Consider the following 72,089-nt stretch of genomic DNA (forward strand, 5'->3'; position numbering starts at 1 on the left):
TCAGGGAGTCCGAGAAGGCGAGACTGGGAGAGGGACTCCAAATCGAGTGGGGTGCCTAGAGAGACTGAGCTGAGTCGCCTGGGAGGTGAGAGACCCCGGAATATCCATTGCTCCAGCTGGGAGCCCGGCAAGGGGAGGCGCCTCAGTGACATCATCGATCCACGTCTGCCGATAAATTTCGATGGCAGACGCAGAGATTTGGAGTCCGAGAAGGAGAGACTGGGAGAGGGACTCCAAATCGAGTGGGGTGCCTGGAGAGACTGACCTGAGTCACCTGGGAGGTGAGAGACCCCGGAATATCCATTGCTCCAGCTGGGAGCCCGGCAAGGGGAGGCACCTCAGTGACATCATCGGTCCCCGTCTGCCGATAAATTTCGACGGCAGATGGCGCACTGCTGCCGTCGGCGCGCTGCCTAAGCCGCGCACTCTGTAAGGGGCACGCGGCTTGGTCCGGCTTAGGCCGGCGAAGGCTGGGAGGATGCCCAACTCTTTAAGGTACTGCTCATTTTGGACTCACTGGCTCATATCCCCTTCTTAAGTACATTTTGTTTGTTTTTAATAGGGTAATTGAATTTCCATCACAGCTGTTTAGGCACCTAACTAGTGCTATGCCACATACAAAATGCAAAGGTCGGGTTAGACAGGAAGCCTCAACCCCTGTATACCCTGCCTTGGTTCAAACAACTGTGACAGGTTTTTTTTCCCCAGCAGAAAGAGAAACCCCGGAGAGTCCCATTGGAGGAAGGGATGGGGAGCAACCGACCCCCCCCTCCTGGGAGAGGTCAGTCTTAGTCCCGGGGCTCCAACAACACCTATGCCCCCTTGTAGCAGTGCAATCAACCAAGAACTAGGCTTCTCTCCTGTACGGAACGCGTCAGTTCAGGGAAGCCCGATTGAGGAAGTTCCGGGTTTGAGTATAGCAGGGCAAAGAAGGGAGGGAGAATTGGAACTCCCTCCATCAAGGGTGGAAATTAGTGGAGAAGAGATCTCCGCTAGAAGGAAAGATTCTGACTCATCCTCAGGGAGCAGTAGCAGACAAGACCCCTCTGGGCAGCAGTTAACAACTACAGGCCCACAATTAATATTAGGAACACCTACAAATGTGACAATGGATACGATTTGGCAAGCCATAATGGCCTTGCAAAAGAATATCCTGAATTTAAATGGTAGTATTAAGGACATGCAAATGTCTTTATTTAATTTGAATCCAACTGTTACTGGTCAGATAGAATCAATAACTAAGGTAGAAGAAGAAATAAAACAAATTAAATCAACTCAAACATCTATTATTCAGGGAGAATTGATTTTGCAAAAAAAAGTTGAAAATATAGAGAACTCTATTCGGTATAAAAATTTGAGAATAGTTAATTTTCCAAAGTGTAAAGTGATGTCACCAAAAGAACAACTGAAAAATTATTTTTCAAAAGTTCTTTCATTACCTCTGGATCAGTTCCCCCCCAATAATGAATGCATATTTTATTAGTTGGAAAAATGATGGGGTAATAGAACAAGGAGAAATTGAAACATCTTTGAATGTGACTGATTTAATAGAATCATCCCTTAGCTCCCAAGTGGAAAAAAGGGGTACGTTATTGGTCAAATTTATAAATGTTATGGATAGAGAGAAAATATTAAAATTGTACTTGGCCAAACCTCTTCTTACTTGGGTCAGAGGGTTTGGATTTATCCAGATCTATCTAAAGAAACGCAGTTGAGAAGAAAAAGTTTTTACTGTTGGTGAATCAGGCCAGAACATTTGGAATTCAAGCATTAGTGAGATTTCCATGTAAATGTATAGTACGTGCTGAAGGTGCAAGATATGTGTATTTCGAACCTGAGCACCTAGAGAGGTTCTTAGAAACTCGCGCAAACCTGAGGAGGTAGCTGATTCTACCTTGTAAGTTGGAAAATATTATTATTCGGCTTTACCCTAAATTTAAATGTTATAATTTAAATCTTACTTTGCTCATGTATAGGACATCCCTATAAATTATTGTTTGGTAAGTATGGGAGGAAAATTTGTATTATACACAGATTATTGGATTCTCTCTTTATTCTGTTTGAGTGATAATGGAATATGTAATTTTGAAATTAAGAAATAAAGAATTTAAAAAAAATCATTTTCAGAATGAAAGAAATCTTAAATAAGCGTGCATTTTAGACGTGCTGGGCATTTGCATATTAATTATCATTTTCCTGTTATCACATTTCTTTCAGTAAGAAGATCTGTCAGCCAGAGAAATTGACATCACCCGTGGAAATCCTACACTGTGCGGAGAAACATGCCAGTGAGGTGAGTTTTTCACCGCTCTTCTTTCTAAGTAGATTCAATCGGCTGAACTGAACAGCAGGCAGATAGCAGTTTCTCACTGAATTGCCATCTCTTCCTTATGCCATTTGTCTAGTTCCTTCTGCCTCTGATGTACTTCTCTCTTGCACATGAAGGACTATGGTGCTCTGCATACCTAGGTCATGCAGAACATGTTGTTTTTTTTAAATGTTACTACTGTCCATGTTCAATTCACTCACAAATAGTGTTCAACTGCTCACTCAATGTTCTCTTTTCCAGTGATTCTCCTGCCCAAAACTTCCAAGGTAGAAAAGCAAACAAACAAACACAAACTAGATGAATTCTAAGGATAGCTGTTGAAGTTGCATAGACCTCCATTCATTTTTAATACTTTTTAAGGTTATTTTTTTGTTCTGAAAAATTTGGTAATTAAGAAATCTGGTTAATAGGTCAGACAACATAATCTACACAAAAGACTTAGGGGTGAATCTGCACCAAGCAGCATATATTACCCTTAAAAAGAAAAAAAAATCTTCCTGGGCAGGCTGGATGGATCACTTGGCCCTGTTTCTGCCTACATTTACTATATTTACTTTCTTTACATTTACAAATATTCATACAAATTGCCACTTTCTGCAATCTCAGCTTAACTCCTTTACTTATAGGACATGGGATCCAAAATATTTAGAGCACAACAAAGCCAGTAATTATAAAGCAAACTCTATCATTCAGTCTGGAGGACACCTCATGCTTCTGGGAGAGGGCAACAGGCAATGGGTCTCCCTATTAGAATATATTGGGTTCTCCCGAGTGACCTAAATTGGCCACTCTTGCAGACAGGATGCTGGGCTCGATGGATCATTGCTTTGATACAGCGTGGCACCTCTTATGTAACTTTCAGTCTCCTCTTATGTAACTTCCAGTCTCTTATAGCTAGGGATGCAAAAGTGTTGAGAGATAATTGAGCAGAAATAATTATGAATGCTGATTTGTCTCCCCTCTCATCCTTGAAAGCTGCCCCGGTGAGATCAGACATCAGAACTAGTGAATGAAGACTTCTAGGCAGTCATAGATGAAGCTCTACTTTAGAAATGCTAAGAATTTGATTTTCTTTAGATAAAAAGTTAACCTGAATCCAGACCTTGCTAAAAGGCCATTTTCATTATTTAGACCATGACTGTATATCAGGTACACATTTCTGACAATATAGGGCCTGATATTCAGAACAGTACTTAGATGGATAAGTCCAGCTAAGTGGGGCTGCTGAGTATTTGGGGCTGCTGAGTATTTGGCTATGGTCAATGGGTGCCACTTTGCCAGATAAGTAACTTATCCAGCTAATCATCTAGACATAAGTCAGAGGCGTGGAATGGGTGTAACAGGGACAAGTTAATCCACAGGGCTGTCCTAAAGTTAGTCATATAAACTTCTCCAAGATTAACATACGCTGAATCTGCCAAAGTGGTTGCACCCTGAAGCAGCCTTAAAACTAAACACTGGCCATCAGAGGCAGTGGTAAAGCAAATTCGGAAATCCTCAACTTTAAAAATTGACTGCATGAAGATAAGTGATTTTTAAAAATAATCAAAACATTATCATACCCACACTTCTTTTAAAGAAATGTTTGAGTAATAAAAAATGTTTTTGGTGGATGTGGAGGCTTTTTACCAGTAATTGAAGTTACCAAAGTATGTACTCATGTACATTAAGCAAATGCATGCTTGTTTCTTAGGTCTTTTCCTCCTTTACATGATGAATTTGGCAAATTCAGGAATTAGATAAAAATTAAAAAGTACATAGTGAAGGGATATTTTTGATTTTTGGGATTATAATATAAAACATCCATAAATATGTCGAGAAAAAGATTTCAATTTTCGTAAGAAACTGAAAACATGGCTTTTCCCTAATTGCGTGGATGGTTTATTTGGGGAAACAAGGCAGTGGTGAAATGTATTTTATACTATGCACATCTGAAAATCTTAAGATTTCGTTAAATTTGATTGACCAGTTTGGTCAGAAGGTGGTTTATAAAAGTTACAAATAAATAAATAAATATAAACAGCAAGCAAAGCACAAGAACAACATAGAAACACCCAGAGCACATGAACTCTAGATCAGGGAATATTTTAATTCTCCATCTGAGACACAGATTGAAACATTCCAGTTTTCACTATGAGCTTGATTAGGAATACCTGGGATCCTAAGCATTAATGGTCTTACCTATATTTAATAGGGATGTGCAGAGGGCAAAATGTTGTTTTGGTTCAATGATTTTTATCAAGGGCACCTCAATTTGTTATAATAATTTTACAATGAAAAGAAATATTTGTTTATTCATTACATTCAGTTTTCATTTTACATTGAACTCAATCAGGGAAGGTCCCATTGACTACACTGTAAAAGAAAAATGGGATGAGGCCCAAGTCTGATGCTGGGACCTGGGCTGAGGACAGGTCTCATCACCAAAGCCTAAACCTGATGTGAGAGCCTGGTACAAGGCCAGGTCCCTAGGCCCAGGTCCGGTGCCAGGGACAGGCTGAGGCTGGCTCCTGCAGCAAAGTCTAGGTCTGGTCCTAGGTTTAGCTCCAATGTCAAAGCCCAATAGAGGCCAGGTCCCAACACTGAGGCCAGAGTCTGGGCCTAGGTCTAGGCCTGACATCAAGATCTGGTCGAAAGCTGTGTACCACTTACTGATGCCCCAGCCTAGTCCTGGGTCTAATGCCAGGACCCAGCTTAGTCCCAGGCCTGGCCTAGTCCTAAGTCCAATGCAGGGAAATGGCCCAGTGAATGAGGCTTAGGCCAGAGGCTGGGTTCTAATGCCAAGGCCCAGGCCTGGGCCTAGGTCTGATGCAAAGGCCTGACACAAGGCTGGTTTCTGGTGCCCAGACTAAGGCCTGATGCCAGGATCCAGCTCGAGGCAAAGTCCTGGTTTCCGGCTTAGGCTCAAGATTAGACCTGGGCCTGATGCTGAGGTCTAGTCTAGAATGGGTCCCTTTACCGAGGCCTAGGTCTCTGCTAGGCCTAAGTTGGGAGGCCCAGGGACAGATCTTCTCATTTCTTGTTTCTTGATCCAGCAACTAAAAATGATAGTCCCTGCCCAAAGAACTCACCAAAGTGATGTTTCTGAGGCACTATCCACTAGAGCTGATGGCACCATTTTGTTGTATGGCCATACAACAAAATGGTGCCATCAGCTCTGGAGGAAGGCATCACAGTAAACCTCATTGTGGCTCATCTGCCGGGCAATCATTTTTTGTCATAGATCAAAAATAAATTGCTGCAAAAACCTGCTTCTAGGGCTTGCCTAGGCCTAGGTCTCAGTGACAGAAATTTGCCTCGACTGAGACCTGACATCATGCTTGGGTCATGGCAAAGGACCCTAGCCTGATTCAGGCCCTGAAATTGGAGCTGAGCAGAGCCTGGGCATTAGCAAAGGGTCAAAGCCTTTGCCTAAGCTCTGGCACAGACCTTGGTGACAGGACTGGCCTAGGCAGGGCCCAGATGTAAGATCTGAGTCTAGACTTCAAACCTAGGTTTGGGTACCAGCAACCAGAATTTGGCTTCCTGGCAAGCTTCTGTCAGCATAGTCCTAGGCCCAGACCCAGGACTTAGTGATTGGATCCAGCTTTGGACAACCTTTGGAATTTGATTTGGGCCTAGGCCTGGGTCTTGGCACCTGGAACCTAGCCTCTGGCCATGCACTGGCTTTCTGCTTCGGCTCAGGCCCAGTCCTAGGTCTGGGCTTCTGCATCATGATCCAGGCTCAGCTGGGCTCTGGCTTCCGACCTGGGTCAAGAAATCTGGGCTAAGAAGGGGGCCTCAGTGACCAGGACTCTCCATTTGGCCATGTGCTGGCATTATGCCAAAGCCCAGTCCCAGGTATGGGCATCTGCAATGTGCTTCAGTCTCAGCCGGACTCTGGCTTCAGACCTGGGCCTACGAATCTGGCCTAAGCCTGGTTCTCAGTAAGCAGGATCCTGCCTCAGTTCAGGCCTCTGCGTTGGGCCTAGGCCTAAGCCCAGACCCTGGCTTTGGTGACTGGACCCTGTCATCAGATCCATGCCTAGGTATCAGCAATTGGAGCCCAGCCTTGAACCAGTTCCCTGGGATGGGACTAGGATGTGTCCTTTTTAAAATAATTATTTTTTGAAATTAATTTGAATATATATACAAAAAGTTTGATGTATTTTTACCCAGGACTTATTTTTAGTTTGTATCATTTGTACAAACCAAAAATAGCCTTATTTGTTACTTTTTTCACATTCATTCAAAACGAGTGTATTATGCCGGGAAGTGGACCCTTGGCATGGTGCAGGATTGGTAGGCTCACTGGTCAGACCCAGAGAGTGTCTGCCACCAGGAGGCGGAGGAGACAGAGGCTAGCTGGAGCTTCACCAATAGCAATCCGGGGTTCCCTCAGGTTGAGCCCTTAGATACCTTTGCTGCCTGGTCTTAGGTGGGCCTCGCAGGATCTCCGAGAGATAAAGTTCAGAGGTGTGCCCACCACAAACAATGGTGTGCAGTCGATGTTCAGATCAGAAATTTCAGGAGCCAGAGAAGGCCAGAACAGAGTCTCTGAATGAAGAGCGAGGATCAAGGCCAGAGTCAACGATAGCGTTGTCAGCCAAAGCAGGGGTTAATACCAGTGGTCAGTCCGTGGAAGGTCAGTCAGGCAAATGTCAGGTTCCAGAAGGCGATAAGACGTGGTCAGTGTTCAAGCAGAGATCAGTTCCAGGCAGCATGCAGACGTGGTCAGTGGACAGGCAGAGGTCAGTTCCAGGCAGTATGCAGACATGGTCAGTGGACAAGAGGTTAGTACCAGGCAACGTGCAGACGTGGTCGAGGAAACAGACAAAGGTCAAATCCAGGCAGCGATCAAACGTAGTCAAAGTAATAGGCAGAGGTCAGTACCGAGAAGACAGTCCAAATGGTACTACCTGGGGAGACAAAGGAACAGGAGGATGCTGGATGATGGAACAGGAGGATCCTGGAACAGGAGGATACTGGACAGGACATTGGAACAGAAGACTGGAAAAAGACACTGGAACAAGGCACAGGAACAAGAAGGCAAACTTGCTATCACAAGGTGATCGACCTCATTGCCAAGGCAAGGAAGTGGGGTCAGCCCACTTCCTTTTAAGCAGCAATCAATCAGGGCGTGCCACGGAGCTGGGATCCACCCCTGGCCCTTTAAGAGGCCGGGCGGTCCGCGTGCTCATGCCTAGGGGCAGGGCGGACTCTCCGCTTGGCCATTTGCTGAGGGTGGAAGGCCGATGTGAAGTTCAGGGTGATGCTGAACTTCTTGCATAATGATCGACAATACTTAGTGGCAAATTGTGGCCCTCGGTCTGATATTATTTCCTTGGGTAGGCCATGCAAGCAGAAGACTTGTTTCAAGAATATCTTGGCGAGTTCTGGAGCTGATGGAAGGTTCAGCAGAGGGATGAAATGACCCGAGGTTGTCTTCTTGGGACTCTTTATTTTTTGCAAACGTTCACGTAGATGACGATCAATACGTCCAGCTAAATTAATGAGAGCCTCCAAGGTATCAGGGAGTTCACGGGCGGCTAACTCATCCTTAATGCGGTAATTAAGACTTCTAGAAAAATAGTTCATAGACAACCCAGGTCTCAAAGCAACTCAGAAGATAAGATTTTAAATTCTATAACATAATCAGCCAAAGGTTTGGTACCTTGATGAAGGTGTAGGAGTGCAGATCCAGCAATGGTCTGATGAGCAGGGTCATCAAACACTGAACAAAATAGGGTGAGGAACCCATTCAGGTCATTGAGTATTGGATCATTACACTCCCAGAGAGTTGAAGCCCAGGCCAGAGCTTTCTCGTCTAACAAAGACAGGATGTATGTTGTCTTGGATACTACGTCTGGGAAATAGGTAGGCTTTAAGGAGAAGTGCATACAGCACTGGTTCAGGAAGCCTCAGGATCCCCTGTAAAACGAGTGGGTACTGGCAAAGGCACTGAAAAAGTTCCTCATGAGAGAGCGTTTGACAAAGTTCCTCATGAGAGGCTTCTAGGAAAAGTAAAAAGTCATGGGATAGGTGGCGATGTCCTTTCGTGGATTGCAAACTGGCTAAAAGACAGGAAACAGAGTAGGATTAAATGGACAATTTTCTCAGTGGAAGGGAGTGGACAATGGAGTGCCTCAGGGATCTGTATTGGGACCCTTACTTTTCAATATATTTATAAATGATCTGGAAAGAAATACGACGAGTGAGATAATCAAATTTGCAGATGACACAAAATTGTTCAGAGTAGTTAAATCACAAGCAGATTGTGATAAATTGCAGGAAGACCTTGTGAGACTGGAAAATTGGGCATCCAAATGGCAGATGAAATTTAATGTGAATAAGTGCAAGGTGATGCATATAGGGAAAAATAACCCATGCTACAATTACACAATGTTGGGTTCCATATTAGGTGCAACAACCCAAGAAAGAGATCTAGGCGTCATAGTGGATAACACATTGAAATCGTCGGTTCAGTGTGCTGCAGCAGTCAAAAAAGCAAACAGAATGTTGGGAATTATTAGAAAGGGAATGGTGAATAAAACGGAAAATGTCATAATGCCTCTGTATCGCTCCATGGTGAGACCGCACCTTGAATACTGTGTACAATTCTGGTCGCCACATCTCAAAAAAGATATAATTGCGATGGAGAAGGAACAGAGAAGGGCTACCAAAATGATAAGGAGAATGGAACAGCTCTCCTATGAGGAAAGACTAAAGAGGTTAGGACTTTTCATCTTGGAGAAGAGACAGCTGAGGGGGGATATGATAGAGATGTTTAAAATCATGAGAGGTCTAGAATGGGTAGATGTGAATCGGTTATTTACTCTTTCGGATAGTAGAAAGACTAGGGGGGACGCCATGAAGTTAGCGTGGGGCACATTTAAAACTAATCGGAGAAAGTTCTTTTTTACTCAACGCACAATTAAACTCTGGAATTTGTTGCCAGAGGATGTGGTTAGTGCAGTTAGTATAGCTGTGTTTAAAAAAGGATTGGATAAGTTCTTGGAGGAGAAGTCCATTACCTGCTATTAAGTTCACTTAGATAATAGCCACTGCCATTAGCAATGGTAACATGGAATAGACTTAGTTTTTGGGTACTTGCCAGGTTCTTATGGCCTGGATTGGCCACTGTTGGAAACAGGATGCTGGGCTTGATGGACCCTTGGTCTGACCCAGTATGGCATTTTCTTATGTTTCTTATGTTTCTTATGTAAGTCTTATGGATCCAGTAGGTGCAGAGGCGATAGCCTTGTCAGACAGGGATGCAGCGCTCAGTCGAGAACTGAGCTAGTTGAAACAATATATAGACGACATCTTTCTCATCTGGTCTTTAAGATCATGAGAGGTCTTGAACAAGTAGATGTGAATGGGTTATTTACACTTTCAAATAATAAAAGGACTAGAGGCATTCCATGAAGTTAGCAAGTAGCACATTTAAGACTAATCAGAGAAAATTCTTTTCACTCAATGTACAATTAAGCTGTAGAATTTGTTGCCAGATGATGTGGTTAGTGCAGTTAGTGTAGCTGGGCTCAAAAAAGGTTTGGATAAGTTCTTGGAGGAGAAATCCATTAACAGTTATTAATCAAGTTTACTTAGGGAATAGCCACTGCTATTAATTGCATCAGTAGCATGTGATCTTAGTGTTTGGGTAATTGCCAGGTTCTTGTGGCCTGGTTTGGCCTCTGTTGGAAACAGGATGCTGGGCTTGATGGACCTTTGGTCTGACCCAGCATGGCAATTTCTTATGTTCTTATGACCTATCTTAGAGAAGCGGTCAATGATGGCCCAGATGACGGTGTTATCTTGAGACAGAGGCAGGCCAGTAATGAAATCAGTTGATATACTTGACCAGGGTTCAGTGGGTGCTGGAAGCAGTTGGAGGAGTCCCCAAGGTTGACCAGTTGGAGGCTTCTGTTGAGCACAAATTGGGCACGAATCAACATAGTTGCGTGAATCTTTTACCATACTGGGCCACCAGAAAAACCTCCTCAGCATCTCGAGGGTTCTAGCTCGTCCAGGATGTCCGGCTAGCTTTGAGTTGTGGGCCCCGCAGAGTACCCCCTCATGTAGTCGGCATGCCAGGAACTGGTAGAAGGGATAGCGAGCTGAGCATGCCCGACCGCGGACCGTAGGCAGCTGGGAAGCACAACAGAGTGTTCATACCTAGTATTCTACAGGGGTCTAAAAATACCCTGTACTGCAGATGCCAATTGTTTCTTTTTATGTCAAGGTTTCCCCTCATAGTTTTAGACTCCCCTCCTCCTTCTTATAGCTCAGCTATTGCAGAGAAGAGAATCACAAACCACAACTCCTCGCAGAAGCCCATGAAGGAGGAGACAGTACAGTAGGAGATTATAGGTGTGTGAACACTAGGAATCTCTCCTTGGTGCTGAGATGGATGATCAGCAAGAAGCACTCCTAGCCCAGGTTTGTGTGAAGCACATCCCCTAGGTGGCACAAATGTCATTATAAACATTTTTTTTTTTTTACAAATTTATGTTATATATGTCATAAACAAATTATTTTGACTTTCTAATAACTGGGACTACAGGTGTATGTTCTTTATGCTGAAAAATTGCACAAGAGTTACAATGGTGACTCCATAAATTGCCAATTTACCATACCATTTTGTTGCAAGGTTGCTGTAGTGTAAAGTGATTTAACTCAACCAGAACACACAGTTCACTACTTTTCTCTAAAACTGCAAAAATCATGAGGTGCACAAACAATTTGCACAGGTGTAAATCTGCACAGGATTGAAATTAAAATCCCTTCAGCCAGGAAAAGTATCATTCTTTGCAGCTTGAGAATAAATTAAATGCCAGGGACTGAATATGTCCAGTTTTATGAACCTGAGAAAATTTGCGGAGAGGAGTTTATACAAATATTAACCTAATTTTAACTCAGCTCAATGCAATTTTATAATATTACTGAGCAGGATATCAAGTCATCAAAAAAACTCTTCAGCATGCTCTGGTTACACTTACTGGCTGCCTCCAGGAAGTTCCTAAACCAAAGCCATTGGGAAGAAGCCCACAGCCAATGAACAAGGAGAAGAAGTCACTCATTGTGCTCCTATGGCATATTACCTTAGTCTTGTGTTCAGCTTGGCAGCTCTTGATGGTTAGGGAGGGCAACAGATAGGTTCCACCTCGGAAATGATTCTCTTCCAGCTCTGTGCAATTAGGGACATTCCTTGCATGAACTTTCCCGTCATTGTTAATGGGGGAAAATAGCTTCAAGAGAATGATCGTCAAAGGGGAAAATAATGTTTTATGCTTTATTAATGATAGCTGGCATACAGAACTGGGTAGAATCTGAGTCTTTTTGCTATAAAATAGATCGATACAGAACTATACATTTTAAAGGTTTTCTTTAAGAAGATACAGGCATAAGTCATCCAATATTTATTCAATTTATTCCTCACCACCTGCTCTAACTTAATGGTTGTACCGTAGAGGGCTTGGAAGAGCCTAGCCAGAAACTTTGACTTGATCCTCCACAGTATTTGAATCAACCTTTAAAAGAGTATTTTAGGGTTGAGAAATCATCTTTCTTCTAAAGAAAAGAACATGCATAACCTCAACCTATAAAACTTCCAATGGGCTTTCCTTACAGGAAAGGCTTTCAACAGAACAAGTGGGAAACTGACAAACACCCAGAAAGATTATCACTTGAAAAACAACAAGAAAACATTTTTATCAATACCTTGTTAAGGACAAAACTCCAAATCGATCCGTTTTTATACCATTTAGAAAATGAAAAATAGCCCATTTTTCACACCATAGCTAGCTTGATACCCTCTGGATATTTCTATTCATTCTTTATAAAAATGTGTCATAGAAATTAATGGTTAATCCATTCAGTGCTGAGAGGAAATTCACTAGTTTTATCGGAGAGCAATGAGTAATCGTTCTCCTATGTCTTTATTATTGTTCAACCAATTGAAAACATTATTATTACTGTCTAGTAGATTAATAATCAAGTTGCAGATGTCAAATTGCATTCCATTTTCCTGCACTGGATGGTTAGCTGTGCACTGGAAAGAAATGTCATACCCTTTGTTGACCTTTTGCTGTTTGATTCATGATGCAGTGATAGGCATTATTCATTTCTGTTCATTTAAACAGTGTGCTGGCTCTGTGCAAGCATGAGACTATCAGAGACAGCTTAGGGAAAAGATCACAATGCTATTTTCAAGGGTAGATGTTGTTTCTATAGGTCAACTTCCAAGGAAGCAATGGCATGGTCAGAATCTGTTGATGCACTGCTGGCCAGCAAAGGTAAGACATGTTTCCTATATCAGATAGTCAAGTTCTTACAACCATTTTAAGATATGGCATATATCTGAAGCAACAACAGTAATATTGTATTTATAAAAGAAATGAGTTCTAATGATCTCTACTTTCATATGTTTTAATTGTGTAAGAAACTACTAAAGTAGCCATGGTCAAATTCACTAATATGTCCAGTCTTCAAAGAAAAAGGATTATAAAGTAAATAAATAGCACACAGTTTCAAGTTCCATTGATAGATAAATATATTTAAAGGTTGATACAATTCTTGTCAGCATACAGCCCCTGCCGACAAAGGATTTAGGTACTAAAAAAGACAAAAACCAACCAATCTTCTTTACTAATTCAGTGATCTTTTTTTTGGTTGACTTGTTTTCAAAACTGTTAAGCAGGGCATTTACAAACATCTACCATCAAAATCCTTTATTTTCTGTAACTCTATAGATGCTGAGTTTGCTTACTGGCATAGAATTTGCTTGAGGCACAGAATCTTTTTAAATGTTCATGTTACAAAACACTTTTCATTAGAATAATTAAATGATAAAGGAAAACAATGGCTGAAAACAGGTCTAATTAAAAAGTTCTAAACCTACTTCCCACAGATTTGAACTTAGCATTTTTAGATGCTGTGACAAGAAGGCTCAACATTAATACAAATACACTGAGCAGACAGACCAATCATGATCATCTTAGCAAGGTGCACATTGAATTTTATCTTCCATGGAATAACTAGCATGAGAATACTTGAGAGCTTAAAGCCTAAATAAAGTAAATAAAAAGAAAGCAGGATTTAAAACAAGAATTATATAAAATGTATTTTCAACATGCATACTAAGAGGTCAATATGCAGTGGTATGGTGAACAGGAACTGTTAGGCTGTTCAAGTTAACTAGCTAACTTTAGTTGGGATATTCATTGGGACTTAACCAGGCAAGTCTCCTGCCATATATACATTTGGATAAAATTGCCAGGCTCTAGGTTTTTGAACATTGATTAAAATAATCTAGAAATCCAAGGGGATGTCAAACCCTCTACTCCCTCCCCCACCCCCATCTCCTGTTTCACAAAAGTAATTGGCAAAATCCCACCCCTTGACCTCCTAAAAGTGGCCCACAGGGCTGAATACTAAATGCAATAGAATTGAAGGTTAATGTATTCAGTGCACTCTAAGTGTGAAGATCAATGTCACTTGAGAGCTGTGTACCTTTAACTGGATAACTTTACCCAGTTAGCAGCTGTCACTGAAGAAACCATTGTTTTTTTTATTTATCTGGAGTGAAGTGACTAAATCGATACTGATGTGCTAGATGCTATCAGCTCTTTTGCATTTAGCAAACACTTTTTTTTAAAGGGAGTGGGTGAAGGAATTTGTTGTTTCCCAGCAAAATTTAGGCCATCATTTTTTTCTAACCAGAGTTAGCTGGAAAACTATTTGGTTAGTGCTGAATATCAGTGGTAGCTAGAAATATTTTAGCCACACTGCTGGGACGTCCCTTGCATTATCTCTTTTTACCTGGCTAAACTGTAGCAGGAGAATGGGTAACATTTTAAGTGATGTTTATTGCCTGCTAATTCCAAAATGCTTTGAATATTGACCTCTAAATCTTCACTACTGAAGGAATGTGGTCAGGCAGGGGCAATCTGTTTTTGTTAAGGATTACCATGTTAAGAAATGTTTTCCAACATTTTGATAAGGATAACATTTAATGGAATCCTCTATGGTTCAATTAGATTGGGGTAGATTTTAAAAGGAGCCTTTCTGACCCAGCAACTCTACTCCAAGGACCCTCAGGTTACCATAGAAGACTTCAAGACTAAGTGCAGCTATTCAATTATATGTCCCACAAAGAAACCTTAGAACTGCCAGCAAGGGTCTATTAGCCATTCCATCTATAAGAACTGCCCATCTCAGTGATGTCTGAGCCAGAGCCATTTCCCTAGCAGGCCCTAAGATTCCTTACCTCTTTCATTGCACACACAACCTAATTTGAAATTATGTCGATCAAGTCCGAAAACCTGGCTATTCACCAAGGCATTTGAGGACTCAGATTAACTCCCAAATATTTGTATTGTGAAGAGTAATTTTTTATTTCCAATGTTTAGTCTATTTTCTGTTTTTACAAGTGTTTTATACATTTTAATGTTCTTATTTTATAACTTATTGTATTATTAATTGCACTACTTAATTGTATATTATTAAGATGGTTTTACCGAATGACGGTATATAAAACCAATAAAACAAACAAACAAATAAATAAATAAATAAATAAAATGTGAGTCGTGAAAGTATAGCATGCATAATAACATTAGAGGGAGCTCATGCAAACCAAACTGATCAAGAATTACACAATTGGAGCTTGCTGAGTCATGGGATTGGGGGGGGGGGGTGCAGTGACTTATTGTAGATTGAGAACTGGTTAGAAGATAAAAAACAGAGTAGGGTAAATGGTAAATTTTCCTAAGGAGAAAGGGGAATAGTGGAGTGCCCCAGGGATTTGTTCTGGGACCACCGCTTTTTAATATATTTATAAATGACCTGGAAATGGGAACATCAAGTGAGGGGATCGATTTTGCCAATGACACACAATTCTTCAAAGTTGTTAAATCACATAAGGATAGTGAGAAATGGCAAGAAGACCTTGCAAAACTGGGAGATGAGGTATGCAAATGGGAAATTAAATTTAATGTGGACAAATGTAAAGTGATGCACGTAGGGAAGAGAAACTCAAATTATAGCTACACAATGCAAGGTTGCACATTAGGAGTCACCATTCAGGAAAAGGATCTAGCATCATCGTTGACAATATATTGAAATCTTCTACTCATTGTGCAGCAGCAGCAGCCAAGAAACAGCAATTACAAAAGTATCAGAGAAGGGCAACCAAAATGATAAAGTGGGTAGAACGAGTCCCTTATGAGGAACGGTTAAAGAGGTTAGGACTCTTCAGCATGGAGAAGAGACGGCTGAGGGGAGATGTGATAGAGGTGTATAAAATAGTGAGTAGTAGGGATGTGAATCGGGCTTCGGACGATTGAAAATATCGTCGATATTTTCAAAATCGTCAGAAATCGGGGGCTCCCCCAAAACGATAGGAAAACCCCACGATATTGATCGTGGGGGTTCCCTTATTGTTTTGGGGGAGGGCGGGAAAAACGGCACACAAAAATAACCCCTAAACCCACCCCGACCCTTTAAAAGTAACCCCTTAGCTTCCCCCACCCTCCCGACCCCCCCCCAAAACCTTTTTACAGGTACCTGGTGGTCCAGAGGGGGTCCCGGGAGCGATCTCCCACGATCTCCTGCTCCGGGCCGTCCTCCGGCTCCCGGGCCGTTGGCTGCCACTAATCAAAATGGCACTGATGGCCCTTTGCCCTTACCATGTGACAGGGTATCCATGCCTTTGGCTGGATCCTGTCACATGGTAGGAGCACTGGATGGCTGGCACCATCTTGTGCTCCTACCATGTGACAGGGGCTGACCAATGGCACCGGTAGCCCCTGTGACATGCTTTGAAAGTTAACGACTTTATTGAGGTGGATTTGAGGAAATCCATTGCTTATCCCTGGGATAAGCAGCTTGGAATCCTGCCAGGTACTTGTGACTTTGATTGGCCACTGTTGCAAATAAAATACCGGGCTTGATGGACCTTTGGTCTGACCCAATATGGCAAGTCTTATGTTTTTATGTACTTATGAGCTCCTCATCCCACTCTCTGATGGAATTTAGAACTGGGATAGAGCAAAAACCAGAGCCACCCCTAGCATTGTTTACAACTCTCCATAAGGGACAACAAAACAGACTCCAAAATCAAGAAAGGCTACGTTTACCTTGTATTATCCATCTTTAAAATCCCCACCACCACCAGCACCACATGCGCGTATACGCACATCCACAAACACCTGCTTCCAGTTCCTTCTATTCCTCCAGAAAGAAATAGCCATCAAAATTCTGTTTCCCAGCTAAGAGAGTCGTTTCCCCTCTGCTAGGAAGAGAGCTGCCCTGAAAGAGCAGTGCACGTTACCTGCCAGCAAACGTCAGGATGCCAGAGAGAACTTTACCAAGCGCCTTGTTTTCAGCCTAGCACCTAAATGTTCAGATATATGCTTGAATCTTTATCTGCTTGTGGAAGCAACATGTACAGGCTTTAGCTCTCGAGTAAACCTCTTAATGATAGCAGCGTCTGCCGCCTCACGCAGAGGGAGAACATAAGTCAATGTACCAACATTTTAGGGGGGAGGGGCAGCCTTTTCCTCTGTTTCTTTGGGCTTCTAGCTTAAGAAGAATCAGGGCTGCAGTCTGGTGCCATGAGCTTCCATTTACAACCACCTGGGGATTTTGACCTAATTTTATGTGCCCTACAAAATGTACTTTAGTGCAGTCCTTGAAGTGAGAGTCCTTGGCCAGCAACCATTTACAGAGAACCATGGTTCCTAAATAGAAGCCGTTAGGGTTCTGCCAGGGTGACATGACTGTGGCCCCTTCCCCTCAGGGCTGTGGACACTGTCTCTGCAGTATCCCTAGTCCTGGACAGCAAAGTAAGCAGAAGATCGCTACCAACCCCATTCGTTTTTTGGTTTTTTTTATTATACCCTGTATATGCATATATTTTAGCTACTGAAGCATGCTTAGGACATAAGATTTCAAGCCTCTTGCTACTGATTATTCTACAATAGGGTAGCCAATTCCAGTCCTCCAGAGCCACAAATAGGCCAGATTTTCAGGATATCCACAATATGCATGAGATAAATCTGCATGCACAGCCTGCATTGTTTGCAAATCTACCTCCATGCATATTATTTGTGGATATCCTGAAAACCTGGCCTATTTGTTTCTTGAGGACCAGAGTTGGCCATCCTCTGACCTACAGCTTTTGTACATTTGTTTTTCTAATATATTGTGTTCATAGTGGGACTGGCAGCCTTTAGAGCATTCCTGAAATCTGAATTCAGCGAAGAGAACCTTGAATTCTGGTTGGCCTGTGAGGATTATAAGAAAACCAGGTCCTCTACTAAAATTATCTCAAAAGCCAAGAAGATTTATTCTGAATTTATCCAAAATGATGCACCAAAAGAGGTAATAATTTGCCTTTACTTTCTCATTTTTCTCTATTTGATATGCAATGCCACAATAATAATTCTCTATATAACAGTACAGATCTGACTGATTCTAGTGCATAGGTGGCCAACTCCAGTCCTCGAGAGCCACAAACAGGCCAGGTTTTCAAAATATCCACATTGAATATCCATGAGATAGATTTGCATGCAATGGAGGAATTACATGCAAATCTACATCATGCATGTTCATTGTGGATATCCTAAAAATCTGTCTCGTCATTTTAACATATCTGATTTTATTTACAAAAGAAGAGTTCAGTAATTACAAGTCCAATACACAGGAAACTTCACAGGAAACATACTGGGGTAGATATTCAAAAGCCAATTGGGTCGATAACTAAAAGGTTTTCTTTCAAAATGAATAAGCTGCTATATTTTAACTGGCTATATTCTAGAATATCATAGAATATAGCCAGTTAAGTTGGAGGCATTCCAGGAGCGGGCAATAAGTGTTAGCTGGTTAGATTAACTGGATAACTCCTATGTTGGTTTGAAGGTCATACTAGCTGAATGTCTAGGAACGCTACCAATGAGCTGTATCTAACCTGTCACCAATACTAAGCTATAGCTACCACTTGCATCCTCAATGAATTTAGGGCTAATCCATGTCTAGCCCCTCTTATAGAAATTGCAGACTTGAAGCCAATTGGACCTTAAATATGGACATCTTTTTACTCTTATACCAAGTCTAAAAAGTTCTCCATATCCTGACATAAGCCACAGACGTTGATTTTTTTCCTTGCTTTTAGTAGAGTCAATATCATCCTCACTTGGGCAATCATGCCCCCTCAAGAGCCAGGACATAGACCGATGTAGCTGATGAGTGCCATGTCTGAGATATCAACAATGCATGTTTCCAATGCTGACTTCTGTACCACCCCTTCCCCTGTGGCATTGAGTTCGGGCTCATTATCGCATGTCTCACTGCCATCACAGATAAGGAGACAGCTATGCCAGGCTGCCAGCAAGTACCACATCTTCATGCACCATCCCTCTCCATACTTGTTTCTTGCTGGAGAACAAGTGGAGAAGCCAAGGGAGAAATCAAGGAGAAGCAAAGGTAGGACCAAGTCTATGCCATGGACCTGGGGACTCAGCTCTGCTCACCGCTGTCCTGCAATATCAGGCTTTATTTTTTTTTCTTTTTTACTGAGATTGGAAAGCTTTACCTTTTGTTGTCTTCTTATTGCAGAGAATCTCAGGCTCTGAAGAGATCCCGATGCCCCAGGGAAGGAAGATCGGTTTCAAATACTGCCATTCATAATTCCCAGACTCAATCCTGGCTTCCACAGGGGCAATCAACCTGCCATAGGCTATTGGCCCAGGAACCCACTTAACTTATCTGCTGAAACAGACCAGACTCACTCTATCTGTTGGATGGAGAGAACTACTGATAACTCCCGCAATGTACCAGACTATGTAGGGAAGAAAGATTCTCTCCGCCCCCATCTACTGCGAGAACATTGATCAGTCTGCACTGGTCTGTCAGAATGAGAAGGAATAACTTTTTATGGACTGTTGTTCAGGAACGTGTTCAAACCTTTTTAAAACCATCTATGCTACTTGCCTTCACCACCCTCTCTGGCAATAAATTCCATAGCTTGATTGTGTATTTTCTTGTGAATTTTAAGAGATGTGCATGCCAAAATCAGAGATGAGGCGCATCTAGCTCATGTGCGTGTCCACCTGATTTTATATAGTGAGCACATGTACACGTGCACTTCATATAGTGAGCACATGTACCAATATGAGCACATTTTGCATTGAAGAAAAAAAGGTTTGTAGGGTGGGCAGGGCATGGGATTTCCAGCACACAGCAAAGAGAAGTGCGTGCAAGTACTTATGTGCCTGGGTGCATGCTCAGTGCATGTAACTTTACCTCTGCTATGGAGGAGGTGTAAGTAAAAAAACAAACAAACAGATATCCCTGAGTGGTTTAAGAGATCTGGGGTAACTGGAGGTGGGAAGGCTAAAGACCCATGGGAGTTTGGAGGACCTAGCTCTAGAATGGGAGAACTGGAGGATGTACTGGTGAAACTGGTTATGGCATGGGTGCATGCCTGTTATAAAATTTCCCCACTTGTGCAGCTCATATGTGGTTGTGCGCACCCACTTGCAAAATTGGGCACACATACATGTGCAACTAGGCTATTTTATAACATAAAAAATTGTGAAATTGCTCAACAAATATTCGGCTTAGTGTTCAACGAGGAAGGGCCAGGACTGCATAAAATGAACACAAATAAGATAGGAAATAATGTAAACCTCAATCAATTTTCAGCAAATTCATGAAGAGCTAACTAAACTTGATAAGGTGATGGGACAGGCTGGAATAAATCTGAGTGTACTAAGGGAACAGAGGAGTTCTAGCAGCAACACTGGCTCATCTTTTAAATGATCTTTAGAGTCCGGTGTAGTTCCAGAGGACTGGAGAGGGATGACTGTGGTTCAGATTCATAAAAGTGGAAGTAGGGAGGAGGGTGGAAACTACAGATTGGTTAGTCTGACCGGGTACAAATTATGTGCCCTCACTTGCATTTACTTTTTCTGCATGTAGATTTTTGCTGTATCCTTTCAATGACATTAAAAGTGCTCATGAACTTTTCCAACTGCTAATTAACACAGGTTAAATGCTTTTACCCATATATATCATTTTCAAAATTGTCCTCATAGGACAGTTATTGGATGGACAAGACTAGATGGGCTATATAGTCTTTTTCTGCCATCCTGTTTCTATATTTCTCTTTTTCTAATTGCCTCTAAACTTTAAGTAAATATGCATTACTTTTTACTAGAACAGGCCCAGAAAGGTGATCCTGGGCCTGAAGATGCATGACCACAAGTGCTCTAAATACTCCCCCTCTTTGGATTCTGGTCTGCCTCAGGGCCCAGGTCTGTCTCTGTCTCTTTCAACTCTCCCACTTTCTCCTCAATCTCATCCTTTTTCTTTCTCTCTTTTTATCTATCCCCTGGAACTCTTGCATTTCTTCCTCTATGTGTGTCTCTCTCCCTTTCTATCTTCTATCCCTCTAGCAATTTATTTAATTCATATTTTACTTTTTAGCACTTCAACGTGGATTACATTCATATACCATAAGTAGTTCCCTATCCCCAAGTGGCTTAAAATCTAACAAGGAGATGCAACAAGTTGCGGCAATGCTCTTATATGCATTAAACAGCACATATCATAAGATAATAAGTTATACATGATATTTTACATAGTCCTGCCCAGATTCCCTCTCCTTTTATAATGAGCTGCTTTGCATGGATTTGCATAAATTGATTTAGCAAATCCATGCAAAGCAGCTCATGCATAGGCTATCTAATTTAAATTACATTAACATGACCAATTTAGAAAGTTTTCAGCCATGTTTATTTAACTACACCTCTTTGAAAAACAGAAATCTAAGGCAGGAGAATGAAGACCCTACTGCAGGTCGTGAGTCTCCTGTATTAGATTTAAAGGACTGACACAACCCCCCCCCCCCTCCCAAAACAAATTGGCCAACAGTGCAAAAAGTGTGCAGGGTCAAAGCTGACCCCCCCTACTCACTCCAGGAGTGGCGGCCCTGACATCCAAACTAAAATAAAAAGGCCATTGGTCGCATGATGATGGGTTCTCCTCCCAACAATCAAGTTATCAAGTTGGCTATTGAGGCCAAAGGAACCTCTCCACCCCCTTCCAATTAAAACATAGGCAATAGAGCCCCCCTCCAGATCCCTAGTGGTTAGAGCAGCAGCCTGCACAGCAGGGGAACCACTGCTGCTCCTTGTGACTTTGGGCAAGTTTTTTACCCTTTATTGCCTCAGGTGCAAAGATTTTAAGCCCTCTGGGAATAGGGATAGTACCTGAAAGTGACTGAAAAGCATAATGAAAAGTAAATAAAAAAGTAAATACAATAAATTTAAAAACTGGCTGAGGATGGTGTCTTACTAGAGGTGTGCCTCAGGCCACTGCTATTACCAGCAACAGTAACATGGAATAGACTTAGTGTTTGGGTAATTGCCAGGTTCTTATGGCCTGGATTGGCCACTGTTGGAAACAGGATGCTGGGCTTGATGGACCCTTGCACTGACCCAGTATGGCATGTTCTTATGTTCTTATGAGGATGTGGTTACAGCAGTTAGTGTAACTGGGTTTAAAAAAGGTTTGGATAAGTTCCTAGAGAATGAATCCATAAACTGCTATGATGGTAACTAATAAGTAATAGTAGCTTGTGATCTATCAAATGTTTGGTTCTTGCCAGGTACTTGTGACTTGGACTGGCCACTGTTAAAAATAGGATACTGGGCTTGATGGACCCTTGGTCTGACCCAGTATGGCATTTTTTTATTTTCTTATGGTCACTCTAAGGAGTAAATCTGCATGACTGAGTTTGGGGATCCATCCCATATAAGGTCAAACAGGTTCTGATTTTGATCTTCACCATAAAAGTTAGAGGGAATCATCATGCCATGATCAAATAAAATTTCAGAGGAACAACAGTACAAATTAGTTGCTACTCATCTAACTTGAAAGGGTTACAAAATCATTCCTAAACATTTGGGACTCCAACCATCCACTGTCACGCAGATAATCAACAAATGGAAATAGCTGAAAACTACAATGACTCTACTTGGGCGTAGTTAACCTGCCAAGATCACCCCAGGAGAAAACATGAGGTCACAAAGAACCCCAGATTAACGTCTAGACAGATAATTCAAAACTTGAACTTTTTTGGCCCCAATAACAAACCAAATACTGCCATCCAAAATAAGAATCTCATCCCAACCATCAAGCATGGTGGTTGAAGTGTTATGGTGTAGGCTGCTTTCCTACATCAGGACCTGGATAGCTTGCCATCATTGATTGAAACATGAATTATGGTTTATATGAGCAAATTCTAGAGGAGACTGCAGACCATCCATCTGTGAGCTGAAGCTGAGCTGAAAGTAGGTCATTCAGCAGAACAATGACCTTAAATGTTCAAGTAAATCTACTACTGAATGGATGAAGACGAATACGTTTTGTGTTTTGGCTTGATCAAGTCAAAGTTCTGACCTAAAGCCTACTGAATTATTGTGGTAAGACCTAAAGTGCGTTATTCATGCAAGGAAGCCCTCAAATGTTACAGAGGTGAAACAGTCCTATATGGAAGAATGGCACAAAATTCCTCAAGGGCAAAGTGAGATACTGATTAATAGTTACAGGAAATGTTTAGCTGACGTTATTGCTGCTCAAAGAGGTGCCAACAGTTACTGAATAAAGGGTCACATTCTTTTTCACACAAGGATGCATATTGTTGAATCTTTTTATTGAATAAATATTCATAATATATCCTTTTTGTCCGAGTTATTTATTCAATGATATTACCTTTCTCTGTTATCAGGAATTAGATTAGGATCTAATCATGTTTTGAGTACTAATTGTTTAAAATACAGACTGTCTTAGGGTTCATAAACTTTTTATCAGCACGGGGGCATCTTTAATTACATTTATTAACATGGCATATGTAAACGGGCTGCAATCATGCTGTTGGGCCATAGAAACCTGGTATGGAATTAAATGAGGTGAATCTGGGGGTGATCACATTTTATAACTTTAAGAAATGTATCCTTTCTGGGAATGAGTCCTGTTGATTGATTTTGGGCATTACGCTTATGTTAAAACAAGCCAAGAGCTGCTCAAGTATTTCACTGCAAGTCTTGATTTCAGATGCAGATTTCTTTCATTCCAAATACTCCTTAAAGGTGGAACACATGCAGAATAAATCCCAGCTGACATTAGACTGCATGTCTAATTGCTTTTATGTAGAGCTGGACATGCTAATGACTCAGAATCTTAATGATTTTGGAAGAGTACAAATATACTCAGAGATACAGTGTAGGAGAATTATATTACCATAAAAAACCCTAGAGAAACAACTAGAATACTTTAAATATATTGAGTACTTCAAGGCAAAACTTGTTTGACAGTAACTGTACTAGTTGCACTGAGATCCTCCAGCTCTTGCAGCCAAATAACTTTAATAAATAATAATGCTACCTCCCCCATCCACCCTGCCACTCTCACCATGTCTGGGAGATAGAAGATATTGCATTTGTTTCATGACAAGAAATTATATTGGACAATATTTTACTTCCTATCTATTTAAAAATCACAATACATCCAGAGCAGGGCATAGCTAATCGTATGATGATTAAATTGCTAAACTGTAAAATTGCCCTCTATCAAATGATAAATTTCCATCTCCACCTTGTTGTTTTCCTTACTGGTCCATTATATGGTTTTGATTCTTTCTGGTGTTCTTGGGACTTTTTAAGAAAAGGTAGAAACCTTTGCATTACAGAAAATAACAATTTCATTCTTAGAATAGTTTCATGGCTATTTTGCAAATGGTTACGCAGGACATTCCAAGACTTCAAAACATCCTTTGGCTCGTCCCCTATATATGTAGGAGATCTTCATGCTAAAGAAGTATATAGGAGTCAAACAGATTGCTTAGTCTCTTCTGGCACGTAAATCTCCACTCTGGGAGCGATCAGCAGTATCATCATGAAAGTGTTTTGCATCAGGCAGATTACCACAAATTAGGTATTTTGGTGTTTTTTCTGCCATCTGATTCATTCTAAAAACCTGCTTCTCTAGTGATGAGCTTGGGTACACATGGAAACTCACAGAATTCTCTGATACGTTACTTTAAATTGAAATAGCTGGAACTTTTTTTCTCTTTGCCCCAGCAAAGGCAGTCCAGGGAAGGACAACCTCAAAGGTGGATGGTCTTCATAAAATTACTAATGAAGAGAGATTGAAGAACCTAAATATGTACACCCTGGAGGAGAGGAGGAGCAGGGGGGATATGATACAGACTTTCAGGTACTTGAAAGGTTTTAATGATCCATGGTCAACAACAAACCTTTCCCACTGGAAAAAAATCAGTAGAACTAGGGGTCACGATTTGAAACTCCAGGGAGGAAGATTCAGAACGAATGTCAGGAAGTATTTCTTCCCAGGGAGAGTGGTGGATGCCTGGAATGCCCTTCCGGAGGAAGTGGTGAAGACTAAAACTGCGAAGCATTATTAGTTTGATTCGTTTTTCATTTGCCATTAAAGTCAATGGGGGAAGTATTGCAGCCTATTTTTGGCTTTCAGAATTGGGATTTTCTTATCAATTTGGATGAAACTTCTGGAAAGCAATCATCAGAAGGGCAAAAGAGCTCCAAGGTACTTAGACTGTGGCAAAGTGGTAAAAAAGTGGCATGAATAGCCGAAGGCACCGTAAAGTGACAAGGGGGTACCAGGAGTGGCAAGAGTGCTTTAACAGAAGTACAAAGTAGCAGCGAAAGTGTCAAAAGCACACCACATCTTCAAAAGAGGGCAAAGATAACAGTTGCATGAACCCTCAAAGGCAGCACGAGAGGCAAAGTAGCAAGACAAGTGGCAACAACATCCTACAGCAAAATGAAGTGGGAACATAGCAAGCAGAAAAGGTGTCAGAAAAAACACAAAGGTGCTGATAAAGGGACAAAGCAGCAGAAAGACTAGCACCAACACACTGAGGAACCATGATAGTGGCAAGAACACCACAAGGAGTAGAGTCATCTGACGTCTGGTGTATGGTAACAAGGCAGAGTGGCAGAAAGTTGATAGGGGCAAGACAGGCAGGCACAGTGGAGGTAGACAGGCCCCTCTGTTGTTGATAAGGGCAAAACAGTCAGGCACAGTGGAGGTATAGTCAGGACCCTCTGTTTCTGAAAGGGGCATTGTTACATGAGCCGGCCACTGCAGATACGCAGCTCGACCCCCTTACCTCTTTCAAAATGATCCAGCACCTGGTCCGTCGTCTCTGGTGGCTGTGGGCTGCCAGCTCCATCTTCGGGCTGCCCCTGGGGCCTCTGGCTCTGCTACAGTTCCTGATATTCTGTGTCGGGCCTCTCCGCATGGCCCCTGGAGAGATGCTGTCCCAACCAGTGCCGCACCCCTCCTATACGTGCGCATGCACACAGCTAATCCTTTAATAGGACCCGCGGTGGGAACCTGGCCACAGCCCCGGATGATGACATTAGAAATACGATTCACATCCCTAGTGCATAGTGTTTTGTATTGTACTCTGTGTTCAATGGGCAGCCAGTGTAATTCAGCTAGAGTTTCAGTGATGTGATCCCTTTTTCTTTAACCGGTAAGTATTCTTGTGGCAGAGTTTTGCAGTATTTGGAGAGGTCTTAATGTGGTGTATGGTAATCCTAAGAGAAGGGCGTTACAGTAGTCGGTGCTCGCAAATATTAATGCTTGAAGGACAGTTCAAAAGTTTGTAGGTGTTTGTAAAGGGGGGTCAGGAGTCAACCCCCCCAAGACTTGCCAAAAGTCCCTGGTGGTCCAGCGGGGGTCCTGGAGCGATCTCCTGCACTCGAGCCGTTGGCTACCAGTATTCAAAATGCCGCCAATAGCCTTTGCCCTTACTATGTCACAGGGGCTACCGGTACCATTGGTCGGCCCCTGTCACATGGTAGGAGTACAGTACTGAAACTCCAGATTTTATTTATTTTTTATTTAACATCTTTTCTATACCGTCGCTAAGTTATATACCATCGCAACGGTTTACATGTAGGCACATAAGTAAGTTTGGAGTAAGCGTGCTATAGTACATTCTAACAGGTGCCATTAAGTTTTGGTTACATTAAATCATAAAAGTACTGGAAGCCTCAGCCTGACTACTCCTGCTGTGAGTCTGCAAGCCCAGTTCCTGCAGTACTAGTTCCTGTGATGCTGCTTGTAGTTGAAAAATACCCACTTCCAGACAGCCACTGTAGCTCTCATACTATCTCCCACCCATACCACCAAAACCCCTGCCTGCAACCTACCCCAAGGGGGTAAGATCAGCAGCAAAATTCCACTGCTGGCAGCTTGTCTCAGTGAGTGAGACAGAGAGAAAATTCTGAGTGCAGTAAAAAAAAGTCTGGCTACCTGGCACAGCAGCACAAAAGGACAAAAATCTTTTTCAGCAATAGCAATAGCTCTGATTTTCAGCAATTCAATAGATAATTGAGGCACTCTGAGAGAGCTCAATCAGCAAACAACCTTCTCAGAACCCAAGACGAAAGTGCACTGTGGTACACTTGCTGAAGGTAGAAAACCACCAAGATGAGCATCACAGAGCAGTGACTGGCTGAATTTAAAAAAATTCTTTGCTCTGATATGTTGGCATTCTGGTCTCCTTGCCAATCTGTCCGACCCACTCTATGACAGGGCTGTGAGGTCACTTATGACTCACAGGAAAGGGCTGGTTGCTATGGATACTCCCTCATAACTTTCTCCTATTGCAAAAGGCTGCTAAGAAAGCACAGTGAACCAAATGAATTAAACTAATATCATATGTTTCATTTATGGGGGATCGTCATTCATTTCGCCATCCCATGAATGAAACAAATATTGACCTTTTCGTTGCAGATGTGAAATTCGTTGCAAATGAATGAATGCACATCCTTACCTGATACTTCACTGTGAATGCATGTACAGCTTTGCTCTCTGCTTCAATGGCATGGGGGAATGTGGAAAAGAGGATTTACATTCAGACAACATCCAACAAGAAATTGATCTGTTCAGTCTGGGTAAACAAGCAGCAGGGTAACTTGCTTGATGCGCCAGTTACTACCCTTAACCATTAAGCCTTATGATTCACATTTGATGCGACGCCAACATTACTCTTTGCATCAATTGCTGGGGTGGCAGGAAATTCAAATGAAACAATAACCAACAAGGGCCCTGAACTTGGTGGTCGGTGAAACAGATAAGTATGGGAAAATAAGTGTGGGATCTTTCTGGGCAGACTGAATGGGCCGTTTGGTCTTTTTCTGCTGTCATTTCTATGTTTCTATGTAAGTAAATATCACTTCTGGAAGAAAGATTGTTTGCAAATATGCAATGGATGTGTTTGCAGCAAACATTTCACATTGCATTCACCTTCAAGCTTCACAATGTTTCAGAAATTATTTCTGAATACCAGGGCCACAGATAGGATGAAACTGCAAAGGCTTTGCAGACCCTTGAATTGATCAGAATTTGTAGAATGTTTACAGATGTGTGCAATTTTACTCACTGTGTGTGGGTGACTGACACCCTGGCTGTCACCCCAAAATTGCTGATTTGATTTCTATTTGGAAGGCACTTGCATTAAATTATTCTTTACCCTATAAAAATAAAGAAGAAAAACACAAAGTAGAAAAGTCCCTTCTATCCTTCTGACCTTATTTTAATAATATAAAGACGTTATATTCATGTTTGGATTGCTGCTTGTACTGCATAAAATGGATCAGGACTATTAAAAATTCCATCCCCACAGACTAAAATTCAAGTACATATGAAATCTAATATGGATACAGGCCAAGGTAATTAATCTTAAAATGTCTTTGGATGTGTTCCAAAATTGTGGTACTTAGTGCAATGTGCCAAAACTGTAACAAAAAATGAATAATTATATGGATTTAAAATAACACAGCTTAAAGCTGCATTACTTTATTATAGGCATTTTTCCCATAAATCATCAGCTAACACACGCGCATGAACTGATAGATACATTTACAACTATTTTATTTTTTTTTGCATCCTTATGGCCGCCTTCCCTTTTTTTCAGTGATCCTACTGTAACAGGATGAATTGACAATAAATTCATTACTGTTTTGTTTTTTCTTACCTGAAACTGAAAGCAACATGCAGCTTTGAGCAGTCAACATTTTCATTTTTGTAATTATTTCTATTGAATAATGAAACAGTGCACAATATAAATAAGAACATAAGATAAGATAAATAAAACTGTTAAGATCAATAAAAATATGATACAAACAACCTCTGCATCATTCTATTTCCTTTTTAACACATTGATACTACCATGGTTGTAAACAAGACACAATAGGATATCCATGCATACCACAATCACACCAACACTCAGAATAAGCCATGACATTCCTCATGACATTCCTCGAGGACTACAACATACTCCACACAGCACAATTTGGGTTTCGCAAAAACTTGAGCACCGAAACCCTCCTCCTATCCCTTACAGACTTCCTCCTCACCGGCCTCGACCACGGACACAATTTCCTTATTGCCTTCCTCGACATATCCGCCGCATTCGACACTATAAGCCACGACCTCCTCATTGCCCGCCTTACCGACATTGGCATTTCTGGTACTGCCCTTCTATGGTTCAAATCCTATCTATCCATCAGATGCTTCTCCGTTAAACTTGGCTCCTCTGAATCCTCACGCTTTACCCTCTCACATGGCGTACCCCAGGGCTCCTCTCTTTCCTCTACCATATTTAATATATACCTCCTCCCCCTCTGTCACCTTCTAACGGAACTTGGACTCAAATTCTATATTTACGCAGATGACGTCCAGATCGTCATCCCCATTCGCAACTCTCTTGCTTCCACCCTAAGCTTCTGGGAAAAATGCCTTTCCAATATCAACACCTTACTCACTTCAATGCTACTTGTCCTCAACTCTGCCAAAACCGAACTACTCCTTATACATAACCACCAAACCTTTAAACTGGCCACACCCACTGACCCTCTGACCACGTCCCTCCTCTCGCAACCCTCAGTCTGCAACTTAGGGGTCCTAATCGATCCACAACTGAACCTCAAAAACCACATCACATCTGTAATTAAGGGAGGTTTTTACAAGCTCATGGTCTTAAAAAAGCTCAAGCCACTTCTCCACACCCACGACCTCAAAACCGTTATTCATGCCACATTAACATCTAAGCTAGATTACTGCAATTCCCTTTATCTTGGCCTTCCTTCCTCCAACATCAGACCTCTCCAGATTCTGCAAAATGCCACAGCAAGAATCATTAGCAACACACACAAATTTGATCACATTACCCCGACCCTTAAAAGTCTGCACTGGCTCCCCATCTCCTTCCGTATCCTTTTCAAAACCCTCACCATTTTACACAAAGCTATCTACAACCACAACTCCTCCTGGCTCAATGAACCCCTCCAACCCACACAATCCTCCCGCCCTACAATTCATAAATGTACCCTGTTCGTCCCCCCCCCCCTCAAAAAAGCCCACCTCCCAGTCACAAGAAGTCGCGCTTTCTCAATTGCCGGCCCCACGCGTTGGAATGACCTACCACCCAATCTTCGTATGGAACCCTGCCCTCTCAAATTTAGAAAACTGCTAAAAACGTGGCTCTTTCATCAAGCCTTCCCAGATTAACTCCCTTGACACTCCAGTTATTATTACTACCCCCGTTCCGCTTCCTTTCCCTTAACACTCCAGCTTTTATTTCTACCCCCGGTCCGCTTCATATCCCTTGCATATCTCCATACCTGCCTCCTCTACCCCCAGCTTTCGGTCTTTCATCTCTACTCCCCCACCCCCTGTATATTTTTGTACTCCCACATTTAATTTCACCATATACATTTTGTACATTCTAACTCTGGACTCATGCACCCCTTGTATTTTTGCACCCCTGCACCTTATTTAACCATTTATATATTTCAACCTGTGTTACTTAGATACTTAGATGTTACCGTTTCTCTTGTTCTCTTTCCCTCCTCTATTTTGTTGGGGTCCCCATTCCGACCCCCTGTTACTCTTAGTTCTCCACCTCCCCCCCCCCTCCCCTGTTTTTTGTAATTTCCACCTTTTGTTATCATGTAAACCGATATGATGTGTATTTTAATGTCGGTATAGAAAAACTGTTAAATAAAAAATAAAAATAAAATAAATAAGCCATTTATTGCCCAATAGCTTTTATATTGTGTGGGTGTAAGCTCATAGAAAATTTCCCTAGTTTGCTGATAATTTTTATGCAAGGGTTTCCGTGTTAGGTTAGCATCTGGTTGAATATGGAATGTTAGCATATGAAAACTCAAAAATGTATAGGTGGAGGATGTTCCTGCATTCAAGAATTTCGAAATCAATTTTGAAACCAAAAGAGAAGTCTCTGAAAATTGTAAATATCCTTTGGCTAAACTGTCTGCCCAGTCTAGGAGGCCTAATAACAAGCCTTCATCTGTGATAGAAGGCTTAGCCTCACCACTTCTTCTATTATTGCTAAAACCTTCCCCTAGTAGCAATATAATCTATCACAAACAATATGAGAAAAGGTGCCTTTAATGCTATGACATTTGGTGCATTCATCAGAATAGCATCCCCATTTTCAAGAATTTATTAAAGTCATAATAATATCTGCGTAAGATCATAAATTGCATTTCCTTGAATTGAAAGGCTAGTAAAATAGACTTTAAAGTTTTAAATAAGAAAGCAAAATGTGTTACATCAATTTCAGTATCTAATTCATGTGATCATTTTGGTCGCTCTTCTCTGGATCACCTCCATTCTCTCTCTATCCTTTTTGAGAATCAGGCTCCAGAACTGAATCTGGTACTCCAGGTGAGGCCTCACCAAAGACCTGTACAAAGTCCCTGAGCGAAAACGGACGACTGTCCATGGGCAGGCACAATATGTGTTGGGCAGCGGATGACAGAGCCAGCTAGGGGGAGGGGAAGGTGAGTCAGGGGCTTGGGTGGAGCAGGCAGAAGGATTCAGGGAAGGGGAGATTAAGGAGGGGGAGGGTAAAGAAAGGTGAGACCCTGGAAGAAAGGTAAAGGGGGGATTGAAAGGGAGGGAACATAGACTGCCATTGGACGCCCGCCGAAGCTTAAAAGCTTCAGATCTGCAAGACCACCTCCTTTTCCATTCGGCGGGCGTCCTTGGCAACAGTTTCCCCACCCACTCACCACACCAATAGGAAATGTTAGACTGTCGCAGCACAGGTGGGGTGACCAGAAGGAGAAAAGGGGCTAAGCAGGAGACGCCCGCAATGAAAATTAACCCAAAAATAACGATGGGACACATAGCAAGTTGGACACTTTCTCCACTTGCTTCAACGGCGAGGGACATGTCGGGATCCCGGACTTCTACGAAACAGGCCCCTGGCCAAGGCAACCAGCCAGATGGCTAGTACAGAGCAATGGATTCAATGGTCAGGAATGGACAAAAGACTGAGAGCAAAGATTCGGGTGAGAAAGCAAAGCATGGTCACCCCCTTCTACGGTAGGAATTTCAAATGGTATGCAAAATGTTTCTTTAAGCAATTGTTATAGTTAAAATATATGCAAATGTTGTAATTTTGATATTGATAAATGTTTAAATATCCTGACTTAAGTATTGTATGGTATAGAGCTTGTGCTGCGGCCAAATGACCCACATAAAGATCTCTTGGTTCAAAAAATGGATGAGCATTGCATTATTTTTTATAAGTAAGCAGTGGTGAATGTGCATGATAGGAGGCAGAGGAAGCTTGCCCGTACACATATTGTGGCATTATCACCTCTTTTTTCTTACATGTTATTCCTCTCTCTGTGTAGCCCAGCATTCTTCTGGCTTTAGCTACCACCTTGTAACATTGCTTCACCATCTTCAGATCAGACACTATTACCTCAAGATCCTTCTCTTGGTTCGTGCACACCAGTCTTCTACCGCCCCAACACAAAAGGCTCTTTTGGATTATCATAGTCCAGATGCATGACTCTGCACTTCTTGGTACTGAATCCTGGTTGCCAAATCTTTGACTATCCTGCAAGCTTTCTTAAATCCCTTCTCATTCTCTATACTCCTTCAGGAGTGTTCACTCTGTTGCAGATATTAGTAACATCTGCTAATAGACAAAGTTTACCTTCTAACCCTTTTGCAATGTTGCTCACAAAGATATTGAACAGAACTGATCCCAACATCAATCCCTGTGGCACTCCACTTATCACATTTCTTTCTTCAGAGTATGTTCCATTTACCATTACATGCTGTCTCCTATCAGCCAACCAGTTTGTAATCCATGCCACCACATTGGCGCTTACCTCCAAGTTTTTCATTTTCTTTACTAGCCTCCTATGTGGGACAGTATCCAAAACTATGCTAAAATCCAAGTATATTACATCAAGAACTCTTCCTCAGTCAAATTCTCTAGATACCAGATCAAAAAATGTAATCAGATTTATCTGAAAGGATCTTCTGCTGGTGAATCCATTCTGCCTTGGGTCCAGGAACCCAGTGAATTGTGGATAGTTCACTCTTCTATCCTTCAGTAGAGTCTCCATTATTTTCCCACCAACGAAGTGAGGCTAACTAGCCTGTAATTGCCAGCCTCCTCTCTGCTATCACGCTTGTGAAGTGGGAAGACCACTACTCTTCTCCAATCCTGTGGCACCACTCCCATTTCCAGGTATCTATTGAACAGGTTTGTCAGCAAACCTACCAGAACATCTCTGAGCTCCCTCAGTATCCTGGGATATATCTCAACCAGCCCCATGGCCATGTACACTTTCAGTTTGCCTAGCTCTTCCCATAGATTATCTTCTTGAAATGGAGTTTCATTTATCCTATCCCTATTTATGGTCTTGTCAACCAGCAACGCATCATTTCCAGAGTCTTATTTAGTGAATACTGAAGTTATGTATTTGTTTAATATTTCTGCCATTTGTTTGTTTCTATCTATACATTGATCTGTGTTATATTTCAATTTCACTATATCACTTCTGGCCTCCCTTCCTTCTCCAATATATCAGAAAAATGTTTTGTCACCTCACTCTTAAGCAATCCTTTCTTCCACTTGACCTTATGCTTTCCTTATTTCTTTCTTAGTCTACCTCAGTTTTAACAGATATTCTTCCCTGTGTGCCCTTTTTTGGGATCCTTTATGCGTCTTGAGCACTGTTCTTTTTGCCTTTATTTTTTTAGCCACCTCCTTAGAGAACCAAATCAGCTTCTTTTTCATCTTACTCTTGTTTACTTTTCTAAGATGTAGATTTGTTGCCTTTAAAATAGGTCCTTTAAATTTGGCCCACTGTTGTTCCACCTCACCCATTTTCTTCCAGTCTTCCAGTTCTTCCTCCAGGATTGTCCTCATTTTGACAGTCTATATTAGTGAAATTTAAAACTCGGGTCTTTGTGTGACTTCTCTGTAAACTATTTGCAATAGCAAACCATACCATCTGATAATCACTAGGGATGTGCATTCGTTCAGGACGAATTAGGCAATTTCACCGAAATTGCCTAATTCGTCCTGGTTCAGGGACCCTGAAACCCGAACAAATTTTTCCCAAAACTTCGGGAAAAATTTGTTTTCGGGTTAGTGCGTACTAACCCAAAATTCGGATCCCCCCAAATTTCAAAGGCCCGAACCATGGGAAATATGATATTTCCCATGGTGGGCCAAAAACGAAGCCCGAACCAAAAGGTTTGGGCTTTGCACATCCCTATTAATCACTATCTATCTATTTATTTATTTATTTGTTTATTTATTTATTTTGGCATTTTATTAACCATTGTTCCAAAAGATTACAACGGTTTACAAAAGCAGCATTTATATTCTTGGTCAACACAACAGTAATTACATATTCACTAGCACTCAGGTGAGCCCCTACTCAAACATTAGAGACATTATCACCATTAGTGAGCACTAAATCAAGTATCATATCCTCCCTCATGGCTTCCAATATCATTTGTTTGAGTAGAGCCCCTTGAAGGGCATCCACTATCTCTCTTATAGAGTCTGCAGAAAGAATACTCCAATCCACATTTGGTAAATTAACATCTCCAATGAGCAACACTTCTCCTTTTTTCCCACCTTTTTGATGTCCTGGATGAGCTGCCTATCCAGTTCTTCTGTTTGAGTCAGTGGCCTGTAGATCACTCCAATAAAAAAGGAAGCACCATCTTCTTTTTTTCAGAACGGTCAATAATGCTTCTTTTTTACCCCATGTCCCTTGCAATTCAGTTGCTTGGATATTATTTTGATATAGGGCCTCATTTTCTAGGTGGCTCGCACGCGATACCAGGATGGGGGCGGAGTTGGGGCGGAGTCGGCCCCGGAAGAGGAGGAGTCGGGGCATCACCGGGGCTGACTCTGCGCCGACGCCGCAGACAGCGAAAAGGTAAGAGCCTTTTTGCTGCCTATTTTGCGATGCCGGCAGCAATCACACTGCGGAGGTGCAATCGCTGCCGGACTGCCTCTCTGCTTCGGCCCCCCATTAGCGCAATTTTCTAAAAGAAGTAATGGTGGTGGGGGCCACTTGGCATCAGTGATTATAACATGATCAAATTTGAATTAATGGGAAGTCTTGCCTCACAAATTTCCTACATTTTTTTGAAGGGGTGAATAAACATGTGGACAAAGGTGAACCAGTAGATGTAGTGTATTTGGATTTTCAGAAGGCATTCGACAAAGTCCCACATGAGAGACTTCTAAGAAAACTAAAAGGTCATTGGATAGGTGCTGATGTTCTTTTGTAGGGATGTGAATCGTGTCCTCGATCGTCTTAACGATCGATTTCGGCTGGGAGGGGGAGGGAATCGTATTGTTGCCGTTTGGGGGGGTAAAATATCGTGAAAAATCGTTAAAAATCGTTAAAAAATCGTTAAAAATCGAAAAATCGAAAAACCGGCACATTAAAACCCCCTAAAACCCACCCCCGACCCTTTAAATTAAATCCCCCACCCTCCCGAACCCCCCCCCCAAATAACTTAAATAACCTGCGGGTCCAGCGGCGGTCCGGAACGGCAGCGGTCCGGAACGGGCTCCTGCTCTGAATCTTGTCGTCTTCAGCCGGCGCCATTTTCCAAAATGGCGCCGAAAAATGGCGGCGGCCATAGACGAAAAAGATTGGACGGCAGGAGGTCCTTCCGGACCCCCGCTGGACTTTTGGCAAGTCTCGTGGGGGTCAGGAGGCCCCCCACAAGCTGGCCAAAAGTTCCTGGAGGTCCAGCGGGGGTCAGGGAGCGATTTCCCGCCGCGAATCGTTTTCGTACGGAAAATGGCGCCGGCAGGAGATCGACTGCAGGAGGTCGTTCAGCGAGGCGCCGGGTGAATCGTTTTAGGACGATTAAAATTATCGGACGATAATTTTAATCGTCCTAAAACGATTCACATCCCTATTCTTTTGTGGATTGCAAGTTGTTTAAAAGACAGGAAAAAGAGAGTAGAATTAAATGGTCAGTTTTCACAGTGGAAAAACATAAATAGTGGTGTGTCTCAGGGATCCGTACTTGCAATGGTGCTTTTTAATATATTTATAAGTGATCTGGAAAAGGGTATGATGAGTGAGATGATCACATTTGCAGATGATGCAAAATTATTCAAAGTAGTTAAATTACAAGAGGATTGTGATACATTGCAGGAGGACCTTGTGAGACTGGAAGAATGGGCGTCCATATGACAGATGAAATATAATGTGGCCAAGTGCAAGGTGATACAGACAGGGAAAAATAACCCATTCTGTAGTTACACAATGTTAGGTTCCATTTTAGGAATAAACATCCAGGAAAAAGATCTGGGCATCATGGCTGATATTACATTGAAATTGTGGAGCGAGTTTGGACAGACTAAATGAGGGGTGCTTAATATTGTGTGTGATAACATAACGGATGCTATTGTGGGATTTAATGCCATAAATAACTATATCTTTTTTTCTGGTGTTATGCCTGCAATAGCTGTGTATTATAGCTGAACCAGAATTTGATATTTATCACAAATCCCATTTTGTAGAGGGGGATGGGGAGCGAGAGAGAGAGAGCTTCTGGGGAGGTACATTTATTAGGCAACTTTTTATACCACTGTAAGAGGGGGAATTCAGAGCTCGGAGTGAGGTTTTGGTGGTGTGCTAGCTTTTGGGGGGCAGTTTTACATGCACAGTCAGAGGTATGAACAGACATTTACCATCAGTAAAGATTTTATGTGATTTGGAGTGATGAAAGGGATCAAAAGGTGAGATTTGTACAATGTACTCTCAACCTAGCATGATGCACGCTTTACCTAGCTGCTATCAAGCTAGGGCGAGAGTACAATGTACAAATCTCATCTTTGTGTCCCTTTCCTCACTCCAAATCACATAAAATCTTTGCTGATGTTTGTGCTGTTCGTACCTCTGACTGTGCATGTAAAACTGCCTCCTAAACCTAGTTCACCTCCAAAACCTCACCCTGAGTTACTAGTTGCCCCTCTTAAAGTGATATAAATAATTTACTTATATGAGAGCCTTATAAAGAGTCTCTCTCTCACTCTCTCCATGATAAATCTAGGGAAAGGAAAGAAGGAACAGAACCCATTGTATTTCAGCAATCTTCATCTAGCCTCTGGCAGCTGCATATCATGACATCATCATTATTTTCAGGTAAAAGTGAAACTATGAACATTTTGAGCATTACCAGTTTGTTCTCAGTTATTCCTCTTTGGATCATAGAAAGAGAAGCTACTTGCTTCAAAACTTAGAATTATAAAGATTAGTAAAATGTTTATAGGCAAGAGCAAAGTGTGCTATTGGAGTCACTCATGGACACAGTGCTTTGGGGTTGTACCTAGTAGCAGAAAACAGTGACTGTAAGCTCTGTGATAGTGTTAAACTGTATATGATCAGGGAAAGACTACAAATACCTACAAGTACCTGAATATAAACCGATGTGATATCTCAGATCGAATGTCAGTATATAAAAATAATAAATAAATAAATAAATTAATTAAATAAATTAAATAAATACAGTGGACACTATACTGATGGCTTCAAAAAAAGATGTAGAGAGAAAGATTGAATTTGTCTTACAGTGTGTGAATTGTTTCTATACTACAGTGAATTAGAGGGGTCCTGCTATTTTCTGTATGTGATCAAACACTGATAACTGTGTGTGCAACAAAGTCACTCAGCATACATCATCCACTCACTAGGACAGAAGTGATTGACTGGTCTTCTGTCTGCGTGTGTCCACAGTAGGATGCACAAACACTTCAACAGTAAACACACTTAGGGGCGGATTTTAAAAGGTACGCGGGCAGCTTACATTTGTGTGCACTACCCGGTGCGTACAAATGTACGCCGGATTTTATAACATGCGCGCGCAGTCACGCACATGTCAGGGGTTGGCGCACGCAAGGGGGTGTACACTAGTGCACCTTGTGCGTGCCGATCCCTCAGGGAGACAAGCTGGTTTTCCCTGTTCCCTCCGAGGCCGGTCCGAAATTGGGAAAACGTAACTTGCGCACGCCGGCCGACTACCGGCACGCGAAACCCCGGCCCAGCGGCCTTGCAGAGGCCTCTGGCCATGCCCCCGCCCCCACCCCTGCCCGCCCATTTTTTCAAGACCTGGGACTTACACACGTCCCTGGGCTTTATGCGCTCTGCCGTGTCTTTTGAAAATAGGCCTGGCACGCGTAACCCCCCTACGCGCGTAAATCCTCCTGGATTTACATGTGTAACCCTTTGAAAATCTGCCCCTTACCCACTAGTGATTTTTAAAAAAAAAATAAATTCCATCATGTCACTGGCATCAAGATGCAAATATGACAATGGGAGCCTAGAAACCATTTGTTCATGATATTAGGAGGTAGCCTGTAGAAATAATGTGAGATGCCTGTATTTCCGTCCTCCACAGGCTTATTCTCTTTGGAGCCAATGCAATAAATGAGCGCAGAAAGCCCGCTTTCCTAACACATGCCCAGGCACCTCTCCTGGGTGTGCGATGCAATATGTAAATGAGGGGTCACGCTGCCTCTTTGGCAGCAGGTGCCCAGGAGAGGTGGCTGTCAATGGGTTAGAAAAACAATTTTACGAGCGTCCATTTTCCTAACCAGTGCACAGTCATGAGTTAAGAAAATGGACACTCGTTAATTGAGCGTCCGTTTCCCTAAGTTGACTGCCGGTGCTTTTTTTTATTTTTTATTTTATTTTAACCTTTAGGTTCCTCTGACTTAATATCGTCATGATATTAAGTTGGAGGAAGAACTGAAAAGTAGTATTTTCTGCTTTTCAATACACTTTTTTTTGGGCTGCTCAGAAATTTGCACCTGCTTTGGGCAGGCGTTAATTTCTGACCGTAAACATTTGCAGGTCGGGTGCACATTTTTTTTTAGATTTGGGGAGAATAACTAATAGCCTCATCAACATGTGTTTGCACATGATGGACGCTATTACTTTCGTGAGATTTTGGATGCACATTTTGGATGCATTAATAACCTTATAGCAAAAGGGGTTGTGGACGCGCGTCCAAATCGTTCATCCAACCATGGGTTAAACTGTAAGGGAACAATACATCTCACAGAAGCTTTTCTAATTTCTATTGAAATGCATGGCAAGTGAAGTGCTGCAGACTGTCAACTGTGAGCTGAGATTTCTGTTTGCAAATAACTAAGGAAGAATTGTAAATTTACCATTTCTGGTGCCTCTTGGGGTGCCTTGGAATTTTTGCAGCTGTTTTTCAGGGATGTGCAGAGCAAAATTTTATGTTCATATTTCTTATGTCCGAAAGGGGGTCCCACTTGCAGCCAATATGGACATAAAAAAAATCCAATGAGTTGGGTATATGTACATATGTGCAAAAAAAAAATTTAAACCCCCTCACCCTCCTTAATCCCCCCCCCCAGACTTACCACAACTCCCTGGTGATGGAGCGAGGAGTGAGGACGTCATTTCTGCAATCCTTGGCGAGAAGCATGTGACGTCGGCGGCACGTCGAGTGACGCCGGCGTCACGTGATTCCCGGCTCGTTCGCGCCGGACGGCTCGTTCTGCCCAAAAAGAACTTTTGGCCAGCTTGGGGGGGTCAGGAGGCCCCCTGACCCCCTGACCCCCCCCCCTGACCCCCCCAAGCTGGCCAAAAGTTCTTTTTGGGCCGAACGAGCCGTCCGGCGCGAACGAGCCGGGAATCACGTGACGCCGACGTCACTCGACGTGCCGCCGTCACATGCTTCTCGCCAAGGATTGCAGAAATGGCGTCCTCACTCCTCGCTCCATCACCAGGGAGTTGTGGTAAGTCGGGGGGGGGGGGATTAAGGAGGGTGAGGGGGTTTATATTTTTATTTTGGCTCAACAATCGCGATTTCCCACATATCCAACATATCTATGTTGGATATGTGGGAAATCCGATTGTTTATGTCGAATCAATTTTTTAAGTTAAAAAAAAATATGAGTAGCGTTTTACTAATGCGGTCAATCCGAATGCACACCCCTACTGTTTTTATGTTTCTATGTTTGTACATTTAAGCGTGTTTATGGTCCAGGATCAGCCTCTTCTTCTCTTAGCTAAGAGGAGCTAAGGAAGATCAAATATATAATCACTCCTGAAGCAGACATCTTGTCAAAACACGGCCATGTCGGGTATATTGGATCCATCATTGTGCTAATTTTATGTTTGTTTTTATTGTAAATATGCCATTATTGATATTAAGTTTGTAATATCTTATCTCACATTTTAAATATTTATTATTTTATTTTATTATTTTTTTTGTTTTGTTTTTTTATATGGCTAAATGGAACAAAGAAAATACAAGCTTACTGTTACAATAAAATCAATGTTAATTAACCCTAAGGCAATTTAACAAGACAAAAAATAAATATTTCATTACAATAAAGCAGAAATAAAAGTGCCATTAGTTGCATGAAGCATCCCAACTGCTTGATGGGAAAACCCACAAAATATTTTGAAGTTGAAAACTATAAGCACAATCATCACAGAAAAGTCATTTCAGCTGTTTCTACTGTATTTGGTCATCTGATCTTAGTAAAATATCAGTTGCATATGGTCACTATAAATAAAAGGCTTTGGACCAGATTTTAAAAAGCAATTATACAGATAAAACTGAGTTTTACTCAATTAAATGCACTTTACTGAAGTAACTGGGCTTTTGAAAATTGCTACAATATCTGCCATTGAATTGTCCATAGGATTTGCTCTCATACGTGCACTTTACATGCATAACTGGCTTTTGAAAATTGCTATGATAGTAGTTACATTTATAGGTGTAAATCCTTTTGAAAATTCACCAGTGCATGTATTAGCCTTAATACTTGCACCTTCAATTACAAAACTGTATTGCGTACACTTCAAATGTAATTTCATTTAATTCATATTCAACTACCAGAAGCTGGCAGCCATTTGAAAGCAGTGTATATTAAACACAAAAATATTCAGGCAGCTGGTTAACAATTTCATAAACAATACATAACGCTAACACAGAATCTAATAAAAATACAGTACATCAATCTAAGCAAAACATCTTTGTAAAAGTAAAATCAACCATTAACCAGAATAACAGGTTTAAATTTAGAAATTTTACAACCTTTTGTCCTCTTCATAGTCAAATTCACTGTAAAGCTCATATGTCAGCTCATCCAGCTGCTATTAATAACATCACTTAATCCTTGTTCTGAATTAGAGTTGAGAAATAAAACCATTTTATCTTAAAATTCCACAGCCCTCTTCAGTCACAGATGATTACGTTTAATAGGTTTTATATGCTAAAACTGGGAAATAATTAATTTACCTCAATAGATGTCATACCTAACTTCTCAGCTTTTCATACCTAGTGGTTTATATAATGTTCTTAACCTCTTCAGTATTAGCAAAATTCTTGACCTGCTAAAAATCCTGTACCAGGCTTCAGTGAGTCATTGTCCCTGAGCCAGAAGAGACATCACTGCAGTGCCGACAGTGCCTGAACTAATAACTGGATAAAATATAATCTAGCCAGGAATTATAATGTAGAGCTCCTCAGGCTGGCAGTGTATCAGTCTGATGTAAAAATAAACTGAAAACCAGGAAAATGAGTTAGGAGTCAGAAAGAAAGGCATGCAAGATCCTAGAATATAACAGAATTAAAATGACTGATAGTCAAAGGCAGTAGAGAACAGCAAAATAACCAGGAGGCATTTAAGAATGAAGAGCCTGGCTAAGTTAGTCAGATAAACTTATCCAGATAACTAGATATTCAGCAATGTATCTGCACTGCTGATTCTATACCCAGCCATATAAAAATTTGCCAGATTTTAAACGGCTAATTTTAGGACTGCTCTAAGGCAGCCCTAAATTTATCCAGCCAGTTATGCTCTGCTCGGGAATGTTCCCGGACAATCTTGATTTATCATGCTAAAGCCCAAATTTTCAAAGCACTGCACACACAACATCACTGGGTTACGCCTGCTTGAAATGGCGGGGTGTGCACATTTCTTTTGCGTGGCCGGTAGTTGTACACGCATGCATACTCGCATGCACAAACATGCGCATGTCAAAAAGGGGAGTGTCAGGAGCATGTCAGGGGTGTGTCGAGGCGGACACTAGACATATGCATGTTTGATGTATTTTATAAGGCTGCGTGCTTATGAAATGGCTCATTCAGTCAAACACACGTGCATATATTTGCTACTGCAAGTTTACGTGAGCCAGAGCATACTTTGAGTTTTGCTCGGGTGTTTTCTGTTGGTTTGCCTCCTCGCTCTGGGTCACTGGATGCAGGAGCAGGGCAGGTTGGGAGGCAGTGTTTCTGGGACTTACTGGTCTAAATTTGGAAAGTATCAGCTAATAACACATGGCTAGCAGGTTTAGAATGTGGGTTTGAAAGAGCTAAGGCAGGGAATCTGATTTTCATGTATGCACTGGTGCTTTAAGTATAAGATAGGGGTGAGACAGGAACAGGAGGTGAGAAATCAGTGTTGTTCCTATGGCTATTGAGGGGGATATTGATAAATGGTGTATTTTGTCAACATTATGATTACAATAGCTCCATGGGTACTCAGATCAATATGGCTCAGAACATAAACAGAGAGGAGGTGAAAAAGAAGGCAGAGTAGGAGTTTACAGGACTCAGACACAGTTTTTAGATCTGTCTGAGGAGGAAGTAATGCACAGATTCAGATTTAACAGGGAAACTATACTGTACCTAGGCCAACTGATAGAGCCAGAACTACAACCTACCACCCAAAGGGGCTATGCCTTGACAGTACATATCAAGGTAACTGCCGCCCTGGCCTTTTTTGTTACCAGCACCTTTCAAACCCCTCTAGGGATCAAATCTGGAATCACTCAGTCTGCCATCTCCAGGTGCCTAGAGCAGGAGCCGGCTGTCTTGCACAAGAAAACACAATAGTTTATCTCCTTTCCCTCCAGAAGACAGGAATAACACCAAATAATGACTGATTTCTATCAACTTACATGCTTCCACTTGGTCTTGGGAGTTATCGATTGCACTCACATCATCATGAGGGCACCAGGAGGAGATGAGGCCCTGTATCGCAACCACAAGGGATTCCACTCCCTAAACATGCAAGTGGTGTTCAACGTCAAGGGCATCATCATGAATGTGGTACTCTACTTTCCACTCACGATGCCTACATTCTCTCACAATCAGGAATTCATGGCCGCTTCCAGCAAGGACACATCACTGGGGGACGGCTTCTAGGTAGGAAGGCACCAATCACTTCTACCACCTACCCATTTTCCTGCTTACTTTTGTCACTCTTATATTTAGGTTGCCACTGTAGGTCTCCTCTAAATTAGCTCTGTGAGCTGTGCCACTATGAAACCCAGCAGGTGTATGTAACCCTAATTTTCTGTGTCTTCTCCTCCTACAGATGACAGAGGCTATCCACTGAAAACCTGGCTCATGATCCCCATTGCTTCCCCAGCAACTGCAGCTGAGTGTCGCTAAAACAGAGCACCCAGGGCTTTCATAGAGAGAACCCCTGGCTTACATAGAACATGCTTCCACTGTCTGGACAGATCTGGAGGATGCTTTCTTTACAGTCCCTCTAAAGTGTGTGAGGTCTTTCTAGCTTGCTGTATGCTAAGTAACCTTGCACTAAACAGACACATGCCTTCTCCGGAGAAGGAGCATCAAGAGAATGAGGAGGAGGAGGAGGAGGAAGAGCATCTGATTCAGGAACAATTGCAGGAGAAACATTGTTTGAGTCAAAGGCAGGCTATGCAGCAAAGGAGCACTCTCATTTAAAGCCATTTCAGAAGGTGATAGTGCATTTATTTACAAAAAAGTGCAGCAAAATAGAGGATAAAAAAGTGAAGAATCACTTCCTTGGCTGGCCTCTGGTTTCAGGAAGCTTAAGCTGCCCCAACCTGGAGCTCCTGCACAGTGGACTCCAGGTCACTGATCACACTGACCTCAGAGGGCAAAGGAGCTTGTGGCAGTGCAAGTTCATGGCAGCAGGAAGGTACAGCCGGAGGCAGCAGTGGCTGTGGTGGTTCTGGTGGTGGAAGCATGACAGGTGATGCAGGCGGGGTTGGTGTTTGCTGAGGTGCCATCCAGGGATAGCCTGGTACAGGCTGAGATGCAGGTGGCTGGGGCACAGCAGGATCGTCAGCATGGGCTGGTGCCATCCATAGGAATGGTGGCCCATAAGCTGGAGGGTACTGCATCAGGAAACCATGAAAGGCCATGGAGCCACTGGTGGCTGTGGCTGCAAGGGAGGGCATCTGCTGAAGCATCTCATGCCATACTGCAGTTAGCTCATCTGTTCCCTGGCAAAGGTCCTGTACCACGTGATGAACCCCCTACCCTTTCTCTCTGATGGTATCATGGAGGCCTTATGCTTCTTCCCTGATGCTATCACAGAGGTCCTTTGCTTCTTGCCTCACCACATCATGCAGGTCTGAGATCATGTCCAAGAGGCTGCTGCTTTGCTATATTAACAGCCTCTCAGCCTGACTGGTGACCATTTCAGGTTTGGGCTTTTCAGACGTGAGTGATCCTGTAACACATCAGCCAGTGTGTCCTCCTGCTCTTCTTCCTGCCACTACTGCTCCTCTTCCTCCTAGGATTGTTGCAGCTCCTCATGGGCTCCCTTTCCCTTCTCATCCGAGCTGTCAGGGATTACCCGCAGATGCTGGTATCACCTTTGGGGCTGTCTAGGTGCAGGTCTTGGACACACATCATCTGGCTCCTCCAGAATAAGAAATAAGTTAATGTCAAACCCTGGCATTTGGTGTTTTCTGTACTTTATATGCCCTGCATGCTCCACTAGATAGACCTAATTACTAGTCCTGTGGTACAGAGCTATAAATGGTCATTGCATTCAATATTGCCCCTACCCTGATTTACACCCCAGGAGGGAGTCCCTGAGGCAGAAGGAGGGCTTAATCCAGGCTGCAGAGCGCTTGGGTATTGTGAATTCCTAAGGAGTCAGAGCACTTTAAGTGTGCTCTACATATTTGGGTCACAGTCTACTACTGACAGAATGATAAGGCCCTGTCCTTTGAAAAGTAGTGAAAGGGTTGAGAAGCAGAGAAAGTCACAGACAAACCCCTAATGTAACTTGCACTGCTGAGACACAAGACCCAGTCAGGATGGACTTTTGGAGTCACTGTGTAGGGCAGTTACTGTGGTCAGGGATGCACTCACTGTTAGCTGATCCCACCCCACACCATGGAGGTTACACATTTGAACAGCCACTGCTTGAGGAACACATGGCTAGGAGATGGAAAACCATTACATCCTAACTTGCCTAAATCGTGGGGCCTTGCTTGTACCTGCACACACATTTTACACACTCGTGCTTTAACCACACATCCTGTTTTTGCAGGCTCCTTTGTAAAGGTGCCTTTTCCCTTAAGCTGTAGGAAAGCACAGTAAAAACACTCAATAGATGTTACCTCTGGCATTGGTATGAAGTTATTTTTGTGCCCACATCATTTCCTATCCCTTGGGGAACTTTGATGGGGAAACTAACAGAGGAAATAGCCCAACAAAAAACATCCCTTATGCTTTTTAATATACAGGTTATGCAAAACACATTAAATACTGTACTTTATTTTGCCATTTAAAAAAACAATTGTATTATAGCGGAAATAATATTTTCATACACAACAGAAAGACTACTGCACCCTTTCACATGATAAGTGAAATCAAGAAAGCAGCAGGAGATAAAAAGTAGTACATCAGGAATCCTGCAATGTTTTTTGAGCTTTAAAAAAAACTTTCCCATGCGATGAATAATGAGCTGACCACAAATTGCTTTGGTATATACTGGGTACATACAGATAGGTAGAGATGTATACACGAGAACATTTACTATGGCATTATGTTTAATAAGACTGACCTGACTCACTTATAAAGAAGTGCCTGTTGGATATCTGAACATATAGCCAACTTTAGAATGCAAAATAAATGCTCACCTTCCTGCATAGACATTGCATGGTGTCTAGCTATCCAACTCCACCCACAGCAGCTTCAGATAAGGTGCTCAGCACCAGCTGCTCAGATGGGGTAGAGATGATGTGGCTGCCTTGTCCCTTGCAATCCTCCTTGCCTGCTTCTGCTTGACATACCTCATCAGGTCCTGCCACTTGCGTATCAGCTCCCCGATGCTATGGTTGTGATGGAATACAGAGTTGACTGCATGCCTGATCCTCTTCCAGATATGTCCCTTCCTCTAGGCACCCACCCTCTTGGAATGGGGGCCATACAGAAGGTTCTGGAATCTCATGACATGCTTAACAAGAATGTCTACCACAGCCAGAAGGAAGTTAGGCTTCCTGAACATTGCTCCATGCACCTGAGACATTGGCGCAAGTAGGTACAGTGAATGAGGCAATAGATATTTTTGTAAGCAGCGTAGTTTGTACCCTTCCCCATGTACATAACACGCACAGCTGGGTCTGATCTGCACCCATAGCAGTTGAGTACGTACACCATTAAAATTGATGCGGAACATATGCATGCTGGCTGATTTGTGCGCGCTGCCAGTTAACATTAATGAGTGACGTGTGTGCGCCTGCTGATTTGTGCATATAGCAATTACAATTGAAGGCTGACATGTGTGTGCTGGAAAATTTTTGCATATAGCAATTACAATTGATGGCCGACAAGTGCATGCTCACTGATTCGGGTGCATTGCAATTAACATTGATGCCACACATGTGATGCTGTTTGATTTTGGCACACGTAAAGAAGATTAATTATACTTACACAAGTTAATTAGAATGAGGCTTAGGAATGGGGATTCTCTATCCACTTGGCATCAAACAACTTGGCTCAAGTGTTAATGATATCCAGTGTGAAATGGCTGAGGATGTTTAAGCAATCAAGGGGAGCCTTTTGAAGCTTAAGATTTATCAATGTGGAGAGCTTTTTCACTGTCTGCCTTGCTGTGTGGAGGAGTGTGTTAATTATCAGCTGGCTATGATTGGGTTGATTTTCTCTGTGATGTTGCAATCCAGATCCTGCAGTCTTCACTATTATGTGCCCAATACCTGGACTGATGTTTTGTATGCAGCTGTTATAGGAACAGGATTAAAACTTTCTGTTAAGTAAAGTTTGCAAATTAAAGTCTAGGTGGTCATGTCTATTATATTAATCAGTTCAGGGACATTTGTGTTGAGAGTTTGTATGTCCTATTTTGTTTTATGCATCTTTTCTTTCTAAAAGGATCCATGCCAAATGTCAGATTTCAAACATTTCTTTTCTGCTTCCCTCCCATTCCTTTGTGAGTTCAATACACTATCAATGAGAACTAGCTGGGGAAATTTCTCCATCACCTGAATTTTTCCCATAATACTAGCTCTGTTAAATAGCTTCTAGCAAGGCTATATTCTACAGCTTTGAATGTTGAAGGCTTTTGAGAGGTTGAGGGGGACCTGCACTACATACCAGCTACAACAGAGCCTGTTTTCAAGGCTGGGTGCTGCCTGAAGCTCTATGAATGTTATGACATTTGATAAATTATTTGGCTTTTCCTGTCCTAAAGAATATGAGCATGTAGATGGGTATACTAGCTTAAAGTTATGGATGTGAAAGAATGGTAAATTGATAGGTAGCTATGAATACGCTGTTTGTATGATATAATATGTATGTATGTGCTGTGACATTTAAAGAGTCTGTGATTTAAAGATATATTTTTGCTTATGCTTGCCCCCTATATATATTTATTCACAGTCTGCATATACTGGATGAGGTACAGGAGTATTGAAGACTAGTTGTTCTTAAGATCATAAGAACATAAGAAATTGCCATACTGGGTCAGACCAAGGGTCCATCATCCCAGCATCCTGTTTCCAACAGAGGCCAATCCAGGCTACAAATGCCTGGCAACTACCCCAAAACTAAGTCTATCCCACACTACTGATGCTAGTAATAGCAGTGGCTATTTTCTAAGTCAACCTGATTAATGGCAGGTAATGGACTTCTCCTGTAAGAACTTATCCAAACCTTTTTTAAACCCAGCTACATTAACTGCACTAACCACATCCCGTGGCAACAAATTCCAGAGTTTAATTGTGCATTGAGTGAAAAAGAATTGTCTGATTAGTTTTAAATGTGCTACATGCTAACTTCATGGCGTGCTCCCTAGTCCTTATATTATCCAAAAGAGTAAATAACTGATTGACATTTACCCATTCTAGACTTCTCATGATTTTAAACACCTCTATCATATCTCCCCTCAGCCTTCTCTTCTCCAAGCTGAAAAGCCCTAACCTCTTTAGTCTTTCCTCATAGGGGAGCAGTTCCATCCCTTTTATCATTTTGGTTGCCCTTCTCTGTACCTTGTCTTTCACAACTATATCTTTCTTGAGATGCAGCGACCAGAATTGTTCACAGCATTCAAGGGGCGTTCTCACCATGGAGCAATATAGAAGCATTATGACATCCTCTGTTTTATTCACCATTCCCTTCCTAATAATTCCTAACATTCTGTTTGCTTTTTTGACTGCCAGAGCACACCGAGCCAACAATTTCAAAGTATTATCCACTATGACACCTAGATCTCTTTCCTGGGCAGTACCTCCTTACATGGAACCTAAGTTGTGTAACTACAACATGGGTTATTTTTCCCTATATGCATCACCTTGCACTTATCCACATTAAATTTCATCTGACATTTAGTTGCCCAGTCACCCAGTTTCACATGGTTCTCTTGCAATTTATCACAATTTAACTACTCTGAATAATTTTGTGTCAATCTGCAGATTTGATCACCTCTATCTACTTTCCAGATCATTTGTAAATATATGGAAAAACACTGGTCCAAGTACAGATCCCTGAGGCATTCCACTGTTTATTTTTCTCCACTGGGAAAACTGACCTTTTAAATGTACTCTCTGTTTCCTGTCTTTAAACCAGTTTGAAATCCACAAAATTCTCCCCCTTCTATCCCTTGACTTTCTATTTATTTATTTATTTATTTTATTTGTCGAGTTTTATATACCGTCGTTCAGTTTCGCCATCACAACGGTTTGCATATTTATTGTATAGGGCCTTCAGCGCATATTGTAGCGCATATTTGCGCAGATATTTGTTTTGCGTGGATTTTTGTCACATGCACTGAAAAATAGCACCGACTTCACCACGGGTCTTATTACATCAGCCCCTATGTTAAGTAGCCATATCAGTAAAGATTTTCTTCTCTGTCTCCATCTGCTGGTAGGGAGGCAAAACTCATGGGTCTGGACTGATTTGGGATATGAACAGGAACAATGCATCTATCTCACTGGAGCTCACGTTCATCCAGTGACTGAAAAGCCTGTCAGACTTGGCATTTCTGTGGGTTCCCATGAGGTCTATAAACGGGGCTCCCCATTGGTGCACTATAAGCTGAAAAGCTTCCCAGCTGAGTTTTCGCTTCCCGGGATCTAGCTATTTCTGCTGAGAAAATCAGTTTGTAGATTCTTATTTCCCCATCAGTAGCACTCCATAAATGGCCATAGCGTTTTTAGATTTCTTAGAAGCCTCTCATGAGGAACTTTGTCAAACGCCTTCTGAAAATCCAAATACACTACATCTACTGGTTCACTTTTATCCACATGTTTATTAACACCTTCAAAAAAGTGAAGCAGATTTGTCAGGCTAGACTTGCCTTGGGTAAAGCCATGCTGACTTTGTTCCATTAAACCATTTTTATCCATACAGTATGTTCTATGATTTTATTTAGCAAAATTATAATCTAAAGGGGCTGGTCATCCAGAACAATCATATGTAATCCACATTTTAGAACATTATTGAAAAAGGGAGAATATAAATATTTAAATAAATATTTACAAAAAAATGAATACAATTCCCTGATGCACTGTGTCACAACCACTGATGCTGCCTGCTTCTTAATACAGGTCGTGATGCTTAGAATGTAGTAAACACCTTATCTGCTCCATTAGGACTTGCTGCTGTGGTAGGACTGGGGGTTGTTTGTTTACCTGTCACCTCACTAGAGAAGGACCTGGGGGATTTCTGCTGCTGTTTCTGCTGCCATTTCTGCTACAGCTTTGAGTGTTAGATGGCGTCCCCAGGCTAGTACTGGTGACCTCATCTGAAACACTAACAGGGTTTCTTTATTTGAAATAACACTGCATGTCAATATTTCTAAGATGGCCAAATATCTTCCCTGAATGCATTCTGTATCATGCATGGTATGACTGCACCTGGAGCATTGTGTGCAATTCTAACTGCATCTCAGAAAAAGATATAGCAGACTACATGAGGAGCACATAAGAACTAGGGATGTACAGAGAAAACATTTTCATTTTTGTTATTTGGTTTGCTTTCAGGAGATTTTTTTTTCCACAAATTTCAGTTCATGGATTATTTGATTTGTTTTCATTCCTGAGAAAAAAAATGAATCAAACAAACAACAACAAAAAAAAATGGCCAAAAAATGAAAATGAGTCCTCCTGGAGCCTCTCGCCTGCAAAAATGTTGGGGCCAGAATCCTCCCCAGACCCACTTACCCGGGATGTGCAGAGGGATGCCATATGTTGCATTCATGATTCGGATTCGTCAGGGAGCAGATACGTTGCATTTGGCCGTATGGCGCACCGATGCGTTAATATGGCGATTTCCATTCGTGTCCCAGCTAAAATTAAAATTAACTATAACCCCCCACCCTCCTGACACCCCCCCCCCCCCAAGACTTACCAAAACTCCCTGGTGGTCCAGCGGGGAGTCCGGAAGCCATCCCCTGCACTCTCACACCCTCGGTGCCGGTTTCATCATGGCGCCGATAGCCTTTGTCCATACTATGTCACAGGGGCTACCGGTGCCATTGGTCAGCCCCTGTCACATGGCCATCGGTGCCATCTTGTGCTCCTACCAAGTGACAGGGGCTGACCAATGGCACCGGTAGCCCCTGTGACATAGTATGGGCAAAGGCTATCGGGGCCATTTTGAGTACTGGCATCGGACGGCCGGCGTGCAGGAGGTCGCTCCCGGACCCCCGCTGGACTTTTGGCAAGTCTTGTGGGGGTCAGGAGGCCCCCCCCAAGCTGGCCAAAAGTCCCTGTGGGTCCAACCGGCGCCATCTTTAAAAATGGCGCTGGCCATCCAGTGCTCCTACCATGTGACAGGGGTCAGCCAATGGCACGGATACCCTGTCACATGGTAAGGGCAAAGGCCATTGGTGCCATTTTTATTAGTGGCAGCCGACGGCCCGAGAGCATGAGATCGCTCCCGGGACCCCCACTGGACCACCAGATACCTGTAAAAGGTTTTTTGGGGGGTCGGGAAGGTGGGGGAAGCTAAGGGATTAGTTTTAAAGGGTTGGGGTGGGTTTTTTGTTTATTGGCTCAGGCGCAGCTGATGAACAAAACTGCAATCGGGCCGAAAGAAAAAAAAAAACACGTTGTGAATCGGAACCGGAATCAGAACCGATTCCGGTTCCGATTCACATCTCTAGTAATTTATGCCATCATTTGCCAGCAATTTCCCTCTGCTCTCTACATATGACTGACAAATGGATCAATACCTACTCAAAAAGAATAAATGGACAGAAATCTAACTTTAGAAAGGGCAACATTCAGAAACCAGTAGGTGAAGAATTCAACATTTCAGGACATTCTCTGTCTGACTTTAAGGTTGCCATCTCCTAAAAAAGAACTCATCAAAGAACACCATCACCCTAGGTCTGAGCAGAGTCAATGGCTTCATGGCACACTACAACTATCTCTGAATGTAACTGTTCTCAGATCATTTTATCTTTTCATGATTACCTCAGTTGGCAGTAGTATGGACTTAAATGCTATTATCACCTTGTTTCCACACCCTGCCTGCCTATTCAAAACCTTATTTTTGTTCTGTATCTCTCTCCCCCCCCCCCCCCCCCCCCCCCCCCCAATCCTCATATATTTTACCCATCTCTGTACTTCACTTCATGCATCCAATGAAGTGGACTATGTCTTTGAAAGCTCATGCCTCAAAAAATTGGTTAGTCTATAAGGTGCCACCTGCCTTGAGTAATCTTTAAGAATATATAAAGGGGATGCAATAATTTCCCTATAAAGAAATCAAAAAGAAGTTAGTGCTCTTCAGCTTAGAGAAGAGATGGCTGAGAGGAGATATAATCGAGGTCTATAAAATAATGAGTTGAGTGGAATCAGTAAAGGTGAATCAGTTGTTTACTCTTTCAAACAGTACAAAGACCAGAAGACACAGAATTAAGTTACTAAGTGATACATTTAAAACTAATAAGAGAAAATATTGTTTTACTCAATGCATAATTAAGCTCTGGAACTCATTGCCAGAAGATATGGTAAAAGATGCTAACATAGCTACATTCAAAAAAGATTTTGACAAGTTTATGAAAGAAAAGTCCATAAACCATTATTGACGTGGACTTGGGGAAATCCACTGTTTATCTCTAGCATAAGCAGCTTGGAATCTATTGACATTCTGGGATTCTGCCAGGTACATGTTACCTGGATTGCTAGGCTAACACTAGAAACAGGATATTGGGTTTGATGGACCTTTGGTCTGACCCAGTATGGCAAATTTTAAGTTCTTATGTTCATATGATCCTGGTTGAGAACAGACTGAGAGGACATCTCTCACACTTTCCTGTACCTGATTGGACTTTTGGGTGCACTGCCCCAGGAGTATTTGCCTCCTGTGGCTACTTAGTAGAGGATTGTAAACTGACTCCCTAAACCCTCCTGAGTTCAGTCTGACTTTGAGGATACATTAACTCTGTCACAATTCATCTAAATCAGTGCTTTCTCTGGGTGTCGGCTACAGACCTTTTCAAGCACAATCATGGGAGAGTGCTGTGCTGCTTTTGGGTTCTCTAATCCTAGTGCCCCCTGCTTCTCCACTGTTGATATAACCATTCACCGAGTTGGTGCAGATGCTCTTCTAAGTTGAGCTTGTTCTTGCAAAGCCCTGTCTCTGGTATCACCATGCTAAAAATATCTCTTTTTATCTTGGGTTGGGGAGTCTGGTCATCTCGATATTATCATCATCCTTGTGCTTGCCTCAGATCACTTTGGAGGAAAAGCCTTCCCTCTGAGTTTGACATTGTTGTTGCCACTAGTTCCACTATAACCCCTTTCTATTAGAGGCCTGATGCAATTTGAAACACTAAAGGGTAGATTTTAAATTTGTGCACGCTTGCATCCATGTGCATGTGCTACCCGGCGCAGGCACGTGGACTCGCCGATTTTATAACATACTCACCCTGGTGCGCGCATGCTATAAAATATGTGGGCCGCGTGCAAGGGGGGGGGGGGAGAAATATGCAAATTTGCACGGTGATGAGATCGGGGCTCCCCCAGTTCCCTCCCAGTCCACTCCAATTTAGCAGTGGACTGGGGGGGAACTTTCCTACCCCCTACCCTAACCTCCCTTCCCCTTCCCCTCTCCTCCCCACCCTCTAAATCGCATTTTTTTTTTACCTTGTATTCTACATGTTACTTCAGGGCCCGACCTGAAGTTGCTTGCGCACCCTGGCAGCCGGCCGGCATTCGAGGCTCCGGGACAGCAATGAATGGCGTTGGCCCACCCATCCCCACCCCCTGATCCGCCCATTTGTCAGGGCCCAGCACTAATGCGCATATCGCCACTAATGCGCGTGGCTGGACCCTTTTTACAATGTGCACAGCACACGCAGGGCTCAGCCACACACATAAATGGTGATTTCTACGCACGTGGCCAATTTAAAATCCGGCCATAAGTTACGAATAGTGGCTAGATGTTTTTAGTGTTACCATGTACTGTACTGTAGCACTGTACATCAGTACTAACGTGACAACAGACAGCAGAACAGGCAAGTCACTTTTGTTACAAAGTGTGCCAGACACATTCTGCCTGCTCTCTATCATTACGGACACATTCACTAGTAAATGACACGTGTTGTAGTAAAATGAGTCACCCGTATACGTTTCAGTCAGCATATACTAACTTTTTCCACCCACTGAAAGTCAGAAAGAACAAATAAAAGAAAGTCTACTGTTCTATCTGGTCAGTACAGTGGTCACTGATGCAATAAACATTTCTTTCTGCACTGCAAATGAGACACAGAGAGGGCACATTGTTACTTCTGCCTGTTAAGAGATACAGTAACTCTGTAACAACGTCTGCCCAAAGAAACGCTATTGTGCTTATTCAATAAACTTGCTCTTCTGAAGCTCGTGATTTAAATAACTCCTGCAGCCCAAGGTGAAAAACTGCTTCACCTTGACTAGTCCTGTCCCTTCCTTGGCCTTTCCCACCCTGTAGAAAGAAAAAACAATCTGAACGTTTGTACTTGAATGGGATCAAAAAATTAATGGAAATAAAAATGTTTGTTGTTTCCAAGACCACTGCACCGTCATCTCGTTCTAAATGAAACCCTCATGGAACGGCCTATTATTTCGTGCTACATTTCCCATTTGTTTCAAACAAATGCACATCCCTGCTGTTGGGTTTTTTTTCTTTTTTTCAAAAACCAAATTAATAGTAAACAAAATGAATACTATAAAGGTATTCATAATAATAAGAGAAAATCACTTCTCCCTTGTACTTTATTCAGGAAGATGTGGGATGTATCTTATGCTAAAGTGGCACTGAAGGGGAAGTGTGCACAGGGGCCAGAAAAGTAATCAGGTAAAAAAGAAGGAGTCATGGAGTTAGTTGAACAGTGGATAATAATGCAGACCTTCGGAGATTAGGAAAAAAAATGTTGTTTTAAGATTTATTTATTTATTTAAAAGCTTTTATATACCGAAGATCATGTACAAGTACATATCGCTTTGGTTTACAGATAACCAGAATTGGAAATACCATGGCCATGGTGTACATGGAACAATTAACATTAAACAAATAATACAATTATAAATTATAAAGTAATAGTAATAATAATGATAGTAATAATAATAGATAATATGGGATAATAGTAATAATATGGGATAATATGGGATAATAGTAATATAATAATAATAGATAATATGGGATAATAGTAATAATATGGGATAATATGGGATAATAGTAATATAATAATAATAGATAATATGGGATAATAGTAATAATATGGGATAATATGGGATAATAGTAATATAATAATAATAGATAATATGGGATAATAGTAATAATATGGGATAATATGGATAATAGTAATATAATAATATGGGATAATAGTAATAATAATAGAGATGGTATAATATCTCCAGCATTGGAGTAAAGATGAGGCAGAAAGGCATCTTTACCTTATCTTTCCAATCAAAAGTGAACTTTGGGAAACCAAACAAAAAAAAAATAAAGCAGAAGCAGAATGGGTCAGCTAGAGCCCACTCATCAAAATAAGACCCACTTTACATTTCTCTTGTTTAAGTGTCACAGGATAAAATAGCTTTTAAATATCTCATTATTAGAATCAATTACTTACACATATATTCTATTTAAAGCCTTCCTTGAATATGAACTTGACACCTGTAATGACTGGTTTCAATATGTCTTTACTTATTTTCAAAAATGAATTCCCATTAGCTGATGGCACCAAGAATAAGATACACAGATGGTGCATTAACAATTTTTACCGTGCCATTGTTTCAAGCTGTATTATAATGCTATCTATTGTCCTGTTCTATATTGTGATAGCAAAATATCAATCTTCTTAAAGGCATATGTTACACTAATCTAGGGATTCCAGCTGGTTCTATGTTATATGTTACATATACAGGTGGATTTTAAAAGCCCTGCTCGCGTAAATCCGCCCGGATTTACGTGAGCAGGGCCTTGCGCGCCTATTTTCCATAGGCCACCGGCGCGCGCAGAGCCCCGGGACGAGCGTTGGTCCCGGGGTTTTTGGAAGGGAGCGTGTCAGGGGCGTGTCGAGGGGGCGGGACCCGATGATGCGGCGTTTCGGGGCGGGGTGCGGCGTTTCGGGGGCGGGACCGGGGCGTGGTTTCAGCCCGGGGCGTTTCGGGGGCGTGGCTGCGCCCTCCAGAACCGCCCCCAGGTCAAGTCTCGGCGCGCCAGCAGCCCGCTGGCGCACGTGGATTTACATCTCCCTCCGGGAGGCGTAAATCCGTGGATAAAGGTAGGGGGGGGTTTAGATAGGGCCGGGGGGGTGGGTTAGGTAGATGAAGGGAGGGGAAGGTGAGGGGAGGGCGAAAGAAAGTTCCCTCCGAGGCCGCTCCGATTTCGGAGCGGCCTCGGAGGGAATGGTGACAGGCTGCGCGGCTCAGCGCGCGCCGGCTGCCCAAAATCGGCAGCCTTGCGCACGCCGATCCAGTATTTTAGAAGATATGCGCGGCTACGCGCTATCTTATAAAATCCAGCGTACTTTTGTTTGCGCCTGGTGCGCAAACAAAAGTACGCGAACACGCTTTTTTTAAAAATCTACCCCTTAGGGATTTGTCGTTGTGCTTTTCTTAGGACTTTCTAACTTCAAGTTCATAATAATATATTCACTAAAATGCACACCAAAATTGTATAGCATGTGCATCCCTAAAAAATTAGCATGCAATTTAAAATGCTACCTAATGGTTTGTGCACTAAATTTTAGCATGTAGAAAGTAAAAAATATTGCCCACTCAGCTTACTAAAGCAAGTATAATTCTAGCATGACCATCAGAATCCATCCATAGACTGCCCATCTATTCTGTGTCTTGTGTCTCTCTTATGGCAAATGAATATAATCGTGTGATCTTGTTAGCAATTTTTTTAGAATCTTTTGTAATGCAAAAAATTATATTTTGACTCCAGGATCTTTTTTCTATACAACGCAAGATTAAACATTTTTAACTTAGGACATCTGGAGGGAGGCAAAGTTGTCCTCAGAGTGTTGATAAATTGTGCAATTATATTGACACTGATGCAGTGTTTCCAAATATGCATATCTGCATCAGGGATGTTCATCGGTGTATGCACTTTCAATGTTCAGCATTTGCAATATAAGGTCAAAATTGTATTTATATTTTATTAAAGGCTTTTATATACCGACTTTCTTGATACAAATCAAATCAACTCGGTTTACATTGAACTAAGCAGAAAATATAATTAACCAATCAACAAGAGAAAAAGGAGCATAAAAGTTACATTATAACAAGGATGCCTTAACTTGGAGTAAGAAATAAAGAGGGGGTGAACAAGATAAATAAATAAATACTATATACAAAAGAGGGGGGCAAGGAGCCAATCTCTTTAATAGATACTATGCATGAAAAATTTGTATACATAAGTGGGTGATGGAACAATTCTTACATAGAAAAATTTTCTTACATAGAAAAAATTGAAAAGCTTCTGATAGAAATAACTTATTTATACCAGAAGTTGTTCGTATAGTTTGACCTTATAATTAATCCATGTTAGATATCTTCTTTTTTTTTTTCTTGCCTTCTTTGGGGAATACCTCCATTTGTTTGAATGAACTAGCAGATGACTTGTCTCCATATAATCAGGTGAACATTTTTCATTGAGCTGAAAAACTTACTTTATGTTGTCTCTATATGAAACAAAGTAGCATGTCATTTAAGCAGTTTAACGATCTGTGGTCTTACTGAAAAGAGCAAGGAATCAAGCAGTAACCAACAGAACGAGTATGGCATAACTCACACTAATCAACCAGATACTGTATCAACTCGTCGGCTAGACATAGAAAAAGAATTTGCTACCTTATAAAATGGAGGTCCATGCCCTTTTCTATGTAAGTTTTTCAGCTCAATGAAAAATGTTCACTTGATATATGGAGACAAGTCATCTGCTAGAGAAAGAATAGGTTTCTTTATAGCTTTTTACTTCAATTGCAGCAATTCAATTGACAGCACCTTTTTATTTTATTTTATGCATGAATTTATATGAGAACATATATTATTGCTTGTGGTTTTACTCACATAGATATTAATTATTTATAAAGATTTTATAGACCACGGTTGATTAACACATTGTTCGTTTTGACTATGTTTTTGTGATTAAGTTTGTCATTTACCTAAAATGTTTTACATCTGTTTTTCCTCAATTTATATTATTTTCTATTATTTTATATGATTCAATTATGTACGTATGGTGTATATGTACTTCATTTGTATTTACATGTTTCCTTATATGTTTATCTTGCTAGCCCCTAAAGCAGCTTTATGAGCGAAACTCGGCCTGAGTCGGGCTTTTATTACGTTCGGTGATCAATAAAGAATTCCTGGTGTTCATTGATCCTATTTTCCTTTGGTTGCTACTGCAATATTGGATCAATTTCCAGTTTGTTTTTTTGGACTTAGAATATATATCCTGTATTCAATAACAGCCTCAAAAATGAGAGAAGATATATATATATATATATTGTAGGTCTCATTTTGAGACATTATGCATAAATGAAGTATATTTATAGATAACCAGGTGCAAAGTGACTTCCTTTTGAACCTTAAACAGTAACTTGATTTAAATTTGTTTCCTGTAGATTAATATTGACTTCAACACTAGGGATGCCATTTCAAAGAATATGTCACACCCAACTCTTGCCAGTTTCGATGAAGCTCAGAAAACCATCTTACGTCTAATGGCCAAGGACTCTTTTCCTCGGTTCCTAAGGTCAGATGCTTACAAAGAACTGAGAGACAAGCAACAAAATGGTAACCAGAAAAAATGGCTGTTTTAAAAACTAAAGAAAAGAAAGAAAGAAGAAGGAAAAGAAAAGAAAACAGAAACATTTGTAGCTACAAGTAGATTATTTTCCTATTAATGTAGACTGTGAAGACTGTGAAGACTGGATCTGCTACAGTTCAATGGAAATGTAATACAACTTCTAGAGTAAATATCACAATGATGTTTCAAAGTAAGATTCTATTTTATCAGACAGAAAAGCTTTAGCGTTTATATTAAGATACTATATTTGTGGTATATTTATTTTTGTCTTTCTATAAATTTCTACATCCTTTCAAGTAGGTAAGCCTGGAATTCTGGGACCAAGCTGAACTTTTGACATTTCCATTAATTTCCTAACAGATCTTTCATAGATATCAGAATCAAAAAGTTAACCTCCCTCTTCTTCCAGTCATGTTATTTACTGCTTAATGAACTGCTAAATCTATAGTAAAAAATAAATGTTCAATGTTAGGTATAGCTTGGGATGTATACTGGGAGGAAGGAAAGAGTGACTCACTGTATTGCTAACAAAGTTATCTTCTTAAATCAAGCTTTTGAAGTTTAATGTGCTTGCACAAGACGACCATGGAAAACTCTGCCATGTCTTCCGCTACTCCAGCCTCATGCACTACCATCCAAGGGAAAGCTTAAGAAATGCTTGTTAAGCAGACAGTAGGTCCTTATCCTTTTCTTCCTATGAGATTGCATCCATACTGTGCAGAACCGATGGATCTTATTTCAAGAGATTTCCTCTTCCTACATGCCTAAAGCAAACCCCCCTTGAAAATGAAGTCTCTAACTTTAAGGATGCCGAAGTCCCTTACTAAACGTTCTTGAGAATATGTCATCAAACATGTCATTCAAGGTTTGTCTGTAAAGATCGTAGGCACCCTGTTTGCTCTGTCAATTCTGCCTTCATTTCATTTGCACCACAGCAGCTTTGCTATTTACTTGCAGGCAAGGGATTTGTGTGGGCTCGACATTTTAATGAATGTAAATGTAAATGGATGACCAACTAACGCACTATCATCTCTATGAGTATAATAAAGAAGTAGGAGAGCTGATGGCAGTCTTTCCATTATTTTTTTCAGCTAAAGCTTCCCATCTTTGACGGCCTGTTAGGCTGATGCATATGGAAGCATCAGTTTTGCGCCCCAGGCCTCTTGGCTTTTGGGTTGTTAATTAAACTAAAATGCTGACTTAACTGCCCCAATTACAGTACAATTCTCATTTAACGTTTCCTCAGCTGAATTTGCAATTCATTTCCTTTGTAAAAGCATTTCCTCAAGTTTCTTTGCAATTCAAATGGAGTCCATTTCTAACTAATCTGAAGGAAAGTTAGATGTAATTGAAATGTCCCACCGCCCTGGCTGCAGGTGCATTGAACTAGAAGCATAAGTATTTGGGTCAGGAAATATGTTCTTTCACTCAGCTGATTCCCTTTAGGCTTTTCACAATGCAGAACTGGAGATCCAAAGGTTTTCACACCACAGAAGAGCCGCAAACCCATCGGAAATAGGACCCTACCTCTTTCCAACATAAGATGTCAGTGATCAGCCCAAGTCATGGGTGAATCAGTTCACATTTTTCCATCAGTTTTATAAGAAATTCCAAGAAAGCAGTGGGGACCCCCCTCCAAAAAAAAAAATAATAATAAAGTTGATCTACCAAGACTTATGACCTGAATCCATGTGTTAATCCTACTGTTGAGGAGGAAAAAGCAATTTAACATTTTAAAATGAGGTAGTAATGTAATAATGTCTGGATTTCAAAATATGAATTTCTGAAATGAAAGTCTCAATATTATACAAATGTGTCAGAGAGAGCGCAAGCTTCCAATAATAGCTTGCAATATACATCTACCGTGAAGAAGACTGGTAATTTAGTCACACATCCATGTCTCATCCATCTTCTTTTTTCCCATCCCAATGAATGGACTTAATGACACTCCAAAAATACTAACAGTTTATGTACTATCAAGTAAACTAGGAGAACTCGTTTGTCTTGTGTTACATGTAGGGGCAGATTTACTAAAGCAATTCTCTCAACTTATTCCTCTGGCAACAAATCTTTACATCCTTTATGCTGCCAAACACCTTATTCCATTATACGTAAGATGGCAGGAGTGGTCTCTTTTCTCTCTAACATATCTAAAATTCGAGAAATGTTTTAAAGATCTGAGTGTGATTTCTGAAAATGTACTCTTACAAGAAGCGCAGTACAGATTTCTTTGGATGAGCCACATCACACCCAGCAGAGCCCACAAAATGAAGTTTGCACAAACAGCTCACTGTCCAAAATGTGCTAGTCTTGATAGCACCTATTTCCATTGTTTCTGGGATTGTGTAAGAGTTTCAAATTTTTGGAAACAAGTACGACAAATCTGCTCAGCTATTATGAAAACATTCTTACCCCCAGACCCCAATTTATGGTTATTTGGGATGGCTGATTCGTTATACACTCCACTAACATCCTCGGAGCTCCTATTCATATTGAAAGCAGGCTTGCTAGGCAAGCAGGTTCTTTTAGCCAATTGGCTATCTACAGATGCCCCTAGTTACAATCACTGGTTTAAAAAAATGGTGCGTCTTTGCTCCATGGAACACGCCATTCTCAAGCCAGAAACACCAAAGAAGTCTGTACGAACCCGGTCAATTTGGGCAGCTTTTTCTGATTACCTGGCTCCAAGGGTGGGAAACTATAATGACCCCTGGAAACAGGATGAGACACCTCAGAACTGAAGTAGCCAGCAGATTTAAAATCTCGCTGGGACAATGGCTTTTAAGTTGGAGGTTGCATCCAGAGACGTCATTCATAAGCATAAAAGAATATTTTTCACTATAAGCTAGAGGACATTGAAAAGAGGAATAAGGGAGGGTTGGGGAGGGGGGGGGAAGGGGGGGAAGGGGGTTGTTAATGGCTGCTACTGTTTTGCTATTATTATTAATGTTTTATTGCTTTCTTAAAATGTAAATGCTTATTTCCGTGCTTTAACTATCAAGTTGTAACAATTTAAATGCCAATAAATATATGTAAAAAAAAAAAAATTCAACAGAACAACATAATATAACTGTTTACCCCCTAGTTTATTGTAAACCGGTACGATAAGACTAGGTCTTGAGCATCGGTATATTAAAAGAATTTAAATAAATAAAATAAATAAATATAAATGGAATATTTCAAAGACGTTTAGGTTCTTTCGCCTTTGACAACAGATTAAGTATGAAGACTTTCTTTTAATTTTTACAATCTGAACAGCAGTCATCAGGATAATGCGTTATAGTGAAAATAACCTGAAGACTTCTTTTTAAGGCTTGATTCTAAATACATTGAGAAGGATGTTTTTCATTTTGCTTCTTCTAACAAATCATTAGGATTCCTTCTTCTTAGAAACTACTTAGAGCAGCAATAATCATATAGTAGAGCCTCACCTAGTGGATATTCCAGTTGCATGCACGTTTCTGGAGCTCTGACTGAAGATGACATGGGCGTAATATTTTCCTATTCATTGTAAGTGCCAATTGCTTACTACAGTGTATCCAGATACCTATTCCTCACATTTACTTTCCTGGAACCAGGAGTGGCTCAAGACAATCTGCTGCCTGAGGCAAGGGATGAGTTGGAACCCACCCCCCAAAAGGCACAGCACTGTTCCAATTACTGGAGGGGGCCAGGGGAGGGGGTCCTCTTTAGAGTCAGTGATTTGCTATATTGGGGAAGGCAGGGTCAGGGTTCCCAGTGGAGTGGAACCTGGAGTTATCAGGGATTATATTTGTAGGGAGCTGGCAATCCTACCACACTCCTGAGAATCCTACCATCTGCCTCACACAGGTTCACAGTTCTCCAGCATCTGCCCCTTAGGAATTTGGGTGAATAGTGGGAGTCTGTGTGTGGCCCCCTCTCTCAAGGCCAGTTCAAGGGTATTAGATGCCCTAGACCAGTGGTCCCAAACTCTGTCCTGGGGGCCCGCCAGCCAGTCGGGTTTTCGGGATATCCACAATGAATATGCATGAGAGAAAATTTGCATGCACTGCCTCCATGACATGTGGATTTTCTCTCATGCATATTCATTGTGGATATCCCGAAAACCTGACTGGCTGACGGGCCCCCAGGACAGGGTTGGGGACCACTGCCCTAGACAATCCTTGAAACATTTGTATTTATTTTAACATTTCTTATTAAGTAATTCCCTAACCCCAACCTAAAAAAGGAGATTATACATGAAAAGGGCATTCAAAGTACAGTCTTCTAAGATAAAAATTATAACTTACAACAACATGTATATTATACTTACATGCACTACTATGGCCAACCATAAAGCCCTGCAGAAAAACACATGGAACCTATACAGGGGTAGGTTAGGGCCTCAGAAAGCCATTAGTAAATGGAATTAAAATATAGTAAACCTCTGACACCAAAATAACACAAACTGCCAGCACTCAAATAAGTAGCAACCCTACCTACGAAATGGCAACATTGCAAACATTTCATCAGGCCTTAAACACCAATACACCTCCTTTTAGGTAAACAGAACAAGCCAGGCTGCTGTAGATATCTACACAGAAACTAAACAGTGGCAAAATACCGCATCTCAGTCAGAAATGAAGAGCACAGATAGACCCTTATCAAGAACACTAGATAGAATAAAAAGACCAGAAAGTCAGGGCTGAATCTAAAATTATGTACCCATAGGCAGGTAGAAGAATTTTCCCCTGGAAATCAGTGAAGGGAGTCTCAGTTTTCAGGCATCTTCAACATTTGGTACCCATGGCATGTGCCCATGTTGCCTATGCCTAAATCTGGCTATGCTAAAAGTATAAATAGAACGATACAGACAAAAAGTAAACTGGAAACCACTACAAGCCAAACTCATTTGCTGTACAATAATACAAAACAGGCATATCACTATTTCTCATAAAACAAAATCAACAAATATAAATCAAGCATAAATAGTAAACCATAATAATAAGAATATGTCATAACAGATGACAAACAGAGCATCTAATAATTAAGAAGAAGAATAAAGAGATCATGTGATGTGGTTAACCTAGTGGGACACATGCACTAGAGCTCTGGATGCCACCCCTTTGGTTTTTGTGATTTTCTGGACAAAATTACCTCCTTTGGACTCTGATTTGAGATCATCCACTGACTGAATGGTGCAGCAGTACTTTTAATCTATTTGGAAAAGTGGACATGACTGCTAAAACAATCTGGAGGGAAAAAGAAAAAGGTATAGTGGTGAACTCTAAAATGGTGGACAAGCATGAGTCACTCAACATGGTTAACATGGAGGAGCAGACAGTATTAAAACTTATGCAGGCAGTCATGGCAGCCCTGGAGCACAAATTTGAAGCGATAAATACTTATCTCTCTGAGCTGAAAGAATCGATGGCAGAGGTGGGAAGAAGAATGTACATAGCAGAAGGAAGAATATAGGCCATTGAGGAGGACAATATGGCCCTTATGATGCATGTTACTGTGCTGGACACACAAAGCTGGAAACGTAGAAACAATCTCCACTTTCTGGGCTTGCCTGAAATTATTCCAGAGAGAGAGAGATTCTGGGGGTGCTTGAAAGCTGGCTCCAGAATGAACTGAAAATGCCTGAATTAGAAGGGAAGCTTATTATAAATCGGGTGCACATACTTGGGCCTAAACATGACTCAGAGGAGTGTCCAAGAATAGTTATTGCCCGGTTTATTAACTCCTCACATAGACAGCGGTGCTTACTGCATATAAAATCTTAAATATAAAGACCAAAGGGTGATGGTATTCCAAGATTTTTCAGCTGCCGTTTCTGCTGAATGTCCTGCTTTTTCAGTTAATCAATCGTAACATCAGGATTGCTATGCTATTTCCAGTGAAACTAAAGGCCAAACAAATGATTTATTGGCAAGGACTGTGCCATTTGCAAGAGTCCTGCTGTTAGGAGAAGCGTTAATCTTTTCAGGGGAAGGGTTTGTTTTTACTTGCATCAAGAAAGATCACAAGGGCAGTATATAAGGACAAGTTCCGTGGAGATCTGTGAGACCTTCTATCTCTGGCTCTGAAGGGTTTTTTTCTCTTGTAGTTGCAAATGTGTAATCAATTAACACATTTGCAACTACAAGATGGATGACTGCTAATGAAGAATGAGGGTCAATATCTCCATGGGTATCCAAGTGGGACAGCCATTTAGTCCCTACTTTAAATTTAATGTTTTGAAACTCGGAAGAGCTTTTCTTGCAATGCCTAGATCTTCGGGGGTTAAATGTAGTTTTGCAATGTTTGGGGTTTGCTATCTAACATGTTGTATGCCTTATTACTGTGCTTGGAGACAGAGATACGAGACCAACAAAGATGATGATTTCCAAATCAGGTCTCTTTAAAGTTAGCAAACAATGCAAGTCTTAAGATCATGGTATGTTACAATCAAAGGATTAACCGCAAGTATATGAATAACTGTTTGTTAATGTAAAGGGGGAACAGTAGGTTGTTGATAAAGGGAGTGGCACCTGAGCACAAATTTCACACATTTTGTTCTCCAATTTAGGCATCTGAAGAGAGTATGGATTTTGGGGGTAAAAAGAGAGGGAAAGGGGAAATGGGATCCAAGAAATGCATCTATCAGAAAGGGACTACAAAAAGCTTAAACAAAGTTGGGTGGGACAGTGTTTCTATGCCCCAGCAATAGGAAGGAAGTGGGTGTGGCAGTCTTAGTCTATAAAAAAGTAACATTTCAGGTAAATGCATTGCAGCAAATTAGTGACTCTTCAAGAAGATTTTTTATCTTAATTGGTAAAATCCAAGAGCAAGAGCCCACTATTTGCAATGTATATGGTCCAAATGATTAGAGTCATGCTTTTTACAAAGATTTGGTAAATCAGATACTTCCGGTGATGGGATCCCTAATCTTGCTTGGAGATTTTAATTGTGTCCATGATGCCCTGTTGGACTGATCATCCCAAACACAGCAGATGACAGGGAGAAGCAATAAGGGGATAACATTTTCATGCAATCATCTAAACCCTACAGCACATCCCTGTCTAGGATTGATTATATCTGAGTTTCTGATGCTTTCTTTCCAAGAATATTAAAGGCTGAAATTGGTCCTACAGATATTTCGGATCATGCCATGATCTGGATGGATTTCCGAGTTTCAGCCATTACTGAGGGCCCTGGAATATGGAAGTTTCCAAGTCATTTACTAGACGATATAGAATTTCAATTATACCTGCAAAATAAATGGGCAGATTTTGAAATCAACAATGCTTTGCATAAAGAGAATCTGGTGTTATATTAGGAAATGAATAAAGCGGTTATGGGAGGGGAGATTACATCATTTGTGACTGCCAGATCTAAGGACTTACATAGAACAATCTTACAATTGGAACGGCAGCTACAAGAAGTGAAACAGAAACTTGCTCAGAAGAATACAGAAAAGTCTAGGGAAGAATACAGGTCTATTTTGGGTGCTTTAAATTCCTATTTGCATCAGAGGGTGCAAAGAGCAATGCATTGTACAGCAAATAAATTTATCTTATATGCAATAAGAATGGGAAACTCCTAGTGAGTATGTTGAAGTTAAGCAGAGGGAGGACTTATATAAGATTAAAGGATGATAGGGACAATACGACATCTCAAAGTAAAGATATTTGTGCTAGATAATTTTATGAAAAAATATATACAGCAACAGGGTAGAGGGCAAATCTGAAGAAAAGAAATTTTTTAAGAATTTAGAGATCCTGAAAATCTCCGATAAGTAATTGGAATTACTCAATAAGCCCATTTTACTCCAAGAAGTTATTATTATCATTAGGACTGGTAAAAGCCATAAAGCACTTAGTTCAGATGGACTCAATGCTGACTTTTACAAATTGCTGGCAGGCTAGGTCTCTGGAGTCCTGCTTAATTTATTTTTGGAGGCCCAAAAGAGAAATGAATTTCCAGAGGTATTCACTAAAGCTTATATTACTGCCTTGGAAAAAAACAGGCAAGGATCCTACCAACCCTGCCTCATGTAGACCCATATCCTTGTTAAACTACGATGCTAAACTTTATGAAAAATGTTGGCAGATAGGTTAAGCCTGGTAGTTCCTACAATTATTTCTAGAAATCATAGGATTTGTAAAAGGGCACTTGATTACTATAAATATGATGAAATTGATAATAGCAATGGAAGAATGCCAAAAACGAATTTGCCTGGCAATGGTGGTCGGGTTCAGTTCAGAAAAGGCATTTGACAGGGTGTCGTGGCCTTAATTATTTTCAGTCATGGGGAGATATGGTCTTCAAAGGGAAATAGTACAAAAATAAAAGCCTTTATTATAACAGAGAACAAAACCTGCATAATAGCTAATGGTCATATTTCCCAAGGATTTCCTGCTTCACCTCGGGACATGGCAGGGCTGCCCTCTCTCCTCTGCTCTATATCATTCCTATTGACCCCTTATTAAGAAAAATGTAATCAGACAATTTTGTGAAAGGATTTAGCATGGGAACCCAATCATTTAAGGTGGCTGCTTTTGCGGATGAAGTCTTGGTGTTCTTATGCTCTCTGTAAGAATTGTTAGAGGGACTCTTGCAAAGTCAGGAAGTGTTCAGGACTTTTTCTGGACTTAAAATTAAAGTAGACAAATCTGAAACTTTGGAAGTTTGGGGAGTCATAAGCTATATTGAAAAGGTCAGTTCCTATTGAAGTGGGTGGAGAAGGAGACAAGATACCTAGGGATCTTGCCTCCCAGAGAGGTAGACAAATTATTAGGGTCATTCATCAAAATGTGTTATGGTATTACGTATGAGATAATGCATTAATACATGTGTTAAGAACAATAATGCATAGCACGAATGCACATTTTTTGCAGGGGCAGTATCAGGGAGGAGTTTGGGCAGGATTTAGGAAAATGAAGGGCAATAGAACGAATAAGTGATTATTCTTAATTTGTTTTTTTTTCCCCGTCCTTTTATTAATAATTTTATTTTGTTTAAATATCTTATTGTATTTTAACAACCAGAATTTATTGTTGCTTTTATGATTTTATGATTCTATAATATGAACCGTTGTGATATTTCTTGCGAATGATGGTATACATAAATAAATAAATATTGGACAGAAATAACTACACTTTTTTCCATAACACAATTCATGATATATTTTTTTAGAATGGCCATTTCTGGATGAGCGAGAGAGAGAGAGACTCTGGAGAGGGCCTCACAGTGTGTAACTTTATATTCCAATAAGAGGGCCATCTGAAAGGTCAAGATGAGGTATTGGTGGTGGCTTAGGGTTTAGGGGCCACTTTTACATGTACAATGAGATGTATGAACAGCACAGTACACCTTGGTGAAGATTTGATATCATTTGAAATGAGAAAAGATTCACCAAGATGAAATATTGTACTATGTTATCTCACTCTAGCTTGATGGTACCCTGTTATAGAGTCTATCAAGATAGGGTGAGAGAACATAGTTGAAATTTTATCTTTGTGATATTTTCTTCACTCCAAATGATGTGAAATATTTACCAAGGTGTACTGTGCTGTTCTTATATCTCACTCTATATGCAAAACTGGTCCCTAAATCCTAAACTATTACCTCACCTCTAAAAGGCCCTCCTATAGAGATATAAATACTTCACTACTATGAGGGCCATGTAAATAGTCTCTATCTCTCGCTCTGTAAAAAAATAGGGATTATCACAGGATGTGCCAAGATTACTGCACCAAGTGATACTACCAATGTGAAACAGTAGGTTACTATGTGGTGCAGTAATTCTGAAATTTCCCTAAACATACCACTTTTAATTAACAAATTTTGATGAATCTAGGGGTATATGATGTGAATGTTATACCGTTGCTTAAAAACATGAAACAGAAATTGAATAATTGGTCTTCTCTGCCCTTATCCATGACTGGGAGGATATATTTGATAAAAATGATGGAATTCCCGAGATGGCTTTATGTTATGCAGAAAATTCCATTGTGGTTGAGCAAGTCAGATCTAACTCTAATTCATCAAATTCTGAGAAATGTTTGTGTGGTAAGCACAGAACTAGAGTTCCTTTAACGACTTTAATGACTGACAAGAGACAGGGGTTCATGAGCAGTCCTAATTGGAGAGATTACAATTTAGCCTATGTATTGTGGCACATAAAAGATTGGTTGTTCCCTTATTGGCCAGGGAATATTATTCAAGTAAAACCTTTAGAGGTTCCTGTACAATACAAAGTCTTAATACAGACAGGGAGGAGAGCTTGGAGTTACTTATATAAGCAAAATTGCATAAATTGGATTGTGATACCCCAGGGGCAGTTCTATAATGAGGCAGGCTGAGACGGTCGCTTCAGACAGCAAACCTTTGAAACGGAAAACATTGTCCTTCAAAACTCTACATCCATGGCCACCTCACCCTGCCTTAGGCTCATCAACGCGCAGCTCTGCCGACAAGCCTGCAGGATTTTCAGTTTCCTTTGTACTCTGGAGTTTCTTGAGATTCTTAATCAAAATCCTGAAGATTTTTTAAAAAGTTAATAAAAGCTACCGCACTGCATTATCACTCACAGAAAACATAGTAGCATGTCACAATCTTCCACAATAGAATGCAGACATTGTTCACCCTGCATTTTGCTCAGCGGCATACTGCTGAAAATGGTTTGTGTTGTCAATGTAATTTCAGTAGAGGTGTATTGGAAGAATGGATGCTGCATGACAGAGTTCCTTAGCCAGGACTGTTTCACACATTTATTTATTTATTTATTTATTTAGCATTTTTATATACCGACGTTCTCGATACAAATATCAAATCAGGTCGGTTTACATAAAACAAAACAATCGCGGTGAGGCGTTACAATAAACGGAGTTTCAGAACATGAGAATAAATATTAAATAAACAACAGTGACTCATCAAATGACGAGAATCTATATAGTAAATAACATGTAATAAAATAGATAATGGTGTAAATAACTAACTTGAAATAAAATAAATAATAAATAGAATAGTATAAAATATATATGTAAAGACAACAGTAACTCGCTATGATACGTGAAACATGTAGAGAATAACTAAGAATAAATGATGTGTTAATTTGGGATATACAGGTATCAGGGACCTCTAACTCATACCTCTAACCCTCTTTTTCTACTGTGCTGTACGGAACATATCACACCAGCTGCATATCTCTTTACTTATCAAAAATAAATACCACACCTTGCAATCAAAGGTTAACTGAAAATGAATTCCTATCAATTTCAAATGTGTGACCCAGACATGGAACATTGTGTGGCTTTACATGAACTGACTGAACTATCGGCATCCAGCCATAGCAATTTTGCTCCTTTGAAAAATAACAATGAAAGCAAAGGTTTGTTATAATCACTTTACAAAGAAGTAGGAGATATATCTGACAACTTGATCATTAGTCTGACTAAAACACATTCACTTCTTCTCTTATTCCATACAATGTAGCCCTTTCCAAGAGCATTGATGACCAGGTCCATTCTCTCAAAAGGGAAAGGGCACATTTTTTTTTATTATTTTCACCATTTTTATCATTTAAAAATATCTATTCTTTTAGCAGAAGGGAAAAAAAATAGCAGCCTCTCCAACAACATTCCCTAAATCATTTAATTTTAGCTTTGGGATATGCATTCAATAAGAAAAATAAATCAAATCAGGTAGAATGTTTCAGTTGATTGAAAATGACAGCAAACAGCCAATGCCCCAAAAATCAACAAGAAAATGTGTTTTCATTTCTTTTTAACATTTATGGGACAAGAAAAATTGCAAACTGAAGATGTTGGGACCTGGTCAGTGGGCCAGCCTGCAATATCAGGCCTGGATCCGGGCCTGGCCTAGGCCAAGGCCCATGTGTCAGGATCTGGCCTCTGGGCTGGGCTGTGGCACCGGGCCTGGATCAGGGCTGAGGCCCAAGCATTGGGACCCGGCTTCTGGGCTGGGTTGCAGTGTTGGGCCTGGGTCTGGGCCCTGGCCTAGGCCAACACCAAAGAAACAAAATGGTAGATGGTCTGTTAGAGCCAGGAAGCTGATCAGACAAACATAGACCGGTCATCTTAGTTGTCGAGATAATTTATTGTGGAGACCAAATTTATACAGTAGAGGACATACAAATCCCAAACGGCCTGACGCTGGCCAAGTTTCACCTTTAAAGAAGCTGTATCAGAGGCTTAAGGGTGTATTAGACAAAAATAGATTGTACTCAGACTGTGATGGGGAGGCTACTAGGAGGGCTAGAGGGGAAGTGGGAAGAGTGGATTAACAATCCATAGTAACTTACCAGTATGGCACTCACCTTGACAGCAACCATACACTATTAATGGGGGGGTCAACCTTCCCCCCCACCTCTATAGATCGAAGACTTGACGAAGAAGGCCCAGGATCTGCATCTGAATTGGAAGTACATGGTGGACCAGCTGCATGCTCGGCAGGCTGGGGGTGGAGATAAGATAGTCTTCAGGGCAACTGAGAATTGAAAACAAACTCCACTTAAGTCCACTTTGTGTCAAGAACCACCTTATTCACCCCCAGCTCTGTCACACCAGGGCTCAGCCTTCACCTTACACTAACCTTCCTTCATATATCTCTCTGTCACAGGCTCCACTATCCTTAAATATTTTAGGAAAGACACCCTGAAGCCTATCTGGCACACTTTTAGGGACTTTACTTCCACTTCAACTTCGATTTCCATGTAAACAACAGGGCCCTGGTCTAATAGAGTAATGTGTATGCTTAAATTGCTTAGGGATAGGGGATGGTATCAATTTTCCTGATTTCAGAGCATACCTCTTTACATTCATTTTGCGCCAAGATATAACCTGGGTGGCAGAGCATCTATCAGGTGTTAATAAACCAATTTGGCATGACATTGAAGCTGATTTTACATCTCCTCCCCCTCTCTTTGCAGTTATAGGTCTCTCGACATGTTGTACCTATTTTCAATTCACCTTGTTATAAATCAATAAACAGATTTGAACATACAAAGCTAAAGGGAGGGAATGGAGCAGAGATGATAGCAGCTGCAGCTGGAATGTATCTAGAGGAGCAGTAGTGATGGCCTCAGTCCACTTTCCTTCTGCTCAGCAGAGGTAGTATTGTACAGGAGAGGCTGAGGAGCCCCACCCACTAGCCTGAGCATGGAGACACTGGTGGCGCTGAGGGTGGTGTGGTTCGGCCTCCTCCCCTCTGGACATGCTTGTCAACAGCTACTGTTTTCTCGAGGTCATTCAGTTGGGAAATGGTGACTCAGCACCAGGAACTAGGAAGGAGGAGAAGGGCCAACCACCCCTAGAGGAGAGGAGAGGATAAATAGTGACAGAAGAGCCACTCAGACCCAGAGGGAGGCACTCCAAGCGGTCCCTAGGCTCTTCCCTGCCTCAGAGCTTGCAGTTTACTTGTGGGACTCACGCATTGCCACGCAAGGTCACTAGAGGAACAGTGGGCAGAAGGTGGAGAGACCTGAGGGATGGTGTAAGGTACTATTGCTGGAGCTGCCCTGGAGGCAGGAAGAGGGCACAAGGCTGAAGGTTCACCCTGGGTACCTAATTCCCTAATTCCACTGGCCCTAAGATTCCTGAATGTTTAATTCTTGCAAAATCACTGCCAAAATTAAATAGTGGGTGAGAAACAGTTTAGGCCATGAATATCCCTACTTCCCAGCTCCTGCTCCACCACCCGGATAAGCTGGAGAAATATGGTCAGACATACTTAAGTCATCTCTTTAAAACAAATACAAACTGAAACAACCTTAAGAGATCAAAGCAGTCTGTAAAGATGAGAATTTGAATAT

The 72,089-nt window shown here is 41.3% G+C and overlaps 1 protein-coding gene across 1 annotated transcript; it reads left to right on the forward strand.

Annotated features, from left to right (window-relative positions):
• Positions 1 to 10,398: 10,398 nt before the first annotated feature.
• On the forward strand, positions 10,399 to 58,319 carry RGS21 (regulator of G protein signaling 21). Its single transcript, XM_029618755.1, has 5 exons — positions 10,399 to 10,451; positions 10,554 to 10,662; positions 12,525 to 12,606; positions 17,526 to 17,692; positions 58,122 to 58,319. Exons 1-5 carry the CDS (start codon positions 10,399 to 10,401, stop codon positions 58,317 to 58,319), a joined length of 609 nt encoding a protein of 202 aa, XP_029474615.1.
• Positions 58,320 to 72,089: the final 13,770 nt, after the last annotated feature.

This window comes from Rhinatrema bivittatum, chromosome 10 (assembly GCF_901001135.1).
Source record: "Rhinatrema bivittatum chromosome 10, aRhiBiv1.1, whole genome shotgun sequence".
Lineage (NCBI taxonomy): Eukaryota > Metazoa > Chordata > Amphibia > Gymnophiona > Rhinatrematidae > Rhinatrema > Rhinatrema bivittatum.

Excerpts from the sequence above, each read along its gene's own strand:
- RGS21 (XM_029618755.1), top strand. The coding sequence starts at position 10,399 with ATGCCAGGAACTGGTAGAAGGGATAGCGAGCTGAGCATGCCCGACCGC. Across the intron at positions 10,663-12,524 it reads AGCCCATGAAGGAGGAGACA|GGTAGATGTTGTTTCTATAG; the intron begins GTACAGTAGGAG and ends GCTATTTTCAAG. Across the intron at positions 17,693-58,121 it reads AAAATGATGCACCAAAAGAG|ATTAATATTGACTTCAACAC; the intron begins GTAATAATTTGC and ends TGTTTCCTGTAG.